A 71,328-nucleotide genomic window follows, 5' to 3' on the forward strand; every position below is an offset into this window, starting at 1 on the left:
TAACAAAAAGCGAAGTGCCACCCTTAGATCACATTTACCTGAGAGGAGAAGAAGGGTGTGGTCGTTTTAGATCTATAGATGACTGATGGGTATTCTTCAAAGGAACTAAAATTTAGAATGAGAGAAGCACATGAGCCTGACAGGTAAAGTGAATGTTACCTGATTTCACCCTTTAGAGACATGTTAAGTCCCAGTTCTCCCTTACGGCAACTTCAAGGATGGCTGTGAGCTCAACAGTGCTCCTTGGCCACCATCGAACCAAAACTACATTAGGTTAGAAGGACGGAAAGAGCCTTTAATAAATACACCAGTAATTCTGAAAGTAGGGATTACTAGCTAGGGAAGAGATACCCTTGAGGGTGTTTATTGAAAACCAGAGGGTCTTTTAATAAATTCAGGTTAGCGTTCAGAAATTTCTGTTTTTACAAAGTGTATAGATTAAGGTGAGCATGGTGGCCTGGGCCTTTAATCTCAGCACTGCTTGCAAGATAGATTTGCACAAGACAGATTACCCAGGATCCACCTACTCCTGCTATTTGAGCACTAAGAACTGGCCATCAGATCAGGTGTCTGCTTTAGTGAGATTACTGTGGCTTTACTTTAGACTCTAGGGACTCATTCTGCCCTCTGTGTTTGCTAAGCGATAGAGCAAAGGTCTGAGGACTGTGCTTTTCTACCTGCCTTAATTCGAAGAACTTTTGTAGTTTCAAAATTCCACCTCCAAGTATTCTGCATTTTGAATGTGTGTGTGTGTGTGTGTGTTGTGTATGTGTGTAGGTGTGTGCATTTATTAGAAAAACAACCTATATAAAGCATATATTTAAAAAACAACATATGAAAAAGGGATAAATATCTAAGGCCTTGGCAATTCTTGGGGTTTATTCATTCAATGTTTAGAAGTTACAAGCTTTTCATGCTGGAATAAAAGTTGAAAAAAAAATGCTCCTTTGGGAAGCAAAACAAAGAATTGGCTGGTGTTCATTGTCAAAATATGAGCAATTTCCTAAGGCTTTTAGAAAGTTCTAGGAGTGAACAGTTGACAGGGGTGGGAGGCTGGGGGGGGGGTGTTCAAAATCGGCAGCGCTTTGTCAGCTTGTGTAGGGGGGAAACACACTGCTTGGCGTGGCCAGGTAGACCATGCAGATGGCTCCTTAAGACCTTAACTTCACGTGTCTGGGCATGGTTTTTTTCAGGAGTGGGATTGCTGGATCACCAAATCAATTCTGTTTTTCATTTTCTAAGAAAGCTGTGTTTCGTACAGCGGTCTCTTTATTTTGTATTTTCACAACAAAATGATGGCAAGTGTGGGATGGGGCAGGGGAGCAAGGGAAGGGTTGATGTGTGTGACGTTATAGTACTGAGTGAATTCTTGTGATCCCCTGTAGACAGGAGTGCAGGACTTGTGCACTTAAAAGTGACCTAGTGTCAATTGTTGGTACCTTAAGACAATGAAATGAACAAATGCACAAGGGGACGCTAGGAAAGTTTAGGAGGTGATGGCTGTAATAATGCCCCTTGTGAATGAGGGGAGTGTGTGTGCTCGCCTGTGAGCATACGTGCAGTGTAGAGATTTGGGTTTAGTGTGACTAATACAAACATAGGTAGGCAGTTCTTTTGTTTGCTTTGTTATCTCTCTGTGTGTGTGCGTGTGTGTGTGTGTGTGTGTGTGTGTGTGTGTGTGTGTGTGCGTGTTGTAGCACTGGGAATCAAACTTGATACTTTGCCGTGCATATAAATTATAACTCAATAAATCCATTGGAAAAATAAGGGACTAATTTGTACTGGGATGATGGAGTGCCTAGTGACAAAAATGCAGGCGTGTAATGAAAGGAGCAGGAGACATAATGGGAGCCATTCATGATCGTTTTGGCTCTAACTATGGGATTTGAGGGCAAGGCATTCAGTCACCGATCATAGAGAGGTGACTGTAAGCAGGCAGGTCAGCTGGGCAGAGTTGTCTGTCTTTTGGACAATGTAAAAGATATCAGCATGTGTGGTATAGACTCTGATAGAATCTAAGGCAACAGGGCAAGGCAAAAATAAAGGGACAAGGCCATAGGAGAAAGCATTTCAAAGAGGCAAATTAATCTTCATTTAAGTGAACATCAAGAAGCTGAGACTCAGGACACTTAGTGCCATGCAAGCAGGTAGCCATGACAACAGAAGAGCCCTGGGGTGGGACTCTCTGAAGGAGTAGGTGCTGCCGGGGTGTCCTGGGGAGAAGTACACAGAATAAACAGCGCGCTTCCACATCGCCTCCTGTGGAGCTGCCTAAGGAACAAGCTCTCCGCAGGCGCACGAGGGCAATGGGCAAGCTCGGCCTCCTAGTTCACCATTTCACCAGGAAGCACGTGACGACAGCTTCATCTAATTACTTGCTTGGACTCTGGCCTTGCGATCTTCTTGAAGGGCAGGCAGAGCCATTGCTTTCTCACGGGACAGCATGGCATTTGATGTTTCCAATGTTCAATGCCAGCTCACTAGGCATTTGAAATTGTAAGTACCTTCCTGCCCCACAAATTCAAATCCTGACAGTGCGGATGACAAATTAGGAAAACATTAATTTACAGTGGCAGAGACTGGTTTACGTAATAATTCTGTTAGAAAGATTTTTAGTGAGACACCTTGCATGAATAAGTAGGATTTTGAAAGCAGACTTATAAACATCAACTTTCATTTGTGTGACACTTTTGGATAAAAGGGATGGGGGGGTGGTGTTGGGAGTGCTCGGTCTGAAGTGCTCCACCATCAGATGGAATCACCATTTATTACCATCCTTTTTATTCTCTGAATGAAGAATATAAATGAGGCCCAGAGAGATGCTCAGAAATGAAGCATGGCTTCATTTCCCCACAACTGCATCAGAAGGCTCACCACCATTGTAACCCCAGCTCTGGGAAGACCTGACCCCTCTGGTTTCTGCAGGCTCCTGCATGCACCCACACATATTCACATAATTAAAAGTAATAAAAATAAAATTTTAAAATGAAAAGAATACAAAGGAAATCCATGTGCTGTTTCCAATGTCTTTATCCTTTATCATTCCAAAAAAAAAAAAAAAAAAAAAGACACACTCAGCCATTGTTTTGAGCATTAGTGGATATAATGTATCAAAGAAAATTCCAATAACATAATGTAAAAAATGTCAGACATAGAAGGCTGAAAGTCTATGCTTGGGGGACTATTGCTGTGGGAAGACGGGCCTGATCTTCATAGACATCCTTCTCATGGAGTACCACGATCCCTTCCAGTTCATCCACACCACACCATCATCTGTGCCGTGCTTGGACATGTCCCAGCTGTAAAGGCCACCCCAGTAGTATCTGCCATTCGGATTGGCTGCATGGCATCTGTTATACCACCAGCCGCCGCCATCTTCTTTTGAGCACTGCTTTCTTGGATCTGTAGTTACCCTGAAAGGAGATGAGTTTGAGTTATGATCCATACAAGTACCATTGTCAACTCAGATCTCCCGGGAATACCCACGAGAAAGTACCGTACTCAGTTGTGTGGGGGACTCTCTCCCTCGAGTCCTGTACGTAAAGCCCAAGTACCTAAAGCCTAAGTACGTAAAGCCTAAGACCTCGGAGCTTACCAGCCATCGTTGTCCCTGTCGTAGGTGCTGAAGAACATGCCGTTGTGGATGGTCATGGTTCTGTTCTCCCCCACCAGCTGAGAGGCCCCTTCCATGAGGGCGTTGCCAGCAGTCCCTTTGTACTTGTTCACTGACACTTGGTACTTGTTGGCCTCGGTCTGCACCGTGAAGCCTCCATAGTGTGCCTTCACCTTGTCTCCTTTCCAGTCCTCCATTTCGATTAGGAGTTCTGTGGGTCCTATCCTGGTGAGCTGGCTAATCTTATCATTGCCAAGCCAATATTCGCCTAGAGAGGATCGATATAAACATCAGCAAGAGCGAAGCCTCTGGAAACCAGGCACTGCTTCCCCCCAGGTATTTAGCTCCCACATTTAAATGCTTTTATATTTAGTGTGTGTGTGTGTGTGTGTGTGTGTGTGTGTGTGTGTGTCTGTGTCTGTGTCTGTGTGTGCATGTGTGCATAGTTAAATTTCTATTGGCATCCTAAAAATCTAAAAACAGATTCCCTGTCATGGATGTTATTGATAAAGGAAAAAAAACTCACTAAAACAGAAGGATTTGATTTTTCACTTGCAGTCTTTACCTGGCAAGCCACAGTACTTCTTCGTATCTTCGTTGGTTGCAATATTTCCAAATCCTTTTTTGTATGGGTCCCATTTCCTGCCAAAGTCGACGCTGCCATCCTGACGGTTCTGTATGACCGTCCATCCTTTAGTTGAGAGGAATAAAATTAGCCTAAAGGTAACCAGTAATACTACTACTCTGGAAGGAAAAGTCTGAATTCACTGCCATTTTATTTTACTCTATGCCTCCTTATAGTCGGTTCTCCACGTACATGTGATAAGGAAATAAGCATGAAGGGAGAACTCTTAAACATTTGGAAATATCAAGCACTGCACGGCACCTTAATGCACGCAGCAAGCTTCTCTCAACTCAAGTGGTTCCTCGCCACCGGTATGAGAGCTCAGCCTTGTTTCACGGCATCCATTACAGAATGACAGGTCGGTCCCGGGTATTGCTTACCTCCGTTTTCGGTCTTCATGTCGCAGTACACTCTGTATGGTTTGCTGGAGGTGTCAGGCTGAATGAGATACATTTCGGATGTCTCACCTCCCTTCCGAATGATCTCTTCACACTCTGCAAGAATACAAGGATGCATTATGTTCAGGGACGTTAACAGAGCCCACAGCTATTCGTTCTTGAACATAACCGATTGTTCCACTGGGTACAGAGGACCATTTTATCACAAACATTTGAGCATAACGCTTGAGAAGTTGGGCCTTCTTGTTACTGGAAATCAAACTAAGTTTTGAGGAATTCTATCAAGTGAACCACAGAGGTCCTTTCATCTACTGTTCCTACAAATAGAGCACATCTTTCCACAGCCCCGTCATCTGTTCACCCAAACACATGCATACACACATTAGAGACCCCTGGAACACCCACCTCATATTCTAATCTGCTCAGCAGAGCCAGGAGGAGTCGCCAATCGAGGCAGAATACAACACACCCAAGATATAGCCATGACATGCTAGACTATCATTACACTCTGTTGGGGAAAAGCTACTCTGTTCACTTTCTACTCCCTATGTTTCGAGAAGGTTCGATCTTCTGCAACTCGATGGAAATACATTTACTAACTAGTTACCTTTCCCAGACACCACCGGGATGTTGCAGTTGACGGTGCATGGAGTGTGGCAGTATTCCGTCTGAGCTGAGATGTCAGACTCCAATTTTTGTATTTTGCTTCTCAGGTCCTCCAGGATTGAGCGGAGCACACGAAGATTAAGGGGGATATTATCGTTCACAGTCTCATCAATATATAATTTCTGGTCTTCCAAAATGGAGGAATACTCATTTATGACATTTTCATTATCTGGAAAGCCAAAACAATACAGGAGTGGTCAACATTTTTTTTGCCTATAAAGGTGTATCTAACTACATAAATAAGATTTTAATTTTCTGAGAAAAAACTAATATATGTTGGAGCGCCATTAAGCCACTGTGACTGCTGAACTCTAGAGGCATTTTGTTTGTTTGCTTGTTTGTTTGTTTCACGGCATGTATAAATTGGCATGTAGCCCAACTACTACTTCAGCGATTTGCCCTAGGTACACATCTATGAGATTGTAGATGGTAAGGAACCATGTCGTGTCTTACTTTGGGGAGCAGTATCGAAGACTCCATCTCAACATATAGCATTGCAGAGCCCAGGTAGTTGGCATTCGCACACCTCATGAATACTGCAAAGCCTTGGGATTTGCAAGAACACTTCTGAATTCTTTTAATTACTAAGGGTCTACACTTGGGTGAGCCGCTCTCTGAAAAGCCTGTGCCATGCTGACATGCCGACTGATGCCAAAACTCACCAGGCCCGTAGCCCCCAAGATTTGCATGCCAGATGTCACTGTTTGCAGATTAACATCACACTGACCTTTCTCATATTCAATAGCCTCAGGGATGATACTTACCAATGCTAAGTTTTTAGCCCATACATGTTATCTTCTGAGTCACAAGACAAATGTCTAATAGACTGAAAATAAGAACCCACAGTGACATTTCTCAAAGAAAGTAATTGTAGTGAAAGTGGTACCAAGACTAATACTTAAGGAACGCTTGCTTATCTGGCAAACTATACATGAATGTGCCTGAAGGAAGGCCCAGGATAAGCGGGGACAGACAGAAATCACAGCAAGTGCTGGTCAACCCAGGATGATATAACTGTGTACGACTGCATATACACCGTTAACAGTTTCAATTTCATGAGTTAGGTAGAACCCCACCACCACCACGATGGCTACCTTTAACTTGTGCCTGCTTCTTTTTCCACATGTCTTTCAGCAGAGTCAGGTACTGAAAGGTGACCGAAGAGGTCTCAGAAACAGAGTTTATGTTGCTATTTAACTCAGCAATACTGTTTTTGATTGGCCTTTCGTGGTTTAGCAAAGTTTGACGCAACTCACACCCTGTAGGACATAGCACTCCCTGTAAACCAAAAATAGGAGGATTTAGAGACGTAGATATGTGTTTAAAATGCACATTTGGGAGACTTCTGTGATCTCATGAGTTAATTTAAAAACTTGATATTCCATTTTCTTCATGGAGGATCAAAACTTTAGAATGGTCAGTGAATGCTTATAAAGAACAGAAATGGTCTTTACTATAGGGGGAGAACGGGGATGGGATCAGGCTATGAAAAGCTTACCTACTCCAATGAAGGAAGCAGGCAACATACAAAAGTAAAGGCAACCAGACTCAAAAGCCCAATAAAGGATGGTTAAGTACGAAAAAGGGACTCTATAGAGTTCGTATTTTGAATTTCAATTCTTAAATATGCAAAACAGAAAGATAGAGAATGTTGGTCTATGAAATATTAAGCTTTTTCTGCACTGGAGACCCACTGTGCAAAAACCACGAGTGCCCCTACCATGTCTCCGTCACCGTGAACACAGCCTCCTGCATCAGGGGGTTTTCGTTCCACTTTCTTCTGACCTGCATCAACTTTGGCTGGACGGGCTCGATAGCCACCTCCGCTGATAGGAGGAGGGGCAGGTCTTAGGCTAGGAGGCTCTTCCTTTCTCCTGTCAACAGGTCGATGACCACGGGCAATCGAGAGGTCCTGCAGAAACCAGGCAGGGCCGCAATGCAAGGTTAGAGAGACCGTGAGAGATGACTATTCCACATTCATGCTTTGTTCCTGAGGTGGCACGACCCTGTCTGTTTGCTCCAGGACTTTCCACTGGCTCCATTGGGTGATTTATGTCTCTTTAAGCAGATGGAGGATTGAAGACACACAAGACTACTGCGTAAAGCTTTTATGAGGAAGGCGTGGGCATGGGGCTAAGACAAATCAACTCTAGATTGTAAGATTTAAGCTTTGGAATACACAGACCTGTCAGGAATCTAGACTATCAGAAAGAAGATTCTCATGCCACCTGGGTAAGTAAATTCCTTCAGTTGGTAATCATTTCCCCAAGTTTTAGCTTTTATAAATTGATGATCAGGGCTGAGTCTCATATGATCATATTTGGGACAAGATGGTCTGTTTAAAGAAGAACTATTAGTAATAAGACAGTAATTGACCCTAACGTGTTCTAGAGAATTAAGATGGTGTGGATAAGGTATTGCGTGGGTTCCAGTCTTGTCACAACCAAGTTACTTTACTCATGACTCGGTTTTCCTCATTCAGAAAGTAAGAACAACCCTGGCTTGCATTTCCCTTATGAAGCTATTGTAAAGACTATTTTTAAACCTTCAATACCTTTAAAACTGAACTTGGGTCAAGTTCTTATTACTATCTCCATCGTGGCCACAGGTCAAAGATACGTCTCCACTGTTTCAATTTTCAACAAAATGATTTAAGCCATTCTCTTGCAACTCCTTTCATTTGTTATCAGACATAATGCTATTCCCACACTTCAAGTAATTTCCAGAGTTTACAGACTGCATTAAAGACTGTTTGCTAATTTAAAACTCCTTAAAAGGGTGGCCAAGTGGAAGAGGCGTGAGCCAATATGAAGGTTGACATGGATTAAATATGTTAACCAGTGTTTCAGTGCTTTTCCTCTGAGGGTCGTATTTGCAGATGAGGAAGCAAGAAAGCCTGAAATAGTAGCTGTGCTCTCCTGCAGTTGTCACCACACGAGCTGCATTTTACTGTCATTTGTTCATTAAGACATTACATTACATTCAGGGAGGAGGTGAGGAAATTGAAACCCTAATAGTCTGACTGCAGTCCCTTGCCTAGTTACTAATTAATCTCACCCCTCCCCTTTGTGTGTGTGTGTGTGAGTGTGTGTGTGTGTGTGTGTGTGTGTGTGTAGGTATAGGTATATATACTATATTTTTAATGAGTGAACATTCATGAGGATATACATATTTCATATTAAAGCCATGATCTTCATCAGGGCTTGTCTGCTCCAATGCAAACTTAATGAAATGTGACTTTGTTCACTGCAAACACAGTTATGGAAAGGAAACTACTGGCTTGTTTTAGAATGTTGTACAGAGGTGAGGTTGTCTGGCTTCACGAGAAAAAATAAATGACAAATACTGAAGGAACCAATGGAGACAAACAGGAAAGAGCTATTACAGAAATAATTAAAGACAGGAAACGCACATGGGAGCTTAATCTAAAGGATTAATTTAGTAAGAATCTGAAAGCATTTTTGAAGTAATTTATGAAAATGTAACCAAAACATCCTTTAAATTTTTCTTACCAAACCCAGATTCTTTTCCTCTTATTTGTATTATCAAATAATCTGAATGCTTACATGCCCTTCAATCTAAATGGGCCACAGTGAGTCAGCCCATTGCAATACTGATGTGCATTTTGATTTCTACTGTACATAATATACTCACTACACTACAGTTTCATCCGGATACAGTCAGTAACAGAATTTAAACTATTTTTCTTAAATGTACTTCTAATTTTTATGACATGGAAATAATGCTGGTAATAAGTTGGTAGAAGTGACACTTGGACTGAGTGTGGTGGCTCAAGTCTGTAGTAAGAGCAAGGAAGAAGATGAGACAAGCCAGGAGCCCAGGCCTTTAACCCCCACACTAGGGAGTTAGCGGCCAGCAGATCACTGTGAGTTGGAGGCCAGCCTGGGGTTAAACAGTTTCAGGCCAGCCAGAGCTACACAGTACAACCCTGTCTCAAACAAACAAACAAGTTGAGGCAGGAGGATTGGCATGAATTTGAGGCCAATTGGAGCTACAAATGAAATCCTGTCTCAAAAAAAATATAGATAGATAACATGAATAAAACCGTTTTTACAAGTGAGAAGGTTGTGCTATATATATCGATAACTAAAAATACTGCCTCTGTTGTAATTTTCTAATCTGAAAACACCCAAATTTTATTTTCTGATTTTAATATTATAATTATTACCCATACTCAGTAACCTCAGGAGTTATATATATTATCTTATTCAGCAAAGAGCAAACAATCTACAGCAGTTTTTTGACTTTCAAAATACTAATCTTTATGATGGTAATCATAAAGCCTATAGGTTAAAAAATTTATCATTATAATTATAATAATGTACCGCAAGAACTAAGTAAAAGTCGATAGCATTAGAATAACAAGACAGAAAAAAACACATCTACCATTAGCTAAGCCATCTTCACCCTGGAGAAATGAAAGTGAATCAGCCAGAAAATAACATGCGACTTTCATATATCCAGGTCAATAGAACTGAATATATAATATACATAATGTACAGTTTTACATTAATATTATTGGCACTATGATATCTATATAAAAATAAATCACCACTTTATCGGAGTCAGTAGTTGCAGCTTGAGTTTGAACTAAGGAAACAGACAGGAGCAGCAGCCATAGATGCCTCATGGTTTCAGATTTTCTGAAATTCCAAGCAGTTGCCCTTTGCCTGCAGACCTAGCTGGGAGACTGTCGATCCTATATATAACGGGTCCTTTCACGGGCATGGCTTCAGGAATGGTTACCTCCCTTTAGTTAATATTTGACAGTTTGGTTCACTTGTTGGCTGAACCGTTTTATCATTTGAGCAACATCTTCCCAGCAAGCCTTGTTTACCCATCAGACAGCTCTTCCTCACTGCTGGCCTTATGTGGACACAGGACGTTCTTCGAATCATTGAGTCAGAGCCAATGATGGGAAACAGGGACATTCTGAAAAGAGCCCCATGTCAGCCCCTATCGTTGTGAATGCTACAGGAGTTCGCAAAGGATGTGTAAGGAAAAGGTTTAATTTAAATGAGGCCGTTTGTCCTACCCAGAAGGGGCTCCGTGAAACTATGACCTCAGTAAAGAGATTCATGCAGGCTCAGGCTCTGAGGCAGCTGCATGTGCACTTTTGAAAGAGGCTGTTGAAGTGAAGGGTTAGTGTAGCATCATGGTCTCTCTATTCTTCTAGACGTTAATCATGATTATAAAATAGTCATCCTTCTCTGCTGTGATAGACAAACATCATAGAATGGGGGGCGGGTAAAAAGCCCAGGGTGCTCTTTTATTTCTGTCCTGACTGGCTTTTGTACTTTGTCCTTTATTCAGTGGTTAAATTATTTAATAACTCTTAAACACTATTATGATATCAATAAATTATAGATCCCCAATCAAGATTACATTATAATGGAATACACAGTTAGCACTTCATATTATTATGCTATATGGCTTATTTTGTGTTATATTAGTATGAGATGGTAGGTATCATTTTAACATATGTGAAGTCTTCATATGTCTCGTTCAGTTAGTCTGGCCTACAGTAAATGTGGCCTATTTTCTTTGTCATTTCTCATAAGCCACCGATTCTGTCTCATCTGTTCATTTCTCCGCAGTAGCGAGAATCAAGCCCTCCTCTGCCTACACAAATCAAGGGGAGATCCAGAGTCAACAACTCACGTTCCAGCAAGAGCATTCACTCAGAAATATTTCTGGGCTTTGTATGGCAAGTGAAGCATTCTCGTCAACTTTACAAAATCTTCTTGTAAGGATGAAAGCCAGTGATCTGAGGTTGCATCACAAGAGCGTTTTAAACAATGTTGCAAAAGCAGAAATGACAAGTTTCTTCTCTTGACAGTACAGTATGTCAAATCCTTTTAACTTAGACTGTTGAAACGAAGGCTGACAGGAAAACAATGATTTGTTTCTAAAAGTGTGCTTCATTTGTCAGGATGACTAAGCATACGTGGGAATCTTTAATTTTTTTAAGAGAAATATATAATCTGACAGTAAGTTTCTACATGTGCATTAATCAAAAGAAGATATGAGGATAAACCTTGAAAATATAATTGATTTTTAAAAAATGCATCCTAATGATATGGGTAGGATTTCATCTCTGTGACACATATTTTTGCTGATGTTAGAAGAACTATGTTGAAGAAGATCAAACATGCTTTTGAGATGTATGGTATTATTATATTTCCAGTCTCTGACAGGTTATCTCCTATGATAGTGCCAGCCACTATGTCAGCCTGTGCATTTATAGTATCTCTGTGTATATAAGGCAGATCTTGTTCAACATGAAAGATCCTTCAGCTACCTCTTCATGCTGCTTAGACCTAGCTTAACAGTCATTCCCCGCACAGTGCCTCTGGGCCCTCGAAGGGACAGGCAGTGTGGGAGGGGCTGAAATATACCGAGGAGCAAGGCATTCAAATCAACAGTCATGGAATAAACAAACTGACATTCACGGATACGTGCCTAGCCAGTGTTCATTTATCCTACTTAATTCTGAAAACAACTACCTTGTACAGATGATGAAATCGAGGCTCAGTGAGGCTCAGAGGCTAGGTCAACTACCCACAGACACAGAGGTAGCAAGTGCTGGTACCAGACTTGACCGAGTCTGTAACTCAACAGGCCATGTTCTGTGCCCGTCAAACCACAGTACCTGGTGGGATTTATGTTCAAGGTATAGAATTTTGCCTGTACCTTCCGTTTGCTGTTGCTGCTGTTTGGGACCAGTTCATGTATGGTTATCACAGTGTCTCTGGTGGGCACACTCATTCTTGCCTCTTTCTTTCATTCACAATTTTCAGTCTGGTATATAGGGTGTGCGTGGATGTTCCTGCCCATGTGACAGATGTAGGTGATACCTTGTAACCTTTTTTTCCCCCTCTAGAGTTATAGCTAGTTAAGCAGCACTCTGAGTTGTCTAATAGACCCATGCAGACTACTCCATTTCAAGGAGAAGAAATATACTGAAATACTTAAGTGTTTTTGCACTCCGCTGTCATTGGTTGAGAGGGAAGGGAGTGCTGTTTGCTAAGCCAATAATTCGGCGTTCCTCACATTAGTTGATCTTGTTTTGTAAGTCAAGGGCAGTCAATCAGTGACAGAGAAATCAGATGACCCATTCTGTTCAGTGCTTCCTGGCACTAAAGACAAAATAATTGTGACCCCCCCCCAATTATCAAGACACTTCTTCTTGTGACTTTTTTTTCAGTTCATGTGAGGCCCAAAAGACTGTACAACACGAGACACTTTGGGCTAAGCAGCCATTTTGAGTTCCACCTCTGTGGCAGGTGGGATAGTTAGGTGAACAAAGGAGACAAGGACCATGAGTCTGTGGGGAAAGACTGGAAATAGAAGTCAGCCACAGCAACCTGTACTGAACCATGCAGAGTGAGGGGAGACTTTTGCGGTGACTTGGGTATCAACCTTTGGAGGGCGAATGGACACTGAAATGAAAATGGCTTCTGAAACTTGCAAGTAGGAGCTGAGTAGCAACGAGCGCTTGTATCACACATCTTACACCTGGCGTGTTTCCTATCTGTTCTGAGTGTATGCATGAACAAACAGAGAAGACATACCAGTGATCTGCCTGTCTACACGGCATACGATTGCAAACATTACAGGCATTAGTCTCTATAGCAGGTTTCCCTTAACTACAACTTAAGAGCAAGAGGTGAAGGCCAAGCTGAACCTGTAGCACAAACATCAGAACAGTGCGGCTTGGAGACCTGTGGTAGGAAGGGCCTGTGGCAGGGATAAAGAGTAGGAGGCCACTATCTCTGCTGACAGCTTCCTCTGTTGTTCCCTCTGTTGATCTTTATGTGTAGCTGATAAGGAAGGAGCCTGGGGAGCAGGGACAAGAGGGCATTCTCTTATTTGACCAGATACAGATCACAGGAGCAAGAGCAAGAACACCACAGAGGTTTAGTGACCATCTTTGGAGTTCAGGAGTGGGGCTATGGTGGTCCTGTCAGTATGATGCACACTTCAGGTGACCAACAGTGGCTATGCTAGCCTTACCCCCACGCTGGCCCTATCAGAGCCTCTTAAGCAAGTTAAAATCTGTAAAGGAATTAAGCAGAGATTCGGGTCCATTGGCTGGATGGCCCATTCACAGCACCCTTGCAGAGAGAAGGCTCAGCTATTGCAGGTCAGTAGCGGTAACAGGTCTCTGCTTAGGCTTTTGACTCTTCAGTTAAATCTGCCAGGCCCTCTGGTTGTCCCAGTCGTGCAGGGCCCCACACTACCTCACCCATCATTGCTCAACAGCCAAGGGTACGACAATTGAAGGAAATTGAACACATTTGCATTGCTGAATGAAAAAGCAGCTTGGTCAATGAAGAAAGGCTTTCCTTAAAATCTGCACGATCATTTTCACACAAACGAATGTAGCATTCATATCTATATCTATCAAAATTTAGTCATGCTTGCTTAAAGAAAAAAAATCCTCTGCGCACAAATGAAGAGCCATAGTGACATCTACTGTCTATATAAGGCGGCTCGCAATGGCGACATCTACAGTCTATATCTTAGCCAGCCAGCACAGGGTTTTATTTTTAAAGATATGTCCATCTTACTCTTTTTGTTTGTTCTTTTGTTTTTTCCTCTGCGTAGTTCTGGTCCCAGCTGTCCTGGAACGCAGAAATCAGACTACCTCTGCCAGTACTGGGATTAAAGGCATGTGCCAACACCTCTGGGCTAGAATTCTTAACCAGCCAAAGATCCTGGATCTCTTCAAAAACAAGGAAATAGGAGGAGGGAGGCCATAGCAAACAAGAAGAACACAGGTTCCTATGTGAACAAGAAATCTGCCTACGATATATGTGATTTATGGATCTCATAACTAGATAATAGGGTCACTTAAGGTCCTTATTAAGCCAAGAAGGTAATTTTCACATGGGTGACATAATTCGAGAGTTATAAGAAAAGCAAAACCTAGTGTGGTTACCTCTAAGATGGCTGTTGTGAGCCTTGTCCATAAGTTGTGTTCAGGATGACTATCTAACAAGTTTAATGAGAGCTGTCTAGTAGTCATATTAACATAGATATGTTAAGGTCTTTCTAACATTTCCTTAGTGTTTTGTGATTTAAAATGTTCTTTTCTAGGTTATTAATATTTTCTTGCAAAGTATACAAACGTTGACCACTTTTACAGAAAATAAGATCCTTTGACTAAACTCACATTTAAATTTAGAAATGCCTACTTGTGGGCTAGCTACAAAGACGGCTCAGGAGTTAAGGCTCAAACTAAAAGGACGGAAATGACTGTTTTCAGGCTAAAAATGCGACCTTCATGTTTTCATGAATTAAAATATTTGAATTTGAGTGAATAATTATGAATTAAAATATTTGAATTTGAATGAGAGCACTGGCTCACATTGCTATACCTGCGCTACATTTTCACCCTTCTCAAAGTATTCGCAGTACTCTCTGAGGACGGGATCATTGAACTTAATCACAGTTCAGGAAGATGCACAATCAGTGAAAATGCCTTATTTAAGATCACAAATAGCAACTACATCAATATAGAAAACACTTGGAAACGATCGAACGTAAGCCACAGATTTTATCTGGGTGAAACACAAAACGTCAACAGTTTAGCATCAGGTCAAATAAAGTAAAAACAACTTAAGTTCCCAATGGTTTCTGAAAAACGGCTTGCTTAGAATCTCTAAGCAGCACTTAGCTTCCGGAAACAAGTACCTCCCCTAAACAGGGCTTTAAGGCCCGCGCTCCCTTCGCTCCGGCTGGAAGCTCCGCCCTCAGCCAGGGGACTCCGCCCAGTTCCGCCGAGACCCGCCCCTCCCCGCCCCAAACCCCGCCCAGTCCCGCCCAGCAGCTGCCTAGATCCTACTCTTCGCCACGAGTCTCCGCGCAACTCCGCCTAGCTTCCGCCCTCCACCGCTAGACTCCACCCCTCGACCCCTGCGCGGCGGGTTGCCAATACGCATGCGCGGTTGGCGTCACGTCCGGCGACAGGCCCCAATCTCCGGAAGGAGCGGCAGAATAGTGGCGGCGATTTCTGCGTCGAGCATTTGGAGTTTCTTCGCTGCTGAACGGGTAGACTAAACGGCGGCGACATGGTGGAGGTAAAGTAACGCTCGGGCACTCGGGAGTCGTTTGTCTTTGGAGCTTTGCCCACGGAAGTAGGATGAAAGTACTGGGAATCTGGGGAAGCGAACTGTAGCCAAAACTGGTGGTCTTGGGCTGTCGGGGTGGGAGGAAGGCCGATGACATCCCGAATCCGAGGTTCAGTCGGCGGGAAGCCTGAAGGAATCTTGCAGTCGGTGTGTTGTTGGCATCTGGCCCTTTCCTGGGAGGCGGGGCTTCTGATGCTCCCACCTTGGCTGGGATGCTAGTCCGTGCTGTCTTGTCAGTTTCACAGTTATTTCATCTCTACCCCATTAAAGCTTGCCGTGCTTGATTTTGTTTGTTCTTGCGTATCCCAAACGTTTCTTATTCCCACCCACTGCGTTCCAGATCCACTGCAGTCCTCCTAATCTAGCCCAACATCTTTTGCCTGGACGAATTCTATAGCTTCCAAGTGCTTACGATTAACGAACACATTGAAGGAATGTAGTTCAGTGCTGCTTTCTGTCCCAGTGTTAAATGTTGGTGATGGCAGAGGCCTAAACCCCACCGACCTTCGGAACCCACACTCCCGCAGCATTCACAACTGCTGCAGTTCTGAATTATATGAACGTCTTCGCAGTGGCATCTCCCAGAGCTTGCACTGTTTGAACCTCTATTCTTTGTAAGGCTGTCTCCCTCTCTGCTTACCTGTCACCAGAGAGAACCTTTCTTGATTATATCTAGCAATTCTTTTTTCCCCTCTGAGTCACCCCATCGAACCCTCCAAAATGTGGAATTATTTTGCTTATTTTTGTGTGTTGTCTCTTGAACTCTGACCAGACAGGAGCTTTCTCATCTTTGTTGTTGGCTGCTGTAGTTTGTCACAGTTACTGAGGAGTGTTAGCCTTTATGTATTTAGCATGTAAAGTGCGTAATGAATCTAATGTTGATTAGAGCGTATGGGTCTCTTCTAGCTAGATGTGTGATCTTGATTGTCTCTTTACAGGAGGTACAGAAGCATTCTGTGCACACACTAGTGTTCAGGTCATTGAAGAGGACCCATGACATGTTTGTGGCTGATAATGGAAAACCTGTGCCTTTGGATGAAGAGAGGTAAGTTCTATTCCTTTTCAGTTGCTAAAGTATTTTATATTGATAGAAGAGCGCAAAGTGACAGAGAGGAGGTGACTTTGAAAGGTCTTAAAAATGCAGACACAGGATACTTGGGCAGTAGCGAGTGTCTTTTCATCATAATACAAATAGCATTAACTCATTTTGCTTATTTTTGTGTGTTGTCTCTTGAGCTCTGGCCAGACAGACAATAACTCTTGTCTATTTTAAAAATCTAATTATAGTTTACAGATACCCAGTGTGATGATTTGAAAGAGAATGGCCTCCATAGTTTCATGTATTTAAATGCTTGGTCTCTGTTGGTGGAACTGTTTTGGAAGGGTTAGAGGAGGTGTGTCATTGGGGATAAGCTGTAAGATTTCAGAAACCTACACCATTCCCAGTTAGCTCCCCTATCTATTGCTCCTTTTCTCCCCCCCTCTTTCCTCCCTTACCTCCCTCCCTCCCCCAACAACCCCCACATCATGCTTGTGAATCAGACGTAAGCGCTCAGCTGCTGCTCCAATACCATGCTTGCCTGTCTGCTCTCATGCTCCCTACTCTGATGGTCAAGGACTCTAGCCTCTTAAACCATGACCCCCAAATTAATACTTTCTTCTCTAAATTACCTCAATTATGGTGTTTGCCACAGCAATAGAAAAGTAGCTAGTACCCAGTAATTAGGGGCATTCCTGTCACGTTATCGTATTTCTAGTGCATCACTTTGTGCATGCTTTTAGCTTCCTGCTCTCAGACTCTCGTTGTGCTGAAATTGTTCTTGGCCAGTATCTCTTCTCCCATCTGTGCTCCTTGGTACAGTGAAGACTTCTAAGTGGCATACTCTTGGTTCTCACCAATCCTAGTCTGGGATTGTGTTGTATGCAGTGCCTTTCTCTGTCCTTTGCTTTTTCTTTATAATCTACTTAATTCCCCTCATTTGCATTTATATTTAATTTTTAAGGTGGATTATCTTTTTAAGTAATATAAGTACATTTATCTTTAAAATGCAGAGCTAATTTAGTGCTTTCATTGGGTCTGACTTTTTAGATTACTAATAAAGGTGTCTATACAAATTTTACTATATTCAGACATTTAAAGGTTTTTTTTAAAAGATATATTAGTTTATGTATGTCTTTAATTTACTTGGACCCTTGAGACCTCATTGAAAAAGGTTTTGTGTTTATTCAGCTGCAAACTATGGTCCTGCTTTGGATTAAATGACTACTGTATGGTAGATTGTGAGGTAAAGTAAATACATATGGTATAGAAATACATTTTGAAATTTCATATTTGTTAAAATACTAGTTAACTTGAAAAACATCCTGGATCTGTGAGTTGGAATACAGTATCTCTTTCTGTACTTGTGTTCTGCTAACTGAATATTTTCATTGGTGATGTGTTTCTAATATTTAAGGATGCATTTCATGTTTATGATTTTTAAATAGTCACAAGCGGAAAATGGCAATCAAGCTTCGTAATGAGTATGGCCCTGTGCTGCATATGCCTACTTCAAAAGAGAATCTTAAGGAGAAGGGACCTCAAAACGCACCAGATTCATATCCTCATAAGCAGTATCCTGCCAATCAAGGTGAAAACCATGAGGTTTACAAGTGGAGTTTTAAAATAGAAAACGTTTCCTTAGTGCCTCACTGTGGGGGGACTGCTTATTTGTTGTTGCTATGGTGGAAGTTTTGATGAACTCATCGGAGTAGTAATTAAGATGCTTAGGTGATGACTTTTACTAGAAAGCAGAATGTATGATTATGGTTCTTAGGAGGTAGACAAGATTACAGTGGAGTCTACAGGGAAAAACTGAAGTTGATTCCTAACCTGTGGGGAGACCATCTGTGAGGTCTTTATTTTGGAAAGATGAAATTATAATGAACAAAGAGAATCTAATATTCCATGTGCAACTATTTACTGTGAAGAAAGCTAGAGTAGGTTGTCAGTTGGGGGGGGGGGGTCCTGTTCCCAGCATGGCTCGGTGGAAGCACATGATCTGCCTGTTAACAGTTTACAGGCAGAACCATCAACTCCCTGCCTTTCTGAGGCTTCTGTAGAGGTGGAACGGAAAACTTGAGTTAATATTTATAATACCTTTTAAAAGGCAGTACGTTAATAAAGGTAAATTCATTGGCAATGATTTTATTTATTTATTTATTTTTAGGACAAGATGTTGAATATTTGGTGACAGGTACACATCCATATCCACCAGGACCTGGTAGGTGACAGTAAGGTTGCACAGATGTGTAGACAGTGTGCCTTAGACAGTTGTGCAGGTACCTAAATGGAAGAGGATGTATGTGTGTGTGCATGTGTGTGTGTGCATGTGTGTGTGCATGCGTAGACAGGTTAGCACGAAGGAAGCAAGTATAATTAGATAGAGGGCAAAAAGCCTTTTATTTGTATAACACACAGGCATTGAGTACTTCTTATAGTAACTTAATTTACTCTTGGAAGTATTCTGTTAATGTTTGAGTGACTACTGTTTGCTATGAACGTACTGTCTGAATCAATAGGAAAATATCTTTATTGTCTTGGGTTGCTTTTGATACAAAGCTATATGTGTTCCGTCAAATTTGATCTGTGTATTAACCTGAAATTATTATAAGAAATTAAAAGCAACATCAAGCCGAATGTAATGAAGGTTGTTCTATACAGGTGTTGCCTTGACTGCTGATACTAAGATCCAAAGAATGCCAAGCGAGTCAGCCGCACAGTCCTTAGCTGTGGCGTTACCGTCTCAGACCAGGTATGCCTGGGAAGATTACATAGATTTTCAGCATTTGCAGGTTGTTGTTTTGGTTTGCTTTGTTTTCTTGTTAACATGTAAAATGTGGAATCCAGATGCTACCTGTCTACCTTTAAAAAGAAAACCTGTGTGTGGGGGTGGTTACAGTGGGTGGGGGTGGGGGTGGGTGTGAACCTCAGTGCTCATGTGTAAATAAAAAGACAGCTTCTGGGAATTGGTTCTCCTTCTACTGTAAGTTCAGGGATTGAACTCAGGCATATATAGCATGCCTTTACCCACACTACCATTTTAACACTCCCACCATTTTTTATTTAGGGTCTTTTACTGACCTGGAACTCAGCAAGTAGGCTTGGCTAGCTGGCCCTGGCCATGTGCCTGTTTTGTCTCCAATGCTAGGGTCACCAGCATGTGTCACCATGCTTTTTCTTTTTTTTCTTTTTTTTAAAACAAAGGTTCTGGGAATTGAACTCCTCCTGCTTAGAACAGCAAGCACTTAACTGACTGAGGTGGCTCACAGAATTCTTAAAAGAGAGTTTGTGCAGATTCCATAACTAGGGATGTGCTGAGTGGTTATTCTTGATCTCTGTTCTGCAGAGTTGATGCAAATCGGACTGCGCCTGCTGGAAGTGAATACCGACACCCAGGGGCTTCTGACCGTTCCCAGCCCACAGCAATGAATTCTGTAAGTCTCCTGGGTCAAAAAGTGGCAGATTTCTAGCTCTAGGAACATGATTCCTCTTTTATCTTAAGTCTTACATGGATACTGAAATCAGTACTGTCCTGGGATCTGTTAATAAAAATAGCAGCCTGGGTTAGTCCTTAGCATTTCATAGCCCTAAACACATGGTTTTGGTAAGTTGCTATTTTTTTTAGATTCCCACAATATAAATAGTGGGTTTGTAAATGACGATACTGTGATCATGGTAGTTGCTATTCACTCTCAGAAGAACAAGGGATGGGGCTGGGAAACAGTTCAGTCAGTTAAGAGCACACACTGCAAGCACAAGGACCAGAGGTCAATCCCCAGCACCACAGAGAGGCTGTGTGTGGCTGTGTGTAACTCCAGCAGTGATGGCGCGGGGCAGTCAAAGTAGGTGTGGCAAGGTTCTCTGGAACCTTGGCCAGAGAACAGTGGCCAGCCAGCTCAGCTGGAAAGGGAAATCCTTAGCTTCAGGCTCACTGAATCCCTTTGTTAAAGAGTCAAGAGTGGTGATGGAACAGAACACCTGACATTTTCTGACCTGCACATGCACACACAAAATAGTTTTAAGGAAATCATCTTTATAGTACTGGGATATTTTTCATCTTGAGCAGGGCCTGTCTCTAGGTTCTTATGTTGCTTTTATTGCTGCCAGTGAATTGGTTTATTTCTTTAAGCTACTTTTCCTTACTACAGTTAAGAGGAAAATGCCACACTAGTAATAGCATCCAGCACACACAGAGACGGACACACACACTGCAGGGAGTGTTATCTGAACCTTGTGTGGGGTGGGTTCATGTTGCTTTGGGCGTGCACTGATGTCTGGTTGGGTTGGTGTATGGTTGCAGTTGAGCGCTACCTCTGTGCAGCCCCTTGAATGAGCCCTGGCTTTACTTGCGTAGGGATGGAGCTCATTTGGCCGTCAGACCCCACACCACATTTCAGAGCAGATCTCTGTTTAGGCTTTCTGCTCCCTTAGGATAGAATTTAAGTTTCTTGAGGATTAGGGTCTCATGTAGCCTTCACTCTTGTATCTGAGCTAACCTTGAACTGACCTCCACCTCCTGATTGCTCAAATTGCAGGCTGGAGATAAACCCAGATCTTCACGGATGCTAGGCAAGCAGTCTACCAACTAAGCCACATGCGCTGGCCCGGTTAACACCTGCTAAGGGTAGAATTTCATAGGTTTCAGTGTAGTTTTGAATTAATGAAGTGATGTTAATGGTAGATTCTTTAGTTGAGCATTCTTTATTTAAAGTGCTTAGGACTACAAGTGTTTTAGATTAGATTTTAGGGTTTTTTGCACGGAATATTGATATACACATTTTTAAATTAATTGCATGTCTTCTTTGACATTTCATACATGTAAAAAGTGTGTTCTGGTTGCTCTTACCTCCCACCCTCAGTCTTCCCTCCCTTCTACAAATCCCTTTTCCATTTCTAGGTTTGTTTTGTTTTGTTTAGTGGCCCATTTGGTCTAACCAGGCTGTGAATAGACTATGGGCTTAGGACTAGCCATTTGAGGGTCAGCCCCATGTTCCCCTCCCCATCCACACCCTAGTTGATGGGGTTAGTCTTGTGTAGGCCTAGTGCAGGTTCCTGCAGCACCTGTGAGTTCAAGATTTCACTTGTGTTAGGCTCAAAAACGGCATCTGTCTGTCGTTTGTCCTTCCACTTTGTCTTCCACAGTGCTCGCTGAGCCTTAGAGGAGCTGCTGTGGACGTGTGGTCAGTGCTGAGCACCCAACTGTTGCCTGTGTTCTGCACTTAGACAGCCATGGGTCTCTGCGTTTGTGACTGTGACCTCCAAAGACATCCCACTCATTACTTCCAGCACTAGCATTGGTCTATGGGTATAGAGATAGATAGTTAGAAGACTTCTAGCCATATGTTTTCACCCACGCTTATAGTGCCATGTATGGCTTCCCTCCTGTGGTGCAGGCCTAAAATCAAAGCACAGAGCAGTTAAATACTCCTATGACAGTAGTACCACTATTGTATAATGGGTACATCCCACCTGACTAGTTAGTATTGAAGTTCATAGAGGTTGAAGCTGGGTAGGCCCATTGATGCCTTTTCTCCACTGAGAGCTCCTGTCTCATCTTCCAGCTGTGAAAGCTGGCTAGCACGGTGAGTTTCCATTTCTGTTCCAGCTCTTTCTCTGTCTTGCAACCCAGGTGTGCGGCGTCCTCAGCAGTAGGGTCTTAACATCGAGTTCTGGTCATACTCACTCTTGTGCACTATCGGTCTGAAATCTAGATTAGGCATGGCTTTTGAAGCATTTGGAAGTTTAAATTTTTGGGTTAAGGATGCTCAGCTTGTATCAGCTACTAGATATTTTAAAATAGTGTTTAATTATTGTGTTAGAAGGATGAGAGATAAACGGAGGTTATCAAGTTTTTGCCTAAAGTTGGCCAGCTAGTTGGGTTTTGAACTCCAGAACTCAGAGTGCAGTACCCGTCTACTTGGGTGTTTTTTTTAATTTCTTTTTCTTTTTAATTTTTATTAACATTTATTTACATTTCAAAAGTTTCCCCCTTTCCCAGTACTGCTTCCCGAGTTTTTACCCCCCTCTCCCACTTCTGAGAGGGTGCTCCCCTCCAGCAGCATCCCTCCTCCTGGGGCATCTAGCTTCCACAGGAATAAGGACATCCTCTCCCACTGAGGCCAGACAAGGCAGTACTCTGTTTCACATGTGCCTGGAGCCACCTAGCCACCCATGTATGCTCCTTGCCTTTTGGCCTAGTCTCTGGGAGCTCTGAGGGGTCCAGGTTAGAGGACACTGTTGTTCTTCCTATGGGGTTGCCATCCCCTGCAGCTCCTTAGTCCTTCCTCTAACTCTTCCATATTGACCCCCGCCTGTAGTCCAATGGTTGGCTCTAGTGTCTACATGTGTCTCAGTCAGTCGCTGGTAGATCCTCTAGGAGGACAGCCATGCCAGGCTCCCGTCTGCAAGTAAAACATGGCTTTAGCAATAGTGTCAGGGTTTGGTGCCTGGACATGGGATGGATCCCAAGTTGTGCCAGTCACTGGGTGGCCTTTCTTTCAGTCTGCTCCATTTTTGTCCCTTCATATTTTTTAGACAGGAACAATTCTGTGTTAAAAATTTTGAAGATGGGTGGGTGGCCCACTGTCTTTACTGCGGGTCATGTCTATCTACAGAAGGTGGTCTCATTAGGTTCCATCTCCCCCTCTTGAGCATTTCGGCCGGTGTCATCCCCGTTGAGTTCTAGTAGCCTCTTACATCCCAGGTCTCCTGGGCTTTTTAGAGGCTCTTCCCACCCTCCACCCCACTGCTGCGTCTTTCAGTTCATTCTTGTGGCCCTCGGGGCTTCTCTCCTGTTCCCCCCACACCTGATTTTGCCCCACCCCCTTTTCTCCTCCCGTCCCTTTCCCACCCAGGTCCCTCTCCCTTCCTCTGTCTCTCATGATTATTTTGTTTCCCTTCAAAGTGGGTTTCAGGTATCCACACGTGGACCTTCCTTCTCCTTAAGCTTCTGTGAGTTATTTCATGAGTACTCTGAACTTTTTTGTAAATATCCACTTATCAGTGAATATATCATGCATGTCCATTTGGGTCTGGGTTACCTCACTCAGGATGATATTTTGTAGTTCCCTCCATTTGCCTGCAAAAATTCATGATGTTCTCATTTTTAGTAGCTGAATAATATTCCATTGTGTAATGAACCACATTTTCTGTATCCATTCCTCTGTTGAAGGGCATCTGGGTTCTTTCCAGCTTCTGGCTATTATAAATAAGGCTGCTATGAACATAGTGGAGCACGTGTCTTTTTTATATGTTGGGGCATCTTTTGGGTATATGCCCAAGAGGGGTATAGCTGGGTCCTCAGGTAGAACTATTTCCAGTTTTCTGAGGAACCTCCAGACTGATTTCCAGAATGGTTGTACCAGTCTGCAGTCCCACCAGCTCTGAAGGAGTGCGCTCTTTCTCCACATCCTTGCCAACATGTTCTGTCACCTGAGATTTTGATCTAAGCCATTCTGACTGGTGTGAGGTGGAATCTCAGGATTGTTTTGATTTTCATTTCCCTGTTGACTAAGGATGTTAAACATTTCTTTAGGTACTTCTTAGCCATTTGAGATTCTTCAGTTGAGAATTCTCTCCGAACATAAAGAGTTCTGATGAAGCATTACATTTCTTTTTTTAAGTTAAAAGGTATTTTAGCTGTCTTCCTCTCCAGTTAATAAAAAAAAAAAAAAGCCATTCATAAATCCTCCTTCAATTTGTATCTTTGAATTAGTGGGTTGAATCCTTCAGTGTGATAGCTGTAATAGTTGTGTCATCTGCCTGTATCTCTAGATGATTATGGAGACCAGCAATACCAAGAACTCTGCATTAATGGCTAAAAAAGCCCCTACAATGCCCAAACCCCAGTGGCACCCACCGTGGAAACTCTACAGGGTAAGTGGGTCTGTGTTTCCATCAGCCAGGAGTGGGGGTGAGAGCTTCAGTGTGGACTGTGCTGGGGTGTCAGGATACGGTGGAAGGCAGCACACATGCGGAGAGCAGGTAACTGAGTTCCTGCTGTGGCCGTGAAGGAGACATTTCTTAGAAAGATGCTTCCTTGGTCAGTGGTCCTTCAGCAGTAATAAATTATACAATGACTCAAGATACATCAGATCAAAATAGACAGGAAATGGATGGCCTGCATGGTTGTTTCCCATGTACCATCCATCCTGCTGTGTGGGGCTGATGGATTTTAGTAGATAGAGATCTGAGTACTCACTGCGTGATCATGATGTCACCTTATCCCTGTCCTACTATAGTTATACACGCTTCCCCTCCTGGCAACCGCTCATCTGTATTCTGTTAGTACACCTGCATGTCTTTGGTCTTAACTTCGCCATGACATGCAAAGTGGACAGCAGATGTTTCTGGAGAGTGGTGTCCTTCCCTTTCTGATTTTGAGATAAAGTGCATCCCTTTTTCCTGGTTAGTAGTATTCCATCGTATAGCTGCACCACACTTTCAGTATTCATTCACTCATTGAAGGTGATGTTTCTCACTCTAAAATATAATCCTCAAACTACAACTGTTTTTGAAGATGATGGTTCAAGTCCAGGTTGTGGTTAAAATTGAGTGCATTTTAGATAATGTATGGATCAATCTAACCACCTCACTTTTCGTTACACAGGTTATCAGTGGGCATCTTGGCTGGGTTCGGTGTATTGCTGTGGAACCTGGAAATCAGTGGTTCGTTACTGGATCTGCTGACAGAACTATAAAGGTAATAAAGAGAATGTTGGGTGTCTTTCATAAGTTACTCCCTAGAGCAGTATTGTTGATGCAGGAAAATTTACCATCAATACTAGTAACGATACGTGTTTGCATAGTGGCATTCAAACTTGTTTTGTAAGCATGTTAACTGCCTACTGTTGGTTCTGTGTAACTTACAGAAGTATGTTTTCTGTGATGACAGGATGAAAGCATAGTTCTCTGTAGAAGTGTGGTGGAAAGTTCTCTGAGAGCCAGACTGGTACTGCAGTTAGAGCGTCAGGTGGACTGGGTTTAGAAAGTTGGTGTTGATGTGCCAGTGTATCTACTGTTAACCCTTTATCGGTGTGTACATGGATGTACTGCTTAAGAATCAGCTTTTAAATTGCTTTAGGTCTCACTGTGACTGTAGCCGGACTGACCTTGCCGAATAGACCAGGCTAATGTTAAGTCCACAGAGACCCACCTGGCTCTGGAGTGCTGGGGTTAAAGGCAGTGTGCACCACCATGCCTGGGAGAAATCCCTAGTTTATTTTGAATCTTGTTTTTCTCACCCAGCATCATCTTGAAGGCCTATTATGAAAAGTTCAGTATTTTACATGAGTAGAATGTGCAGATAATTCTGTAACTTGTTCCCTATTGTTCAACGTCAAAGTTTTTAGTTTGATGGTTTTTCCTTGTGATAGCCCGCATTTGTTTAGACTGCTCTTTGTGTATTGTGTGTTGTAGTTTGATAGACCCTCATAACTACAAGGTTAGGACAAAAGTCTGAGCTGGTACAGGGAGCGCAGCTTTATCTCCAAAGTAGGTGAGCTGATGCTTGATCTGTTGTCGTGTAGCACTTCAGACAAGTGCAGGGATGTGACCACTGGAAACAGACAGAGGTCTGATTTTAAGCAGACATGCAGACATGTAGTGAGGTTAACATTTTTGTCCTTGGTATTTTCTGGATTAAGTTGCCATTCTCTCTGGTACAGTTAATGATGCTTTGTCGGTATTTTTTTGTTCTTTTATGAATTGGGAACAGTAACCTTGCCATATTCTGCAAATATTTACCCAGCTTCAATGTGCCTTTTCCCCTGCTTTTATTTGGAGAGGGATCATTTTAAAGAGACTTGATTTCCCCTGTATACATTTATTGTTATGTCAGTGTATTATGTTGGTGGGGGAAGTAACCAGGATAAAGCAGAACAATTACTTGATTTCAGATTTGGGACTTGGCCAGTGGCAAATTAAAGCTGTCATTGACTGGCCACATCAGCACAGTACGCGGTGTGATTGTGAGCACGAGGAGCCCTTACTTGTTCTCTTGTGGAGAAGACAAACAAGTGAAGTGTTGGGATCTTGAATATAACAAGGTAAGCCTGGAGCCATCGAGCTTGTTTTTATTCACTGCCGGCCCTTTGAGGGCTATGTTAGCTCTTTGCCTTGGCACTGCATCTCCGGGCCGCACTGTTGATGTTTCTGATGCTAGAAATTGTAACTTTTCCACTTTTATTTTTAGGTTATACGGCACTATCATGGCCATCTAAGTGCAGTGTATGGTCTGGATTTGCATCCAACAATCGATGTCCTGGTCACTTGTAGTCGAGATTCTACTGCTCGGGTAAATGAAATGTGGTTGTGTGGTTTTTTTAGGTGTCCTGTATCTTCTCATATTCAAACTTGGTATTAGTGGGTTTTTGTTTTGTTTTATGTTTTTAGGAGAACAGGTTCTTGACTTATCACTCACCTGGTCCCTTGGGATTCGTGACTTCTTCGTTTGCTATCGCTCTTCAGTTCGGTGTTTACTGTCGTTAATGTCCTGAATCATGTTGACATAATGACAGCCTCATAGTCTCAGCTGGTGGTTCTCAACCTGGGGTGTGATCCCTTTAGGGTTAGAATAACCCTTTCACAGGGGTCACCTAAGACCATGAGAAAACACAGATATTTATGCTCTGCTTCCTAACAGTAGCAGAATTGCAGTTATGAAGTAACAATGAAAATAACTTTATGGTTGGAGTCTCTGCAATGTGAGAAACTGTGTTAAAGGTTTGCAGCACTAGAAAGCTTGAGAACCACTGGTCTAGACTCTCACGGTGGTTTCCTGTTAGCTGTTTAATTCTCTAGTCCCATCTGGGACCAAGCTGATAGATGAATGTCCTGATCTTTCTGCCTTGGCCACTGTATCCCCATAGCACATGGGTCATTGTCCTCCATTTGCGCATTTCCTTCACGATGTTCAGACACACTGGTTTGGCAAGCTTAGAGCTTTGAGATCCGAATGCCTGTTCTTTTTCATATCATGTTGATTTTACTTTTACAGATCTGGGATGTGAGAACTAAAGCCAGTGTGCACACTTTGTCTGGACACACAAATGCAGTTGCTACCGTGAGATGCCAAGCTGCAGAGCCACAAATTATTACTGGTACGATCTGCTTCTCCACCCACTGCCATACCAGAAGCATCGCGCGCCATTCTGCAGCCGCCGTGAGCTCCCCCACCTCCGACTTATGCTCTAGTTTCTCTTTGTATCTTAATCATGGGTGTTTGAAATGCAGGCTTGCATGATGTTTTCTAAGATTCTTTTTATTTGCTTTGCTTTTTTATATTTTTTACCTTGTGCTTTTTATGTATTATAGGATATGTTAGGCATTGTTAATGCTGTTTAGAAAACTGCTATAAAATACAGTCAAGTGTCATTCTAGAACCCCATGTCCATCGTTTTAGTTTGAATCTTACTTGAATGACAGTGGATCTTTACTTCGACTGGAAGTTAATTCTTCAGTTGGTTTGTTTTGTTAACTAGAAATATTAAGATAGAAAGACTCATTTTGTTTCCTTCCCTGCCACTGGAGTTTAAAATTGCATGTTGGTTTTTATTTGCTATTTATAGGGTTTTTAGACTTGTATGCTTTGCCTGCATATATGTGGTGCATATATGTGGTGCCCACAGAGGTCAGAAGGAAGGGTCGGAGTCGCTGGAGCTGCAGTTACAGATGGTTCTCCTCACTGTATGGTGCTGGAATCTAACCTAGGCCTGCAGGAAGAGAAGGCAGGGCTCTTAGCCACTCTTTAGAGCCTCAGGCAAAAAGTTGCAAAGAACCAAATATAAAGTAACTGTAGTTTTAGGACTTTGAGGAAATTATTTACAGTGGTAGGACTTTCACTTAGTGTATAGATATATACAGACGAATTCTTTGTGTTTTGTTGTGTTTTAACTTGGGGATTCTGTCTGGGTGCCTTTATTACAGGAAGTCACGATACCACAATACGATTATGGGATCTGGTGGCTGGAAAGACACGAGTCACATTGACGAATCATAAGAAGTCAGTCAGGGCTGTGGTCTTACATCCGCTACAGTAAGTGTGTTGTGCTGATTAGCTTTTCTTTGTCTGTGTCTTAGTGAAACTCTAGCACCAGGAGGGGCTGTTTTCACACCTTCTGCCAGTGCTCCTTGCGGACAGACTTTCATCCCATCTGTTGCTCTCTTGCCTCACGTTCTATCTGGAATGAAGGGCATGGCCCCTCTACCTGTGACAAATAAGGCCAAGTCACAGTTAAAGCTGCATGTCAGAGTAGGCATGTCAGAGTAGTGTCTGGGTGTGTTCAGGACATACAGGGCACTGAACCTCCTTTACCTGTCTTAGATTGTTTCACATATGGTGTCCTGGCAGACAGACAGAAGAGTTAGATTCCTAAGGGAGAAATCAGTGTGCGGGAGGAAATGGAGGAAGAGCCATCAGCCCAGCGGTCATAGTTAGCAGAGAAGGCGGGTCACACTGACGTCAGTACATCACTCCTGATGCTCAGCTCCTCCCTCTGCCGCTCCCCTCTCCTTCCCTTTCTTGTCCCCTTTCCTTCCTCTTTCTCTTGCCATCCCTCTCGTTCCTTCTTTCCCTTTCTTCAAGATTTTTTTTTGCCCAGTGTTTGTGTGCATTGGTTGTTAGTGTAGCAGTGTGCCCAGTGTTTGTGTGCATTGGTTGTTAGTGTAGCAGTGTGCCCAGTGTGTGTGTGCATTGGTTGTTAGTGTAGCAGTGTGCCCAGTGAGTGTGTGCATTGGTTGTTAGTGTAGCAGTGTGCCCAGTGAGTGTGTGCATTGGTTGTTAGTGTAGCAGTGTGCCCAGTGAGTGTGTGCATTGGTTGTTAGTGTAGCAGTGTGCCCAGTGAGTGTGTGCATTGGTTGTTAGTGTAGCAGTGTGCCCAGTGAGTGTGTGCATTGGTTGTTAGTGTAGCAGTGTGCCCAGTGTGTGTGTGCATTGGTTGTTTAGTGTAGCAGTGTGCCCAGTGAGTGTGTGCATTGGTTGTTAGTGTAGCAGTGTGCCCAGTGTGTGTGCATTGGTTGTTAGTGTAGCAGTGTGCCCAGTGTGTGTGTGCATTGGTTGTTAGTGTAGCAGTGTGCCCAGTGTGTGTGTGCATTGGTTGTTAGTGTAGCAGTGTGCCCAGTGAGTGTGTGCATTGGTTGTTAGTGTAGCAGTGTGCCCAGTGAGTGTGTGCATTGGTTGTTAGTGTAGCAGTGTGCCCAGTGTGTGTGTGCATTGGTTGTTTAGTGTAGCACACTGAAGAAACCAAAACTTCGCTCTGGGATGTCCGTGTATTTCAGCAGTCGGACAAGGCTGGTGGCACTTGGAATGAATACAGTGATGATTTTGTACTGTGATGAACAGGAACATTTTACTGAGGCTGTCGGGACCAGTGAGCACACAGGGATTTTTAAAGCTGCGAGTTTCTTTGATGCACTGTACTCCCCATTAAGTCTTGTCAATCTTTGTTCCAGTTACACATTTGCATCTGGTTCTCCAGATAACATAAAGCAGTGGAAATTCCCTGACGGAGGCTTCATTCAGAATCTCTCTGGGCACAATGCAATTATTAACACGCTGGCAGTCAATACGGATGGAGTACTTGTATCTGGAGGTAACACAAGGTTTTCATGGTGTTTCGTTTGCCCTTCTGTTGTCGTGAGTGAGTTAGGGTAGTCTCTACAGCATCACACTATGTTGTAGTGCACTCTCCTGATCCACGGTAGCCTGTTGCATTGTTTAGACATCTTTGCATTCCCATGTGATAAAGGTAGGGACTTATGCTAGTAACTGCCCGAAGTGTAGTTGGATTTTAAATGTTATGGTTCCTTTCCAGGTCTATAATTCTGAATTAAACACAAATGAAAGTAGACAAAACCATATTAGGGAATTTGAGTGTGTGTGTGTGTTCCACATCCTTGTGTTGCCGATGTGAAGTTTATATCATGGGCCATGAGCTGTGGAAGGGATAGAAATATAACTACGTGTTCCTTTACAGCTGACAATGGCACTATGCACCTTTGGGACTGGAGAACTGGCTATAATTTTCAGCGCGTTCATGCTGCTGTACAGCCTGGGTCTTTGGACAGTGAATCAGGAATATTCGCTTGTGCTTTTGATCGGTCAGAAAGTCGGTTACTAACAGCTGAAGCTGATAAAACCATTAAAGTTTACAGAGAGGATGAGACTGCGGTAAGTTCTTAGTTTCCATATCTATCTATCCATGTGTCCGTCCATCCATCTGTCCATCCATCCATCCACCTACCTACCTACCTATCTTCCTATCTTCCTTTTTAGTTTAATTTAATTTATGTTTTATATTTAGAGACACGGTATCACATGGTATCCCTTTCTAGCCTAGAATTCACTTTGTAGCTTAAGTTGACCTTAAACTTGAAGCTGTCTTCTTGCCTCTGCCTCCCAGAAGCTGAGGTTATTGGCATGAGCCACCACACCCACCTTTGACGTGCATTTTAAAGTAAAACAACTGCATGCCAATTGGCAAGGACTGCTCATTCGATTACAGAAAGAAAGGGACTCACTCGAGTACTTTGGGGTTCCTCACCTGGATAGTGATCTTGGGACTTCTGTGTGGTTTCATTGATGCAGAAACATCAGTATAAAAGCATTACTTTTTAAGTCCAGTTCTTCCTCAATACAGTTACCGGAAAGGAAAATGATACATGAATCATGGTAAACAGTAGACTGCTGTGGAAACAAGATGTAGAATTACAGTGGTGGTATTGCTATAATATCTAAATGGAAATCTGACGTTAGGTGAAAATCCAACCCAGCATGTGGTAAACCATTTATCCCTTGTTAACCTTGGATAGTGCCAGGAGTTTGTCAGCTGTTTCTAAAATTCTTCCAGATCTCCTAAACACATCCTGCCGATGAATACTGTGACTTAGCAGAGACAGGTCTTTTTGTTGAAAGGAAACAAACTAATAAAATAACACTTTGTTTACTGTTCTGTTTTCAGACAGAAGAAACTCACCCAGTCAGCTGGAAACCAGAAATTATCAAGAGAAAGAGATTTTAGTGTCCTCATGGCTGTCCTGTTCATAGCTTGGTGTTGCTGAGGATGTCCAGTCATTCATGGATGCTCACTTGCAGAAAACATGGCTGCTTTGTATTTTACAATAAACTGCTCCCCATGTCCCTCACCTGTGTTTGATTTCTAAAATAAACAGTTTATAGTTTTAGTAGTAAAATGTAAATATAAAGAACTCAGGCTTATTGAGCCTTGCTGATTCTAACACCATGTTGGCAGGGATGGATGCGCGCGCGCGCGCGCGTGTGTGTGTGTGTGTGTGTGTGTGTGTGTGTTTCACCTAGATGTACATCTGTATACAATGTGTGTGCCTGGTGCCCATGAAAACCAGAAGAAGGTGTCAGATCCCTGAAAACAGAGTTACAGATAGTTGTGAGCCACAATGTAGGTGCTGGGGATGGAACCTGGGTCCTCTAGAAGAGCAGTCAATGTCCTTAACCATTTCTGAAACCCCTATTTTGATAATTCTGTTAGAAAAATCCTAATGGATGTTTGAGAGGAAATTTTTTTAGGCAGTTCTTTGAAAATTTAAGACAATGGCTGATAATTTGGGATTAAAGGATTGAAGTTCTTTCTGGGCATGGTAGTGATAGGTACATGCTTTTAATCCCAGCACTAATGAAGCAGAAGCAGGTAGTTCTCTGTTAGTTCGAGATAGCATAGTCTGTGTAGTGAGTTCCAGGTTAGCTTGAGCTACCTAGACACGTGGTGGTCGGGATGGTGGTGGTAGAGGTGGTGATTGAGCTTTTAGTCTGACTTACTCCGAAAGGTTTATCTGTTCTACCACGTTTTCAATGTGTTCTGGTCCAGAAAAGATAGAAGTATGCATTCTCTGAGGCTTGCAGCCTTAGCTTGCTGGGAAAATGCTGAAACCAGGTCAGTGGTTCTGGGGGAACTCAGAGGCATAGCTGTTGATAATTCTTGGGTGGCATGAGGACATTTTCTAGCAAGAAGCATGTGAACTGACCTTAAAGTGAGCCTATTTGGTTAGGTTGGTTTGTTGGCCATAGTGCAGATCAAACCAGGGCCTCACAAGAGCTGAGCAAATGTGCTACAAGTGTATTCCACCAGTCCCTAGCAAGGGTGCTTTCTAACATAAGAAACTGGAGGACTGGACTCTGTGTGGGAACATGGGTGATGTGTTTTCCAGGAATCTCCAGCAGATGCTGATACGTCTTCAGGGAAGGCTGAGTGTTGTGTGGGTTTTGTTCTGCAATAGTTAGATACTAGTAAAGAAGCAGAGAAGACAACTGATAGGATTAGTGCTGTTGGAACTTGTCACAAAGTCTGCAGCCTTGTGAGGATTTTCCAGAAAAGGGCTCAAGTTTCTAATGGCTGTGCCTCTTGGTAGATGAGTTTCAGATCTTACTCCTTTTGGATCCCAGCTCCAAGCTTCATGACTGATCAGAAGATCCCAAGTTGATTCGCACTGAGATAGAGTCTCAGGCGCATGCTGCAGTTGGGGTGAAATCCCTTCAGCCTTTCCAAGGACAGTTTTCCATGGCTGACGGAAGCTCTGTGAATCCTTTGTCCTGCTACATTTCTAGGAAACAGCTTTCCGGGAGTAACCTGACACATACAGTCACAGTGCACGGCATATTTACTCTTTAATCCTGAAAACTAACCCAAATGTCCTGTCCATACAGGGCTCATTTATTTAATGGATTGTGACATTTCAACATTTCCTAGTACTCTCTGAAAGGAAACACTAGATTACTAGGGCAAGGTTACCAAATATGGCTTATGTAAAATGTACAAGTGTCTTTGCAAACTAGTAGATACTCAGTTAATGAAGTCGCATTGCATTGATAACAGTGGCTTTGTGAGCTGAGGTAGTAGGATTATGTGAGAACATTCAGTCTGCTTTATATATTTTTATTTTCAACTTTCTTACGTATCCTTCAATCAGTAATTTAAAAAATACCCTAGAGCCTCATTTTACACAGAAGCATTTTCTCAATTGCAGTTCTCTCCTTTCAGATAATTCTTGTGTTAATTTGACATAAAACTAGCCCGCACAGTCCCCAAAGGACATACAAGGAGATAGATAAGTCCCTACCATCTTACCTTGTAAAGCTTCACCTCATATGTTGAATCCAGGTATCAACTGAAGGGGCATTTTTTTCTTTTTTTTTTATTTTTTCCCCGGAGCTGGGGACCGAACCCAGGGCCTTGCGCTTGCTAGGCAAGCGTTCTACCACTGAGCTAAATCCCCAACCCCGGGGCATTTTTTAAAAAGTGTACCTTATGCTGTCCTGCATTATGTAGCAAATGTCTTCACAAACATTTGTTATACATGATCGTGCACCTTACAAAGGTTCAGCAATGGCTGTCACAAGCTGGGAGGTAGAATGGGGGGAGGGGGTAACTGAAGAAGTACTGCCACATCAGGATTCGGTCTTCCACATAAAACACAAATTATCTGCTTAATTATTTTTGTCTGCTGGTTTGTTTTTCAAGACATGGTTTCTCTGTGCAGCCCTGACTGTCCTAGAACTAGGCTGGCCTTGAGCTCAGAGAGCTGCCTGCTTCTGCTTCCCAAGTGCTGGGATTAAACCACTGCCACCATCCAGCTGCTGAATAACTTCTTAGGGTTCGACTTTTTGCACAAGACACTGTAAAATGCATTCATTATTTATTGCAAAATTGTATTGTGTTTTTGATGCTTCATTTTGATTTTCAACTTGATTGGTTCTGCAGACAACTAGCAGACATGGCTCTGTATGGGTCTGTGGGGGGCATTTCCAAGATTAACAGGATTGAGTGGGTCACACACCTTTTAGGGGCAGCCCAGATCTAAAGAGGTCTAAGGAGGAGCAGTGCTAGTTTTTGCCTGCCCATTTTAGAAATTCCTGTTTTAGTATTCGGTTGATACTCCTTGCAGGTGGGTGCTGCTGCTGCTGCTGCTGCTGCTGCTGCTGCTGCTGCTGCTGCTGCTGCTGCTGCAGATTTTTTATTGTTTGTTTGTTTTTTTGTTTATTTATTTTGCTGACCCAGGGACTCAGATTCCTTGGCTTTCCAGTGTAGATTCAGGATCCATAGCTCTTCAGGAATCCTCCATGCTTCATCACCAGATTGGGAGCTCTGAGGTATCCAACCTCATGGGCCAAGGCTCCTTAACATACAAACAGCTGTTATTGGACTTCCCAGTCCCTGCGGTGTAAGCCAGTCTAGTAAATCTTTGTGGTATTTGTTCACTCCACTGGCTGTTTCTCTAGAGACCCATCATAGAGACAGATGTTCTGCATTCTACTCGCTTAATCTTAATGTACTCGGAATAGGAACTGCTACCAGTGTTCCACTCCAAAAAGGAAAGAGAAAGGCTTATTTAGAGGAGAGGAAGGAGGGAAGAGAGGGAGAGGAGAAGAGGGAGGGAGGGAGTAAGAGGGAGGGAGAGAGAAGGAAGGAGGAAGAGAGGGAGAGACAGAGACAGAGAGACCTATGTAGGGTCCTGGGTAGGTCTGTTTTTGTCAAATTCTCAGTCATCAGTCACATCACAGAGCAGAGTATAAAAGGGTGGGTTTGGGACAGACAGAATCTAAACAGGCCACATTCTTTCCTGTAGAGTTATAGCCTAAACTGAGTCTGGGTTTGATTTGGGCTATCTATTTGGCATTAGTATGTTGAGTATAAGCTCCCATGTACTTACTTATTCTACACAACTTAACAGTGCCTAATGCCATGTAAATGTTCCAGAGGTAGTTGTTACACTGTATTATTTAGAGAATGATAGAAGAAAGTCCACACATACTTGGTGCAGATGCAGGTTTTAATCTCGGGTTGGCTGCATATATGATTATGGAACTGGGGACACAGAGTCAGCTGTACTTCTGGGTCATGGGAAGGTGACCACAGGTTCCATGCAAACACTGCCCTGTTTTACATAAGGGGTCTGTGTTAGTTTGTATAAGCTCTGCCTATGGAGTGGCACCATTAGGTGTGGCCCTGTTGGAGTAGTTGTAGCCCTGTTGGAGTACGTGTGTCACTGTGGGCATGGGCTTTAAGATCCTCATCCTAGCTTCCTGGAAGTCAGAATTCTAGCTGCTTTCAGATGAAGATGTAGAACTCTCAGCTCCTCCTGCACCATGCCTGCCTGGATGCTGCCATGTTCCTGCCTTGATGATGAAGCAGTGAACCTCTGAACCCGTAAGGCAACCCCAATTAAATGTTGTCCTTTATGAGTTGCCGTGGCCATGTGTCTGTTCTCAGCAGTAAAATCCTAACTGAGACAGGGCCCAACCATCCTAGAACCTTGCCGGAGTTGCAGCTAGAAGCAGCTGCATCATAGGACAGGGGTGGCAGTGTAAGGCAGAGGATCTCAGCCTTGTAACAACCTAGGTTGCCACAGTCCCACTCCAGCACATTTTTCAGCTGCAGTCAGAACCTGGCCAAAGCCTGTTGGCTATCATCCATCCATTTTCTAGCTCTCTCACACAGAGCCCCCACCCTCACTCATGAGAGGGGGAGGGGGCTGAATTTCTCCCTCCAAAACAGGCTCTGTCACAATCCTGAAAATGTTCTCTTTGTTAAATATATTAATGCCACACTCTTAAACTATATAGGTAAAATATTATATTTTGTTAATAAGGTCTTGTGGTTTTGCGCCTGTTTGTGTATATGCTTGTGTGATTTTGTGTGCACACAGACGCACGTGTGTGTGTGTGTGTGAGTGTGTGTGTGTGAGTGTGTGTGTATGTGTATGTGTGAGTGTGTGTGGTGTGTGTGTATGTGTGTGTGAGAGAGTGTGTGTGTATGTGTGTGTTTGTGTGTATGTTTGTGTGAGTGTGTATGTGTGCGTGTGTGTGTGAGTGTGTGTGAGTGTGTGTGTGTGAGTGTGAGTGTGTGTGAGTATGTGTGTATGTGTGTGTGAGTGTGTGAGTGTGAGTGTGTGTGAGTGTGAGTGTGAGTGTGTGTGAGTGTGTGTGAGTGTGTATGTGTGTGTATGTGTGTGAGTGTGTGTGTGAGTGTGAGTGTGTGAGTGTGAGTGTGTGTGTGAGTGTGTGTGTGAGTGTGAGTGTGTGAGTGTGAGTGTGTGTATGGTGTTCCATCTTTGCTATGCCACGTGGGTTTGTCATAATTTCTGGAAATGCATATGGGGATTTAAATGCCTTGTTTTCTTAACCAGTGTACTCAGGACCATCCCTCTTCCTGTCTTCTTGCACATTACTTCATTGTTCCCATTGAAGAAATACGCTGTTTCTTTTGTTCATGTGTTTTTTTTACAAACATCGATAACCTTGATCCTTGTGTTATTTCCAAAAGACAATAGCTGACAGTACAATTGTAGACTCAACACGCACAGCCACACCCTTTACCATTTTCCTGTGCAGTACACAGCCAAACTGCACCAGACTCTCCTTGAATTGGCACTGATCTCATGATCTGAGTCCTCTGAAATGCTCTCCATTCTGTAAATGAGGTGAAAGGTAAAAATCCCATCTCACCCAAGGGGTCATATGAGACATCCTTAATGTTTATGATAGAAAAATCAATTGGGAAAATATCTAACAATTCGAGGACATCTTATAAACAGCTCAGAAAACAGGAAAGCTTATTTGAGGATTTCCTTGAAATTTTAAAATTTATTTTGAGATTAACACATTGTTTGCTAATACTTTTGGTTGGAAAATATCACAGTGACCATACCTGGTCTGTAAGGTTGTTTAAAATAATACAGACTTTTTTTGTTGTCATTGTTCAAAACCACTTTTATTTTGTTTGTAAAATTACCTAATTTTGGCTGTAATATCTCCACATGACCTACATGAAACTGGGCCTCACGACATCTAAGTAAGACTAGGAGAAGGTCTTGTGAGCCCCCTCCGTGACTGATGATAATTGTGACTGGGAGAGGGGTTGACATTTCCTCAGCAGCGTGACCTCTGCACCAGTAAGCAGCTCCCTTCCATGCTCCTGCAGGCAACCTTAACCAAACTCACCAGCTCACACCCACAGAGACGGAACGAGGGGGACTTTGGTAAGAAAGGGAGGGCTGATATGAGAAGTAACGAGAAGAGAGAAAAAACAGCTAAAAATTCATTATATACATGTGTGAAATGCTCAGAGGAAAAAAAAGAAACATAAAATAAATAAAATATAATTACTGAGATATTCACATAGAGTTCGGCTCACCCACTTCCAATATACAATTCTGTAGATTTTAGTTCACAGAGTTACGCTACCCTCACCAAAATCAGTGATGGGACATCTGAAAAATATTTACTTACTATTTTTATCATGCCATCTGTGCATTGGTGCCACAGTCTGCGTCTGGAGGGCAGAGGGCAACCTTTGTGGAGTTGGTCCTCTCTTCCCATCTTTCCGCAGGCTTCTCATTACCTGGGCATGCGTGGTCTGCTGAGTCACCTCCCCAGCCTGTCTGGCATTTCAAAGCTCTGTTCAAAGGAACTCACGCGTTGAGGTTTGGTGTGTTGCTGGGACTTGTAATGCTAAAGTCTGTATCCCGAGGTCTAGTTGCCTCAAGAGGGGTGAATTCTCACCTATACCAGCTTTCGTTGTGCAAACTGTGCTCCTTAATTTAAAACTATTGTTTGAGTGAAAAATGACTACAGCCCATTGCTGGAGGGAATAGAGTTACCTGGTGAGGTAGGGAGGAGAAGGGGAAAGGTCTGTAGAGGAGGAGGAAGCCTCCAGGACAGGGGATGGACCATGAGGACATGGCCAGGAGAAATGGCAAGTGTTTGGAACACTGCTGGAGAAGTAGCCAGGCCAGCAGTTAGAGAAGCAGATAAGGGGTTACCCCCTGTAATTGAACCCCAGTCTGAGTCTCACTCACTTGTAAGCTAGTGGGGGCAGAGCTTAAGTTGGTTCAGCTACAAGCCATGCTTATCCGCTGTCTGTCCCATGCTCCCTTGCTCTCTGTCTTGAGCAACCACTAACTAAGCTGTTTGGCACCCATGGGTCTGCCGTTCCTGGACATTTCCTTCGTGTGGAGTCATCAGTAGTCTTGAGTCACTGGCGTCTTCCCCTCAGACAGTGTTGAGAGGCTCATCCACTTTGAATGGGACATCATGGCGTGCTCCTTTTTGTTGTTCCCTTGCGTGCCCTGTGCCTCTCCATGGCTATTTGATGGATTTTGCGTGAATGGACTTTTGTCCATTAGAATAAACCACGGCAATCATCTGCTGGAGGTTTCCAATGTATTTAGAGGAGAGTCCCTCAGTTATTCAGGACTCCAAAATTGTTAAGCAGGTCAAATCCCCATTTGCTATAGACTTGAGCTATTCTGTATTTGTGCTGTAAATTACTGGTATTTTCCCCCTCAATTTTCCAGAAATTAATAAGCAAAGTTGTCAGATTAATATTACATTTTTTTATTTAGGAAATGGGCAAAAGCTTGGGTTTACATAAAGGGCGTATTGGATCCATTCATGAAGTACACATATGTAGGAAATAATCACATAAACCATCTCTTAGCATTTGTTGTTGTTGTAACTAATGTCTTTGGAGACCCTGTGCAGATGTGTCTTGCCTTTCTAAATACGTTAGTCATGATAATAATGGTAAAAACGAATGCTCAGAAAGCACTTGCTATATGCCCGGCATGATCCCAGTGATTTTACATATATTAGCACATAATGCTTAAAACTAAAACCAGTTACATAATTTACATGGCTCAGAGCAAAATGAAAATTCAAGGCCTGCTGTTTTCAGGTCAGAGCAGAAGGTGCCTTTAGCAGTGGGCACTGCAACAGAAAGCTTCCCCCTTTTCTCCTGACACTGTGTGTGTGTGTGTGTGTGTGTGTGTGTGTGTGTGCTACTTAAAGTTTTAAATAAAAATAAATAAATATTAGCATGCACCTTAACATTTATTTTTACATCCTGCAGTGTTCATTTAGATGCAAATATAAGCCTTCCATTCATATGCAAACTCACCAAACTTACAATTTGTATTTCAGAGCTCATATGTGCCTAGGTGTTTGGATGCTCACGGGAACAGTGGAAAAGACACCAAACTTAACTCGGTTGTTTCTGTCCGCACCTTCTCAGGATGCTAAGCAAGGACTGTCCCACTTCCTACCCATGCTGCCTTTCTTTATGGTGTGCTGGGTCACTGGGGGACAGGAAAAACAGAAAGACCAAGAACAAGGGAGGCTCACTCTTCCTCTCTCCTTTTATGTTGTCGGTTTTTCAGCTGAAGTGGTTGGTTCCTCTGGGCTGTAATATTTGTTTAAAAACATGATGTGTGTGTACTCGTCTGTGTGTGGGCTCATGTGAATGCAGGTGCCAGAGGAAGCCAGAGGTGTGAGATCCCCCAGGAGCTGGAGCGACAGATGGTTTGTCTAATACAAGTGCTCAGGGACAAGCTATTGTCCACTGCAAGAGCTGTGACCCCTTAACCACTGGGCCATCCTTCCATTCTCTAGGACGCGATGTCTTCTCAAAAAAAAAAAAAAAAAACCGTCAGATGTTTAATAATTGTTTTCAAATGTATGGATGCCTTCCATGTAACAGATTGCCAAGTTTTTTTTTCTTCTCTCTTGACTTTGTTCTTTCATTTATGTTCTCGGCTCTGTTTGTAGAACTGTCAAATGCTGAACAATTCTGGCATGTGCAGTTTGTTGCCAAGTATGAAATTACTCCTTTCAGTTTCGTTGATAGGCATCTACACAAGTGCCCAGAAGTGCTCGAAGGGCCTCTAGGCGGGAACTGGGGGAGGGGCTTGCCCAAGGTGTCAAGATGAGAAAATCCTGGAGCAGTACGTGCTCACATTGCAAATGCTAGGAATCATGTACTGTGCGCTTGAAGTCGCCAGGGAGAACAGACCTTCGCAGTTATCACACAGTGACTAGGGGCTGGCCGGATGGCTCACTGGCTCTTCCAGAGGAGCTGGGTCAGCTCACAAGCGGCTCTAACTCTAGTTCCAGGGGATATGTCGTCCTCTTCTGGCCTTTGTGGGTACTGCAGGTACATGGTGCACAGATGTACATGCAGGGAAAACACCCATATACGTAAAACAGACATTGAAAGAACATCTCTGTCAGGCAATGGAAATAGTCATTAACCTGAGAAGTTCACAGCGTGTATGCACCAAATCCCACACACATTCAATGCACACATTTTGTCAATTGCCCGTCAGTACAGCTGTCATTAGACTAGTTCATGAGGATGACCAAACTGTGCGTTGAAGTTCCTTTGCAATTCTGTAATATTAATGAACAAATCTGCTTTGAAAGATATACTAGGACTTGATTATCTAACGATTTTAATGTGTTAAATAGAGATATTTGTACGAACTGCCTATTTGGGCTTAATTTAGTAAAAATTAGAACTTTAAAAATTCTCTTTCTTAGATGAAGAAATGGCAGAAAGCAAACGTTTTACAGGATTTAAAATCAGAATTTTTCCCCCAGGATCACTGTGTGTGTGTGTGTGTGTGTGTGTGTGTGTGTGTGTGTGTTCATATATGTGAATGTGTGTGTCTGTCTGTGTATATGTTCATCTGCATGTGTATGTGTGTGTGTATTTGTGTGTTCGTGTATGTGTGTGTGTTCATGTGTGAGTGTGTTCATGTATGTGAATGTGTGTGTCTGTCTGTGTATATGTTCATCTGCGTGTGTATGTGTGTGTGTATTTGTGTGTTCGTGTATGTGTATGTGCTTGTGTGTATGAGTGTGTGAGTGTGTTCATATGCAAATATGTGTGCTTGCCTGAATGTGTATTGTATATGTTCATCTATGTGAGTGTATGTATTTGTGTGTGTGTGTGTGTGTGTGTGTGTGTGTGTGTGTGTGTTTTAGCCTAGGTTCAACTCAAGCTTGCTACTTAGTCAAAGATGACCTGGAACCTATGATCCTCCTGCTTCTACTTGTCAAATGATAGAACTGCAGGTGTCCTGTTCTCTGAGTCCTTGGGATTGACCTATGCACGCCAGGAAAGCCCTCCCAGACACAATCCCAGGCCTCATGTGCCACTTTGATCTTACAGATTTATTTTCTATTGTCTGATTCCCTGACACATTAGTATTTTTTCTTGTTGCCTGTGATCAAAGGTCTATCAAGAAGCAACTTAAGGGAGGAAGGATTTGCTGAGACTACAGTGTAGAGAGATCCAGATCATTATGGTAGAGAGGACATGGAGGCAGGAAGGTGAGGTGGATGATCCCATGCATTTGCAGCCAAGAAGCAGAGAGAAGTAAATATTGGGACTCAACTTCTATTCTCCTCTAGTCTTTGACTTCAGCCCAAGGCATGGTGCTACCCACATTCAATAGAGTTCTTCCTTATCCCTTAACATTTCTGGAAATGCCTTCATGACATGTCTAGAGATGTGTTTCAAAAACCCACTCAAATCAACCCCCAATTAACATATCAGGGTGTGGTGGTTTGAATATGCTTGGCCCAGGCAATGGCACTATTAGGAGGTGTGGCCTTGTTGGAGTAGATGTGGCCTTGTTGGAGTAAGTATCACTGTGGGAGTGAGCTTTGACACCCTTCTCCTAGCTGCCTGGAAGCCAGTCTTCTCCTGTTTGCCTTCGGAACGAGATGTAGACCTCTCAGCTCCTCCACCACCATGCTTGTCTGGACGCTGCCATGCTTCCCACCACGGTGATGATGGACTGAACCTCAGAACCTGTAAGCCAGCCCCAGTTAAATGCTGTCCTTAATAAGAGTTGCCCTGGTCATGGTGTCTCTTCACAGCAATGGAAATACGAAGACTCAGGGCTACACCGTTCACGAATATATTCTGTACACAGGACAGTGTTTGATAAGTGGTAGGTACTTAATATTCTTTGTTAGATCATTAAAAGCCAGAAATTCCAATCACTGAGGAATTGGGAGAATCACTTCCAGTGATTTGGACTTTAAAAAATCATAATGTAGGTAAATTATTGAACAAATCATTAAATGTTAAGCATAGGGGCAATGGAAGTAATTTTAATAAGGCTAATTTGTACCTTGATGAATTTCAAATGTAATCAACAGTTAGCAGCAAACTTATCCATTCTGAAAACACATGATCAAATGAAGTGAGATCTGAATGTGAGTGTGGCATCCTCTCTCTCAGTGTTTCCCAGCGGCCTTTGGCTGATCATATTTTGACCTCCTGTACCCACTACCGCCCTTTGTGGTTAGGACAGAAAATTGAGAGTTTTGACCCCAGGTGTAATCTCTGTAGTGTCAGTATTACTGAAGAATTCAATTCTGAAGGGGAGAAATAAAACCCAATGCCAGGGCCTTGCCTTTCACCCTTGTTGATTTTTTTTTTACCTGAATTAAGGAATTTCTATAAGAGAGGTAAACCTGAGTGTCACTAGTAAAAATATCTTAGTAGTTTGAAAGCAGAACTGTGGTCTGTAACCAGATCTTGAATTGAGATCCTGGTCTTTACGGATCAGTAGTCTTCACCGTTGATGAAAGGGGAGGGTTCAGATCCCAGCATCTCTACTCACTGTGCGACAGCAGTAACAGCTTAGGGCACAGTTCGCATCCATAGGGAGGAAGCCTGCTCTCCCAGCCCTTGGAATGGTGCAGCCATAATCTAGGCCACATTTTTCCACTTCATTAACCTAATCTGGAAACCCCTTCCCAGAATAAAACCAGGGCTTCGTTTCCATGGTGACACTAAGGCGACAACCAAGTTTAAACACCTCAGTGTGTCAAGGGGATAGAGGTTTTAACTCATGGCAGGATTGTGCCATCAAAGGGTAGAGTGGTCCCAGTGGGGGCGACAGTAAGCCTTCTGGAGCCGCGAGCTGTTGCTTCCCGGCTTACTGTCATCACCCCGATTTTGTCCACTGCTTTTACCATTTATAACTGCCCAGAACTATGCACGGAGCTCTTTCCTGCTTCTCTCTAGGCCCAGGGATGTCTCCAGACACTAGGACTCATGGGATAAATGGCCACAGCCTTTGAAGGTGGAGTTAAATATTAAAAAAATCATTTACGGGAAGCAGGTTTTGGCTATGATTATTACTATTACATATATAATATACATTATACATACTATAATTATTACTATTATTACAGTTACTTCAGTGCAGAGGAATCATAGGTTGTGAAAAACAACCTTGATTTTTAAATGTGCCAAAGAACTGATTTTCATTTTTATTGGTTTGTGATTATTATTGATTTTGCTAGCTTATTTAATCAATCTTAGATTACATTATGCAAATGTAGATAGACCTTTTATGAATCAGTCCATTCTTGTTGATAAGAACTTATTTGTTCAAGTGAGTAAGGTAAGGTACACTGGTTAAAAAAAACACAGGCCCATGGAAAACTATTTGAAGACTTGAATACAACTGTACATTTATGCTGGTTATAAATTTGACCTTGGGTGCATACATTGTCATTTGGTTGCATAATCCACAACTTCCCATCTATGAATAACCAGAATACAGAAGAACTTTCACATTTAAACTGTTTTGAAATTATTTATTACCAAGATGTAATTCAGTTTTTACAATAAAATGGCATATTGACAAATATGCATAAAGAAGATAGATGCTTATGAACTTCCCTATCCTTTCCCTGAACTGAGGGGAGAACAGTGTAGGATATTCCTTGAAGAACTTTCTGCTAAAATGCCTTTCACATGAGACGTGGATGTAAGAGGCCAATAATTTAATTTAACTTCATAGATTAGCAAATATCTCAGTTCGAGTCTCCCAAACTAGCCAGACATGGTGGCTGCATTCCTGGTACAGTTGGGAATCAGAAACAGGGCAACTGTGACAAGTTCAAGGCCTGGTCTGTGCATTGCGTTCCAGTCTCAAAGCTCCAGTCAGTCAGTCAATCAATCTGTGAGAGCTACATGTATTGCCACTGACATATTAGTCCATAAAGGTTCATGTACTGGAGGCAGTGCCCCTGTCTACAACAGGGTGGCAATGTGCTGGACTCTTTATGAAGTAGAGCATGGCAGGAAAGGGAAGTGCTGAGGTCTGGTCTTATGCTACGAATTGTAATGATAAACACTTGTACCTTCCCCTCACCAGCCCTCCCCCCTGCAGGGCCTGCTTCCTCCCAGGAAGAGAGAATCCCCACAATGTAACCTTGCTCCTTAATTTAAAACTGTTGGTTATAATAAAGATGTTGACAGCTAATAGCTGGGAAGAAGAGACATAGACAGAATTTGGGGTTTCTGGCGGATTGTGATCTGAGGAGACTACCAGAAGGGGGATGGAGGTGGAGAGAGAGGAGAAAGGTGCAGTGGGGTAAGTAAGTCATTAAAATATGGCCATGAGGCCAGTTGGAGTTAAGAGGTGCCCAGATGGAACATGGCAAATTGCAACATGGATTGATGATGGGAAATAGAATCTAATAGCACAGAGGGTGGATATCTGCCCAGCTCCCGGGCTGATTTAGGCTCATCAAATATAAAGATTTGTGTGTCTTTTACTCAGGAACTGATTACTCAAAGGTGGGGTAGAAGCCCCGGTTGAGATTAAATATTTCTACAACAGGGAAGGAGAAACTTAGACCCTCTCTCCTCACTTCTTCTATCTCAACGACCATGGAATGAACAGGCTCCACCCACCCTGTATTCCCACCATGAGTCATTGTCTACTGTAGGCCTCAAACAGGTGATACAAACTGGTAATGGGTTGAGATATCCAAAACTGTGAGGCAAAGCAAACCATTCCTCTTGTGAACTGACTTAGGGCATTTGTTACAGTAACAGAAATATGATTTATGGAATAAGATTAATGGTAAACAAAGACAAATATCCATTCCTTCAGTTATTGATCCATCCCCTAATTCCCAAGCTTGAGCCATAGGATAGAAGATATTTATTGTGTTACTTCTCCTGGGGAGGTGTAAAGAAATGTTTAATTTCCCCCAGATAGAGCAATGACTGACCGAAGAAATTACTCCATCTTTCTGACTGTCTGTCTGTTCATCTGTGTGTGTGAGTTGTGTGTGTGTGTGTGTGTGTGTGTATGTGTGTGTGTGCACACTCGCATGTGTGTATGCATGCATGCATGAGCATATGTATTACTTATAAGAGCCTGGGCAACACCAAAGTAACTAAATGTTCTACCACAGCAAGGGGTCTGTCTCACAAAGCCTGTTGGGATCCCACCTTTTGTAAACTTTCCACCCCTGGTACAGAATGGTGTGCATGGTGGTGTGCATGGCTGGGACTTTAAATAGTCGTCCCTTCTCTCCTTATAATGGGTAGGGGATGTTAACAGTGTCATTACAAGGACCTTTCTAGACACTGTTTTTCTTATTTTTCTGGAATAAGCACTCCCTCACCAATGAGAGTGTAAGAAAAGTGGACCAAAGTCCGGAAGCTCCTGAGAGGCTTCCCTCCCAGGTCCAGTTGGCATCATTTTATGCTCTGAAACCACAAGGTGGGGTGGGCATATAAGTAAAGTTTTACAGAGCACACATGCCAGTCAACAGGTTGCTAAGGGGATGACCCATTGTCTCAGCTATGTCTCCAGGTCACTCTGTTCTAGGTGGCAGTTAAGTCATGCTTGGCAAATAGGCAGAATAGGGAGTGCTTTAATCAAATCAATCAATGAATCTTCCTCACCTAGTCCACTTCCACATCACACCGTTGTGACTATGGGCCACTCATATTCTGTAGGTCACACAGCAATCTCTGCTCCATGAGGGTGATGCTTAGAGAAAGCTTTCCTTTAATGCTCATGGACAAAGGCAGACTCTTGGACTGGGGTTGTAGCCTGGTTAGTAGGGTTTTTACTGAGCATGTATTAAGTCCTGCTGTTCAATCCTGAGCACTGGGTAAGCTGAATGTGCTGACAGAATGCCTGGAATCCCAGCAGTCAAGGCAAGAGGGTGGGAAGTTCGAGGTTCTTTTTGGCTACATAATAAGCTTGAAACCAACCAATGAACAAAAGCTCGAAACAAACAAAAGAAATGTAGGTTTCTTGAGGAAAATGGGACTGGACTTGGAGGTCTTGCTGGACAAAGCAGATGCCAGATAGTTCTCTTTCCAGGGGAGCTGTAGCACACCACAGGGTGCCTTGGCATTTCTTGGTCCAATGGATACATAGCTTCATGTAGCAGATCCAGCTGGGCAAATTTTCTGGGCCACAGCACTCTACCTGCTCCCACCTGTGCTGTATCCACATTTACTCTCTTCCATCAAATACCAGGATGCAGAATGGAAATCTAACTTTCTTTGGCTTAATCACTCCATCTCAAATGAGGAGAAAATTTGATAAACAAGAACATTTGTCTGCTTTAATTCTGTTGAACAACCAAAATGTGGCCTTTGGAACCATTTGCAAACAAAAATGCATGCTAGTGTATAACAGGTTAGAAAGGCCCAGAGAAGAGAAAAATATCTAAGTCAAAAGTTGACGCCTAGCTTTACTTCTTCAGAAGCCCAAGCTTGGTGTTGAGTAATTGCAACTGGAATTTTCAGTGATATATCTTGAGGCCTGAGGTTTAGTTCTAACCAGCTAGGCTCAGCTCCCGTCCATATAAGCCATGTAAAGGGAGAAGCTATGGGGAAAAGATCAAGGACATTTATTCAATGTAGTCACAATGGAAGAGGGACAAAGAGGTCGTAGTGATCATCTTTGCAGTATTGACATATGCTTACGTAGAGGAAGAGGGGAGGGAGGGAGGTCTATATAATTAACTATTTTGGCTGAGGTGTGGTCTGGATGATCATTGCCTCAGTTCTGGTCTGGCTATGTGGCCCAAAGGGTGAGCACATCTGTCACCACTGAGCCAGGACACTATTTTTCTGGAACATCAGCTCCCAAGTAACGGTTCCAGAAGCAGACATTTCAAGAATACTCTTTGTACAAGACAGTGGAAACAAAATATTTGTCTGGGAGGAAACTTGACCAGCTTGGAGGTTTAGAATGGAGTAAAAATTACTTAGTATTTGGCTCAAGGACATTTTAATTAGAAAGAAAGGAAGACAGGAAGAAAGGAAGGAAGGAATGAATAAATAAAGAAAGAAAGAAAGGAAGGAAGGAAGAAAGAAAGAAAGGAAACCTTAAATGTCTTATCACTCACCTTGCCCAGTCCTTTCCCCTCACCTTTCTTGATTTTTATCATCTTGATCTTCCCAGGGCCTGGTCACCTGCTTCCTAATATGTTCTTCTCTTGCCTCCTACATAAGCTGTTATTTTTCAAGAAACAAAATTTAAATGTCATGCTGATAGGTATAGTTTATGCTTGAAAAGTCAGCAAGCTGGGAAAAGACCTGGGAATCAATGCTTTGGTTTCCTGTTCTTGGCATGCAATCAGTCCTGAGCCCTGCCATGGCAAATACAGGCTATAGATATTTCTAGATAGAGTTGGTTAGTCCATACAATCAGGATCCCGCTAACAATTTCTCCCCTTCTTGATGTTAATGACCCTGAGACATGTTTGTTTTTAGTAATAAGCCCCTCCCCCATCATTCATTTTACAACTAAATTCCCGTCTGGGCTTTCTATGAAGCCTTTTAAATTTTACATCTTGGATGTGTGCACTGTGATTCATGGGCCATGATGGCAGCACCCGTGGAGGTCAGGGGACAACTTCAGGGAGTGGGTTTCATCCTGCTATCATGTATGTCACAGAGACTGAATTCAGGTTGTCAGATTTGGTGGCAAGCATCTTTACCCACTGAGCCATCACCCTGGCCTGGCAGTGTCTACTTTAGCTTTAATTTATACCTTTCCTTTTGGGGACTGAGAATCCGAACATTATTCACAAATCTACCTTAAGATCTATCATTATGAGAGAACCAAATTAATTTTTAGGACTCCAGTAACCTTTTCTTATCTCATAAGGGCCATTCATTCACCTGTTTTATTCACTTAGATGAAGCCTACTGCAACACGTATCATGATTTTCAAGCTATTTTGAAATAATGGAGACCCTGCCCAACCCTTTAAAGAACAGGGCTTACTGTAATAGATTTTCAGGAGTATCCTAGCAACCACACTGTCATGAAATTTATCAGTTTCTCAGAAAGAATGTGCACTAAACCCAAGAAAAAGACAGTTCCGTTTTAGTTTATTATGCGCACTTCTCTGCATTGTGCCAAGCATTGGATCGTCCCAGATACCTTTACTCTGGAGACATCGCTAAATTTCCATTAACAATATTTGATGTTATTCTGCCAAGGTTAGCTCTTCTAGTGACACCAAATTCTATCTAAGAGTAGACAGATGGATAGGTTGATACTTTGAAAATTGTACATAAAATGCAAAAACGTAATTATTTGATCTTTGGGGTTTAAATTCTGTGCAGACAGATCTGTGTCACAAATCTTGATCCCCAAGAAAGCCGAGGCTCGGAAAATACATTCATTTCTACTGATCTTGATGTCCTAGGTGTTGTGAATGGCTTTGTTTGGCTGTACTGTCAATTTGGCAGTTGTTTCCAAACAACGGACTTGAAAAGAATTCTGAATACAAATGAAGATAAAAACAAACAAACAAACACCAACCAACCAACCAGACAAACAAACAAACAAACAAACAAAAACCTTCCCAGATGTGAGACAAGTCAAGCATGAAATGCCATGAATGTGGTACACATTCTGCATGGTACTCGGATGTGAGCAGATTATTAAAACTAAGGGGCATTAAGAGAAAAAGAAGCTATAGATGACCGGGAAGGGTGCCTGCTCCTTTCTGTTATCTTAAAAACAAACTGAAATTGTTCTGTGTGTTGACCTCTGGGGGATTAGCATCTCAGGAGTTCTTTGCTCTAGAAGCATCTAATATATCTAATATACACACATATATATATGAATGTATATATGAATGAATATATATATATACACACATATATATATATATACACACACACATATATATATGAATGTGAGTACTGCACATATATAAACATGCAATTGTTTTAATTAGTAACATTATTATCTCATTATAGAGACCTGGCAGGCTATAGACATCTGACATCTGAGTATGCCCAGATGAACAGATTGGAACATCCAGCATTTAGAAACAAGCATCTGTAATGATAGCTTTCTTCTGGGACAATGCCCTTTAGCAAGAATTGGAATTTATAAAGACTCCTTTTTCTCTCAAAATATTAGACATTCAAAGAAGATTTAGGGATTTCATAAAATTTCTTTCCAAAAATCCTATTATAAGGTCTGTCAGATAGCAGCTGACAACGTTAAGTATTCTTTATGAGATTTTTATCTAAATATAATCTGAATTATTTAAAATTTGAGCTGTGTGAACATTATTAGTTTTATTCTTCATCTATGTTTAACTCCTTATATGCTCATTAAATTTCATTTGACTTGGTTTTCTCCTTTGGTTCCCTGGAAGGGAAGGGTTGGGTTATGAGTTAGGTTTTGGTGCAGATGTTGCAGACAACAAAGGAGTCAGGATGTCAGAAGATGCTGAACCTTGACTAGATCCCTGACTGGTTCTCCTCCTTCGCTTATTTCATGGCCAGCCCCTACCCCTTCTCTCCTCATCTATGATAAGAGCCCCACATCTATGATTTAAGAATCCCACAGCTAAAGAGGATTTTCAAGGAAAACTCATTTGTTCAAACAACGCCCCAAGATTTTTATGATCTCGGCAGCCAAGGACTCACAAGTCACTGGACAGCAATTATTCATTGACTAGTCACTGTGTGGTGAATCTAGGCATTCTGGCTTGATGATCTAGAACCCAGGAGGGAAGAATTTCTAAAACATACTCTGACTCTTGGATCAGGGTCCTAGGTCAATCAGAAAGCATGGAGAAAACCCGGGCCAGCCTGACTACTGCTTAATCTGTCCTTTTTTCAATTTCCTTTTCTGCAAAATAACATATCAAACAACCATTCTGGTAGACTGAATTCCCTTCTGTAAACATTTAAAACCTCAAGGACATGAGCTCTTTATTTTAAGCTGCTCTTTCTAGGGTTACAGGAGGTGAGTAAAGAAGAAAGGGAGTGAGTAGCAAAGACACGGAACTCCACCTCAGGACCCATCTTCCGGGGCAGGCAAGGAAAGGACGGTGATTTCTGCAGGGTGGGCAGAGAATCCGAGAGCCTGAGAGAGCACAGACTGCACCTGGGTGAGAAGGTCAGAAAGAGGCCAGCTCAGCAGATGGCTGAGCAGATTCCAGGGCCTGTTATACTGTAATTTCTCCTCAGCCATGTGTGAGCTTTCAGCGGTGGAAATGTGAGTTCCATAAGAGATTGCAGTGAAGAGCACTTCCTGCTCTTGGAGAAGACCTTCCGGTGAAGAGTGCTTCCTGCCTTTGGAGAAGACTTTCCTGTGAAGAGTGCTTCCTGCCTTTGGAGAAGACCTTCCGGTGAAGAGTACTTCCTGCCCTTGGAGAAGACCGTCCCAGCATCCTAGCCAGGTGTCTCACAGCTGACTCTAACTGTAGCTCCAGGGGAAATCTTAGGCCTTGGGCACCTGCATGCACACAATATATATTTAATGAGATATTGCATAAAGCAAGCAATGTAACATGGACTCCAAGACTACAGAACTGATTAATCCTATTGGACTCTCCATCTCGATAATCTCAAAATAATTTTCCTTTCAGCCTTTCCTTCGATTTCTCAGCCTGTAGCTACAGCTTCCAGGGTCCCAGGCCTCCTGCTGCTGAGCCGGAGAATTGAATTCTTACCGTTAATTAAAAGAGAAGAGCATTAAACTACACTAAAAACAAAACAGCATGCTCTTTTGAATGCTGGTGCTTAAGGAAAAGCAAGTCTAATTAGGGGAGAATGAGAGATTCTAAATGGGACTTGTGGCCACATTCAAGCTGAGAGCTGGTGGTGCAGATGCCTTGGACCCATTCTCTTTCATTGTTTCCATGAGAGCCCGAACCCCTTCTCTACCAGGGCCCCCTCTCTGCTCCCCCAAGCACTTAGTGTAGTCCACAGATGAAACAAAGATGTTATAAGAAATGGAACAAAAGGGAGAAGCAAGTGGGAAGAGGAGGAAAAGCCCCCTCTTCTTTCAGAGCCTCTCCTATTGCTCAGATGTTCAAAGAAAGTCCTTGAGCCTCAGTCTGTCAACATCGTCGACCTTCACAAACAATATGGCATTCTGGAAGTTTTTTTAAAAAAAATACTGCTTTAATTTTAAAGCAAAAGTTAGGGAATTTGGAAGAAAAGAACATTACTGGCTAAGCTCCTGTTGTCATCCTCATTATTAATATTTGTTTTTAATGACTTGGCATTTACTGACTATAAGGGAACTCTCATTTGACACCTCTCTCTCTCTCTCTCTCTCTCTCTCTCTCTCCCTCTCTCTCTCTCTCTCCCTCCATTTGCACTTGCATTCCCTCTTCTCAGGAGCGTCTGCTCAAAGGTTTAAAGAGGTCCAGCTCATCCTGCTGGCCTCATTGTAGTGTAACAGACCTGTGTTTGGAAGTCAGCAACTTATTCTTTGTCTAACTTGTGGCTTCTTCACGAGTTACACGATCTGTTCAGACAGCATGATTTTACAGATTCGAGAAAACTCAAAGTAAGAAATAGCAGCACAAAACAAGCCAGTGCACGCAAAGCCAATACGTTTTTAATAGGTGTCAGTTTGTGATTTTTCAATTCCATCGAAATGTTATTTTTCTTTCTCACCCCTACCCCAGCTCCCCAGGGAGTGAGGCAGGCTAAATATCACCTCGCCCTGCCTGGGAACAAGCCTGGGAATGTTTTTCTCTCTAAAAGACAACTGAAAGAGCAGTCGGTTTTTGTTGTCTTTCTTGCAGCCTGAAGCAGTGGGAAAAGCAAATGAAAGGGTCCGTGATTGCAAAACCAAATACTCAGAGAAGTACCAGAGCACCCACACAAAGCAGCCCCTGCCAATGTTACACCGATTTTCATTTTACTAAGGAAGAAAATCACATGAATTGTTTCTGTCTAAAGTACTCGACTTGAAAAGGCAATTCAGTCTCCTAGCAACCAACACTTCTTCCCTGTCAGAAAGCCTTTTGGAGGAAGGGAGAGACTCCAATGGCACAAAGGAAAGAGTGGAATTCTCCTGGGCCTGCAGGGAGCCAGGAGAGCTGTCCTCACCCAGTCTCATTCTCCCTGTGCTGGCCTCTGAGACCCTGACGACTCCAAACAGGGTCAGCAGCCAGGTCAAATGAGGCACCTATCTGCCTCTGCCCGGGGCCTGGCATCTCTTTTCTTACTCCCTTGGAAACTTGCCCTTTCTAAAACCCCAACATTAACATAAGTAAAGATTGGAAATCCACTGGACCTAAATGGTTTTCAGGAAAAACAAAACAACATTTCACAACATTCTTTTCCATTTTTTCCAGCTCATGTCTTCTGGTGTCACTGAAATGAGTGGATTTTTCCCCCCTCACAACAAACAAGTCTGTGCAGACACTGACAGAGAGAGAGAGTATAAGACAACTCAATTCTGCCATTATCTTCCTGGAAATGGTCTCGAAGCTCACTGGTTAGGGCTCCAGTCCCTCAGACCACCTCCTACTTCAGGTGCTAACTGAGTAAAGGTCCCAAGTTAGCCAGAGTCTGTCTGACATGGCTGCACAGAGGAGACCCCCAGACTCCCCTCAGGTTTGTTTCTTTCCCAGAGCATCAAACAGAACTCTGGAAAATGGTCTACTGACCTTACTGTCAGTTTATTACAAAGGGGACAAATCCAGGTTACCATGTATGAGGGAAGGATGGAAAGGGGTGGGAGGCTTCTAGGACCTCACCAGGTCCATCTTGTGTCCCCCAAATCCTTATAGCTCATCAGCTGGGAAGCCTCTGAATTGTGGCTTCTAGTATTTTTTATGGGGATTTCATGATCTGATGGCATCAAAGTCCACCTCAGGTTCAGGTAGGGCAGGGGTATGGTGCTGGAGTGGCAGTCCTCGAATCCTGTGATTGGTTTCCCTGGCAACAAGCATCCATCATTAGGCTGTCCAGGAGCCACCAGTGGAGTCAACTCATTAGCACACACATCACCTCAGTAGTGCCCAGGGCTTTAGGGATTGTATGTCTGGAAAGCAGCAGAAGAAAACTAAATTACATTTTAAAAAATGTATCATACTGTCACATAAGACCAAATTAAAATAAAATACAATTAAAACCCAGCTCCCTAGTCACACATGCCCCTAACTATGTTTCTCAGCCCAGCTCTGTGCTCTGGAGCTGTCCAGGGCAGCTGTAAGGAGTACTGAGCCTTTGACCTGGAAGGGGAGTTTCTAAATCAGATTGTTTGTGTGTTTGTTTTTGTTTGTTTGTTTTTCTGCTGTCCCTTTCTTTTCTGGAGTGAGTGGATGTTTGCTCACATCTCTCCAGTACTGAATACTGTGGCAACAACACCAAGCGCCATACAGAGAGCACCAGGAGGGTGAACAGCGAAATCATTATCCCTGTGCTGGCTTTGGGAAGGAGGGTGAGGTCTTAGTACCAAGAACTCCCAGAGGGGCTGAGCCAGGAGACTTCACTCTCCTTCCCCATGTCTACTCCCAACCATGGCCCTCCCCACACCTTGGGTGTCTTTCCTTCCTGTGATTTCTGGATCTCCCAGTACACCCAAATTAAAATTAAATTAAATCAAATTAAGATAAAAATCAGTTTCTTAGTGCCTTTCTCTCTCTGCAAACATGTTATACGTGTCTCATGTGTGTGAGTGTTGCTGGAGATTGGAACAAGGGACCCCTCATACAAGATAAGCATTCTATGGCTGAGTTATTATAAGAGGTCTCTGTCTTCAGGGATCCAGGAGAGCCAGTGTGTTCCTGGACACCCAGTGTTTTTAAGCAGTGTATTTTTATTATACAATTGATGGGTCTCATTATGACACGACCATACATTAGTATGATATGTTCTGACCATAGTCACTTTATGAACTACCCTTTTAAACTCCTCTTCTACATCCCTTATGTCCTTTTGAATTCACATTATAGGCACATCTAGATTCCATACATTCACTCCTCAGATTCCATACATTAGAGACAGTATTCAATACCTGTGGGTCTGAATCTGGTTTGTTTTATTTTACATAATGCCTTTGAGTTCCATCCATTTCCTGGAAAAGACAATTTTATCCTTCTTCGTGGCTTAATAATACTCCACATTGTATTTACCGTTGATAGGACCTAAGTGATTCCGTAGCTTGACTATTGTGGGTGCTCATTCTTGGCGCCTCGGCTACTTGACATGTGTTATATGCTAAGTCAGTTAATTCTGTATTCCATGGATCAGACAAACTTCTCAGGACACAGTCTTCAATTTTGATTCCAGGCCTTTCACAGACAAGCCCACATTTATTTTTTTTTTAAATGTTTCCTGTATCATTGAAAATGAGTTCTAGACTTGACAAGGTAGGTAAGGGAGTTTGCTGTCAAGGCAGACAGCCTGAATTTAAACACAGGATCTCCCATGGGGAAGGAGAGAACCAACTCCCGCAAGTTGTACTCTGACTTCCATATACACTGTGGGATACCATCCCCAACTAACTAAACAGATGAGGAGGAGGAGGAGGAGGAGGAGGAGGAAGAGGAGGAGGAGAAGGAGGAGGAGGAGGAAGAGGAGGAGGAGGAGGAAGAGGAGGAGGGAGAGGAGAAGGAGGAGGAGGAAGAGAAGGAGGAGGAGGAGGAGGGAGAGGAGGAGGGGGAGGAGGAAGAGGAGAAGGGGGAGGAGGAGGGAGAGGAGGAGGAGGGGGAGGAGGAAGAGGAGGAGGAGGGGGAGGAGGAAGAGGAGAAGGAGGGGGAGGAGGGAGAGGAGGAGGGGGAGGAAGAAGAGGAGGAGGAGGGGGAGGAGGGGGAGGAGGAGGGGGAGGAAGAAGAGGAGAAGGAGGGGGAGGAGGGAGAGGAGGAGGGGGAGGAGGAAGAGGAGAAGGAGGGGGAGGAGGGAGAGGAGGAGGGGGAGGAAGAGGAGGAGGAGGAGGGGGAGGAGGGAGAGGAGGAGGGGGAGGAAGAAGAGGAGGAGGAGGGGGAGGAGGAGGGGGAGGAAGAAGAGGAGAAGGAGAGGGAGGAGGGGGAGGAGGAGGGGGAGGAGGGAGAGGAGGAGGGGGAGGAAGAAGAGGAGGAGGAGGAGGGGGAGGAGGGGGAGGAGGAGGGGGAGGAGGGAGAGGAGGAGGGGGAGGAAGAAGAGGAGGAGGAGGGGGAGGAGGAGGGGGAGGAGGGAGAGGAGGAGGGGGAGGAAGAAGAGGAGGAGGAGGAGGGGGAGGAAGAAGAGGAGGAGGGGGAGGAGGAGGAGGGGGAGGAGGAGGAGGGGGAAGAGGAGGAGGGGGAGGAGGAGGAGGGGGAGGGAGAGGAGGAGGAGGGAGAGGAGGAAAAGGAGGAGGAGGGGGAGGAGGAAGAGGAGGAGGAGGAAGAGGAGGAGGGAGAGGAGGAGGGAGAGGAGGAGGAGGAGGGAGAGGAGGAGGAGGAAGAGGAGGAAGGAGAGGAGGAGGAGGAGGAGGAAGCCTGTTCTAAATTGATAATTCCTTTCCATGGAACTGAAAATATTTCCTTAAAAAATGTTTTCACATATAATTCCCCCAAGGCCTTTTAATTTGAAAAGGTAGACCTTATTGGAAACAGTATTAATTCTAAAGGCAGAATCAAGAATTTACAAAACCTTTATGAACAGTATACGACACAGGAAAAGGCTAGAATAAAGGTCTCTGGGAATCTCGGGACCCCTGAGATGCTGTGCAAGTGATAAGCCAGCAGCCCCGGTAGGGATGGTGCACACTGTGGTGCTCAAAACATGAGATCCCATAATTCTGCCCAAGGGAAACATTGAAATGAGGACCAAGCTTGAGACTCTCTGTAGTTCCAGAGGAGATTGAAGATGCTTCTCTTCTGTGCGGCTACAACATACAAAGAATGGGTTCAGTCAGGGCAAAGCCAGATGCACAGAGCTGGTAGAAAGGCCAAAGGTGTGGGTCTGCAACCATGACTCTGTAACTTTATCTGAAACTTGGCAAGCCAGAGCAGAGCAAAGAGGTGAAAGCACAGGCCATTTTCCTGGAGTCAGTTAGCAACGTTGATATCCACAAGACTAAGGACCCAACCTCTGCACAGATCAACTTCCTTCCCGAGTCTTATTTCAGCCACCAGAAATAGAATCATTGTCAGTAACATAAAATCCTTTACTAGTCAACAAAGCTCAACCATTCTGACTGCCATCAGACCAAGATTTAAACCCACGCAGGTAGATTTTGGGGGCCCTTCACTTTCACACACACCTAGATACTCTCATGTACTATGTAGGAACTCTGGGAAGAAGTCTCTGTTCTCTGTGTGGCTCATGTTAGAATCAGGCTTTGGGGTGCACTATGAAGCTATCTTCCTGGTTCTTCATATAGACTTCCCGTGCTTTGAGGTATGTAAAATATTTGGGATTGTGGTTTGAATGAAAATGTCCCTCATAGTCCCCAGCATTTGAACACTTGTTCCCAGTTGGTGGCGATATTTGAGGAGGTTTAGGTGGTATTCTTGCTGGAGGAAGTGTTCACTTGGGGCAGGCTTTGAGATTCAAAGCCTCAGACTACTTCCGGATCTCTGTCTCTGCTTTGTGCTGTGTGGTTTAAGACATAACGCTCAGCTTCCCGTTCTTGCTTCTGTGCCTGCCTGCTGCTGTACTTCTCCATCATGGTGGACTCTTGTCCCCCTGGAGTGTAAATCAAAATAAACCTTCCTTTTTACTTGCTTTTGGTCGTGGTGCTTTATCTCGGCAATAGAAAAATAACAAATAAAGGATTTGATACTGCTCGTTCCTGAGATTAAGGTGCCTATGGTGTAGGATAGGGGATGGAATGGGTCGATGTACCAACTGTAGGTGGGCGTGTCTTTCCCATCTTCCGTCTCTAGCCTGCCCTTCTGTGTGTAGATAGAAGCTGTATTTGCAGTCCTGGCCACTCTTCTTTGCATGATGATCTGACCAATAAACCCAGCATCTGTAATCGAATGTTGCATATCTATGCTATTTTCCCAGACCCAGTAACTGTGTTCACTGGTCCTATGGAAACACAGGACCAGAATATTGTCCAGTTTATTTCTATCACAGGTTTATGAGTATTAATTCCATACTTTGATGAGATCATTGTTCTAGGCCTTCCTATATATCTTATCCAAGGACTTGTTGGATGGAGAGCCCAGAAGCCACTCAAAGTACCCAAATCACTGGGCATACAAGAAATACGAGAAATACATGACATTTCAGGTCAAATTAGATGGTGATGATGATGATAATGATGATGACAATGATGGTGATGGTGGTGGGGGTGCTGGCAATGACAACAATGAAAGCCACGTACTGAGATTTTAGCATTTGCTGGCCTGGTTCCAAGATGTTACTTGTTTCTCATAAGCTTGGAGAGTTTCAGAGAAATAGACACTGTTTTCCTCTTTGACAGATGAAAGTCTTTGGGGAGATGTGACTGGGATTTCAGCTGGGAGCTTGAGGAAGTGGATGTGACCAGGGCCTTGCTGCGACTCACACTCTTTCCTTCTTGGGCTAATTATCCCTAACTACAGAAAAACAAACCAACAAAAAACATCATCAGAGTACTCTCACCATATGGTGTTAACTGCAAACTCGTTCAGTGTTCAAAGAAAGATAGCAGTGACTGCGAAACTGTACCAGAACATTCAAAAGGCAGCTTACTTTCAAAAGCTAAATTACAATAATATATGGGGGATAAACAGATAAAACTGTACCCATGATGTAAGCCATGATGACCAACAGGCACATTGAGTTGTGCACACCTTTACCTGAGCCTCAAGATTTCGAAGGGAATTTGTAAGTTAGTTTTCTCATGGCTGTGAACAGATCACAACCTACGGAAGGGTTTATTTTGGTTCATAGTTTAATGAGACACAGTTTGTCATTGAGAGAAAGCATAAGGAAAAGTCAGCTGGTCAGACACACACACACACAGAGAGAGAGAGAGAGAGAGAGAGAGAGACAGAGAGACAGAGAGACAGAGAGACAGAGAGACAGAGAGACAGAGAGACAGAGAGACAGAGAGACAGAGAGACAGAGAGACAGAGAGACAGAGAGAGACAGAGACAGGCAGAGACAGAGACAGAGATACAGACACATACAGAGAGACAGAGACACAGAAAGAGAGTCAGGGGGACAGAGAGACAGAGGGACAGAGAGATTCAGATGGAGGGACACACAGAGAGACACACAGCGATGGACAGAGATAGAGAGACACAGAGAGATGCAGGGACCCAGAGAGACAAAGAGACAGAGACAGAGAGAGTTAGAGAGACAGACAGATAGAGATGGAAGACAGAGAGACAGAGAGACACAGATGGAGGAACAGAGAACAGAAAGATAGAGGGACAGAGGGACGAAGAGACACAGAGGGACAGAGAGACAGTACTGGTGTTTCACCTGTTTCCTCTTTTTTCTTTCTACTCCGTCTGGGACCCCAGTCCTTAGGATGCTTGGCCCACCTTCAGTGTGGGTCCGCTCTCCAAGTTAAACCTTTCTGGAAACTTCCAAATAGATACAGCTACAGGTGTGCATCCATGGTGATTTTAAATGCAGTCGTCAAGTCGTCAAGTCGTCAAGTCGTCAAGTGAAGATGTTGATCTCACTCTCATTAGAGGAGACATAGACTGTGAGTTTTATTTACTCCAACCATATATAACTCACTCAGACATTTGTTTTCTGGATCTGTCTGGCTCTTGAATTGTTCCACTCACGGTCACACGTGCAGCATCATAAATATCATGCATTAGGACCTTACAACTGACTGACGTAGCTTTTGGGGTATGATCCATGTCGCTTCTTTTCTTAAGGATAGTTTTGAAACTTGCTCCCTGAGGTGGTGCACTGGGACATGGGTCCGTTAGTTAACCTTTACAGCACACCAAGTCACATTTCTAAGCCCTAGGGTTCTTTAATCATGATAGTGGACCCCTCTTCATCTTCCAAGTAAAAGCATGAACTATCAGGGTAGCCATAAACTTGGATATTCATAAACGTCTTGGCTTGTGCTAGCAAGCATAAGACACTTACTTTACCCAATGAGACTTAATCCAGAATATAGAAAACGGGTAGCATGACCAAGAATGATCCCAGGAAGAACAACAAAGTGGTCCAAGAAACAATCAGGCATATTAAAATGAAAAGGAAGACAGCTTATAAAACTAAATCTGAGATGCCTTGTGTAGCAAGAAACAAACAGCTTCATGTACCTGAGCAGGCCCAAAGTACATCACAGGGACCTACAGACTCCCAGAGACTCTTAGTCTATCTTATTTAAAAGGCAAAATGCCAACCTGAGAGACACCCATGTCAACAAAGTACTTTTCTCCAGAAGCATAAAACTATGACTTAGATTTCCAGACACACATAGAAATGTCAGGCATGGTGCACGCTTGTAAACTTATCACCTAGGAGGCATAGACAGGAGGATTCCTTATGTGGCTGCCCAGACAGTCAAGCCTAATTGGTGAGTTGCAAGCCAAAGAGAGAGTCTGTCACACAAAATTGTTAGTGGCATTCTTGAGGATGACTTCTTAGGTTGTCCTCAGTTCTCCGCACACCTGTACATGCACATGCACATATTAGTACATACACACAAGCACAAACACATACATGCACACACTGCATTTAAAAAGGCAGAAAGCAAGTTGGGCATCAAAATGTATGCATGGAACTTGAGCACATAGCTCAGTGGTAGAGTGGTCCTTTAACAAGTGCAGGGCCCTGGGATTGGCCTTCTGAACCTTAACAAACAAGCAAAGTATATTCAAAGTAGTAGAAGGTGAAGCAGACATAATTACTTGGAAAATTAATCTGAGATTTTGACAATACTTAGTTGGACAAATCACTAATTTGCACATCATAATTTTATTAAAAAATCTTAAAAATAAGATGATATCTCTTGGCAAAGGGTCTTTATAGCTGGGCAGGTGAAGGAATGTGCAGGAAGGATTCAGTGTGCAGCTTTTGAGAAGCAATGTCTCTCAGATGAGCCCTCCCTACACCACCCAGGAGTATTACTGCAATATTCCCCAGCAAAAGCACTGGGTCTATACAGACATTCAGAAAACATGGGCACCACACTAAGGTGATGCCAGACTCTGGGTATGTGCATGTCGAGGGCAAGATGGTAACCCTACCCAGTGCTATTTCCACTGTGAAAAATGGACAGCTGGGGTTATCATGTTTGGTTTATAGACCAGCCCATTACAGCCATATAAAGAGACTCTTCCGGGCCACAGCTTCCCCATCTGCAGACAGGAAATGAAAAGACTTCAGCCTGAATGATGTTACCTGGCTGCTGACAGCATATCCAGGGAGGATCAAGTCTGCCTTGTCTGCTTTGCTGTTTGCCTGGGCTGGACATAAGAGGTAGCTGGTTATCAGCACAAATGAGAAGCATGGGAATTATGGAAGGGGAAGAATGACAGGTGACTTAGTCTGGACCCGGCAGCCTCCTTCCCAACTAAATTTAAAGGCTGTTTGGGAAGATGAAAGACTTTCCGTATTCAGGATGAGGTTAATATCAGATACAATCTTATTGTATCTTTTAAGTTCCTTGTCACTTAAAATTACTTTGTGAGTCTACTGCCATGGGGACCAAAGGGCTTGCCACTTTATCTTAAGAGTTGTGCTGGGATTTTCTTCAGGACAGCCGATGGTCAAATTACAAAAATCAGCATTGCAGAAGAGCATCCTGGGGTTCTAGTTGAAGACACCATGGCTTTGTAGGATTCAAGATGTCTCTTGGGCAAGGGGTCTTGGTCCTCAGAGCTGTCGTCTGCACAGATCATCTGTCCCTGGTGCTGGGAGCAAAGGCATAGCTTCATGTCTTTGCTTTGCACTCTCCTGCTGGTTTGCTTATTTGGTCTTAACATCGACTAGGCAATAAATAAATAAATAAATAAATAAATAAATAAATAAATAAATAGTATAAAACGTGGTTTGTATTGAACTCAGTATTCGTGACAACTCAGGACTCTGGCTGTGTCCCAGTTGGGATGCCTCATGGAGGACAGACAGTCCTCAGCTTCCTGGGGCTGTCAGGAATGCACTACCATGCATGGAAGTGGGATGTAGCCCAGGCAATGGAGTCAGGTGTAACAGATACCTGTGAGACTTGAAGGCAAGGAGAGAGAAGGTGGAGCCTGATTTCTTCTGGCATTTTCCAATCATCTGGACACAGTTGCCAGCCAGTGCAGCCGAAGCACCTGCTTTTGTCTTGAGATGGAAAGAGACTCCGAGAGGCCTACTAGACCGAGGGTTAATCTCAAAACTTTGTTGTCAATTAATTGTTTCCATGATGAATCCACTTCGACTCATTTGTCCGATATTGATTTATTTATGAAGCATGAAGTGGTAATTAGTTATTGACTCCGCGGGAAAATTTATTTGTAAAGCACATACTCTCTGATGTCACATGGTACCCATGAGCCATAGAACGACTGGTGGTCTTTCAGGGCAGCTTAGTCCGTGGCTGTCCCTAAACATCTCCCGTGGTTGCAGCGCTACTCAGAAGCAGCCAGCAACCCATTGTGGGGAAACAAGGCTTAGAAGAGACGAGTTTTCAGTAGGCTTGTACACATGGTGAAGTAATAGCTAGGAAGCAAAGCCAAGCAAAAGACAGAAGACAAAGTGGCTTTTTATTTTCAAGTTAGCTCTACAGGGGGGATTTATAAATCTGGCGTTTGCTCTGTGGTAATTCTCTTTGGGGATGGGCCTCATCCTGTTGTCAGCGTGCCACTAGTCAAGTCATGTTGCCTCTCTGTGCTTGTATGTTGTTTTCCAAACCTACCTGAAAAGTACAGTTAGGCACTACACTGCAAGACTTTGGTAAAGGTCAGCTGCATGGCTGACATCACACCAGAGATCACATCCCCTAGTGACACCGGGAGAGAGTCCCCCCAGCTCCTCTGATTACATTCTGTGACATTGCTACAGTGACAGGAGTTGCCTGTGGATTTCGCACAGCATGTCCTGGCTGTTGAGCGGCATGTATGTTCAATGGACTCTATTTCTTAGAACCTTAAAGTTGGCTGTGGGGGAGCACACCTCTAACCTCAGACCTCTACAGGTGGAGGCAGCAAGATTGTGAGTTTAAGGGTAGCCTTTCTCCCAAATGCTGGTCAGAGGCAGTGAACTGCAGCCCCAATCACAGACAGGACCATGGAGAAAGGACAGAGAGCTGTAGTGTGCTGTCTTGCTCAGCATTTTGGGTATAAATATTCAATAAATCCCATAAGATATTAAGTATGATTTTTTTTTGCTCAGAGATACAGCATTCTCAGCCTGTTCATGGAAGCCTGGGTTAGATTTGTTCAATTGGTTGAGTATTGATGCATTTATGATTTATTATATTTCCAATGTTTCAATGAATCTGCTTTATTTTGTGTGAGCAAAAATCTTTATGCTGTCAGATGGAAAAATCATTTCTATATTAGAATCATTCTATGAGCTGATATTTGCAGAAAGAGAGATCGTTATCCTTGAAGGCATGGGAATAATGGACACGGAGATTAAGATCAGGTGCTTTTCTTCAAACTTAACAGCAGAAGTAGGGCTGACCTTAATACTCCTGACAATTCATCTTAAACAGGATGTTGGGAGCACCCACCAGGGGCAGTTGTCCTCCACTCCCCAGCCCGTGTCACCCTAGATTGTGTCCTTTGCACAAGTGTGCCTAGTTGAGGGGAACATCTTTCATTCTATCTGTACACAGACTGTTTAAAGATGGTTCCCCAAGCAATTAGGCAATTAGGTTAAGTCCCAGAGTTCACTAGGTCCATGCCCAGAAAGGCCTGGCTTATCTGCTCTACCCTTGACATTATGGCCAAATATGTCCTTTGAGACGGGGGAGGCACCCTTGGGTATCACCCCACCCTGCCACATCGAGTGACTGTAGGACTAGGTGAATCCTGTCCCACTGAGGCTAGACAAGGCAGTCCAGTTATGAGAATAGGCTTCAGAGATAGGCAACAGATTCAGGGACAGCCCCTCTCTAGTGCTTGGGGAACCAGAATGAAGGCCAAGTCATATATCTGTGGGGTGGGGTGGGGTGGGTTAGGGTAGGGTGGTTGGTCTAGCCCATGCTCTCTTTTTGGTTGGTAGTTCAGATTCTAAGAGTCCCCAAGGGTTCAGGATAGTTCACTCTGTTGGGCTTCCTGTGGAGTCCTTTCCCCTTCCTGTCCCTCAATCATTTCCCTAGCTTTTCCCCAAAACTCCTCAAGCTCCATCTAATGTTTGGCTGTGGGTCTCCTAATGTCTTTCCATTGGCTGCTGGGTGGAGCCTCAGAGGAGCTAGGCTCCTGTCTGCAAGCGTAACAGAGTGCTATTAACAGTGTCTTGGACTAGTTCTTGCCCACGGGCTGGGCCTCACCTTGGGACAATCATTGGTTGGCCGTTCCCCCCGTCTCTGCTCCGTCTTTGTCCCTGCACATCTAGTAGGCAGGACACATTTAGGGTCAAAGGCTTTGTGGGTGGGTTGCTGTCCTTATCCGTCCACCGGGAGTCCTGCCCGACCACTTCAGGCTCCATTCCCCCTCACTGTAGGAATCTCAGCTAGAGTCACTCCATAGATTCCCTGGGACGCCCCCCAAACCCAATCCCAGGTCCCTGGCACATCCTAGAGATGGCAGCTCACCGCCAATTTCCCTTCTCTCTCCCCTTCTCTCCCTACACCTAATTCCCCTCCCTGCCTCGTTCCCCTTCCCGTTCCTTTTCCCACCCAGTCCTCTCCCTCTATCCACCTCTGCTATTTTATTTCCCCCTCTGAGAAAGATTCAAGCATCCTCCCTTGGGCCCTCCTCGTTGTTTGGCGTCTTTGGGTCTGTGGATTGTGGTGTGGTTATACTGGACTTTATGGCTGATATCTACTCATAAGTGAGTATGTACATTGCATGTCTTTTTGGGTCTGGGTTACTCCATTTTTCTGTGTCTGTCAGAGGGGGAAAATGCAGAGGACGTCTTTGCTTGTCACTTTCTCTTATGGCCACAAGATGGCAATGTTCTGAGCATCACTGTGTAAGGGAACTGGGCAGAATGTCTGCAGATCAGCCATAGTTCATGCTATGTGCTGCAGAGGAGACTCGAGCGTGTGAGTGGGAGCCAAGCAGCAAGCATGAGGTAATCAGCTGTTTGCCTTTTGTCACTAAGTGGAACTTGTGCCAAGGTGATAGTTCAGTGACCTTTCCTTGACAAGATGAAGGTGTTGAAGGTCTTGGGAGGAAATAAGGAAGATGTGAGGAGCTTTGGGAAATGAGCTGGGACTGTGTAGTGAAGAGATTTGATTTTGACACTCAGTGGGGCCTTTTAAGTAGGAAGGTGGTGGCAATGCAGATAACTGAACTGTACTTAGGAAGGCTAACGAAGTCAGTGCCTTATAGTCTGACGCTGTGGGGAAGGAGCACGCTCAGCTCTCAGAGGCAGGCTGGCCAAGATCTCAGGATGTGAATCTTTAACATGAAGATCAAAGAAATGGTACAGCAATGGAAGAGAGAGCCGCATTTTATTGAAATGTAGTAAAATATAGAGCTCACTATTTTGAATTGAGGAGGGGAGGAGGAGGAAGAGGAAGAAGAAGTTGACTAGAAGAGTCACATTACTTTAACTCTATGAATTATATCAGATAAAGAACTGATGTTTTGGGGGAGGAAGTGATTTGGAGGCCTGGGGTGTGGTACCTGTTAGATTCCACTATCAGAGGGGAGAAAGTGAGTGTATGATCTAAATCAGATTTGGTTACTAGAATAATCTAGACAGAGAGCTAAGGCTGTAAGTGAGCAAGTGCCAAGAGAGCGTGTCAATAGTGGGGGCCATTTCTCTCCTCAAATAATAGTGTCAGAGAAGCATTTAGACGAAGGTCTGGTCACTCTTGTCTAATACAGTGGAAAGCCAGATACAATATAGACCAGACCAGGCTCAAGACCCTACATGTATTGGAACCCAGGGAAGCCCTGTAGGAGAAATGCAATGGGGGAGGGGCAAAGTGCATGCTGAAGGGAGTGGCTTACTGGGGAGGAGGCTCTTACAACTCAAGCAATGGGATTTACTTATTTGTTGACTAAAGGGTGTATTCAGTAGTGGTTCCAACTAGGTTCAGAGGTGGAATTAATTTATGTTAATCCACAAATTTATTGACACTTCTGGGCACTAGGGAGAAAGAAGGGAATAAAATAACAGGACTGACGGAGAAGAATGGTGTGTAGGAAGCACCCAGGATCACAGATGTAAAGATTGGTTGCTAAGAGATGGGCAAAGCAGGAGTCGCCCTAGTGAGATGGGATCTGAATGAAAATGAAGCACCTCCAGGAGTCTGTACCCTCTCCTCCATCCTTTATCTCACAACACATTCATTGTTTAGTGTCTACCTCCCCATTAGGCTGTGACTCCCCCAGGGAAGGGAGCCCTTCCTACCAGGTTATTCTATGAATTCCTAACATGTGTGGTTAAAGGGTATGTTTTGTTCTTTGTTTTGTCTCTGAATTCTCAAGTGAAAAAATGTGTCTGCACTCCCCCAGGTACTTATCTGGTGGTGCCGAGGAAATAGTTGGATCCCTGAAAATCAGGCTACTTGTCCATCTGCCCAAAAGAAGAGGAATATCGTTTATGTTTAACTGTTACATCTCTGTGTCAATTTCATAGCCCAAGGCCAAATAGAAACCTTTTAAAAATTAACTGGAGTGTGGTCTCTAAGACCCCACGAGTCAAAATCAAAGCCTTGGAATGTTCCAGAACTGCAGTCCAAATTAGTAGCCAAAGCTCATTCCGACAGCGTATTCTTAATGGTCCTGCTGGTCATAATTTTGCTCAGCCTCATAAATCAATGTCCCATTTCCCTCCAGGGTTACTAACTCTAAACCCGAATACTAATTTCCCCTTCAGAACTCCATATTTGGAATTCTGGATGTGTTTCAGTTATGAAGACTGTTTGATTGAACCGGCCCTCATTCTGGTTCTGCAGGGGTTGGGCAGGTGGATTTTCCCTGGCCTCAAAACTGGCATTCTTCTGTTTTATATTTGGCTCTACACGAACATTTGATATGGGGGAAATTTTCTTAGTATTCCCCATGCCACATCCCTACGTCCCACATGTACTCTTTAACATCCTTCCTTTCGTACCCAGAACATATTCCCTTCATACAAAACAGAATCTTTTGACAGAATTAGATGAGCTTAAAGACGTAGCCACAAAGATAGTTTGTTATATAACCAAAGGACTTCCAGAACAGTGTGAAGTCTATATACCATCTTGACACCATGGAACCTTGATGAGTATAGCTGTCTTAGCTCTAACTGAATCGGGTTGGACTCTGTTTCTCCCATATAACTCTCTCTCTCTCTCTCTCTCTCTCTCTCTCTCTCTCTCTCTCTCTCCCCCAATCAAAATGTCAGGAAATACTCATTTATAGTATAGTTTATAGACTTGTTATATTTTAGTGGCAAGAGCGAAGTCATTTCGATTTATGGCAATTTAAAATAATTGCTCTTCTCAAAGTGGAAGGGAAATTAGCCAGCCTGGTGGATCAGCGTGCTTGGCAATATGTCTCCGTGTGTCAGCTTGCTGTTCTCTGCACCACCTGTTTGAGTCCTCACTGGGGACACAAGACCAATGAGATCACTGCAGCAAGCTCTAGATCTTGGCTGAGTTAGGGGCCTGCTTTCCTTGGTGATGAGGAGAGTGTCTCTGGAAGCTGGGCGGTTGGAAGCATCACCTCTCAGGGACAGATGAGTGATTGCTATTGCTATTGCTTTGCATCTCTGTAGAGTTAGCGCCTTTTATTGGTGACTCCTCCCCCCAGAGACTTTACTGTCCGTCCTGTTTTATAGACGGTGCTGGGAGAAGTGTGTCAGGATGCAGAAGTGCTGAAGGGACACCACCACAGTTTCCCTGCCACCTCCCTTGAACAGGCTTAACAATGGGAACAGGATGGTGCTTCTCAAGCAGGGGACATAAAACTGTTTCTGATGTTAACTCATCCTGCTCTACCTCTGAGAATATTTGGTGGAAATCCATAGATACCAATCCTAAGTATACAGCAACACTTTCAGTATGTGCTGGTTTTCATTAGAAAGACAAGTTTGGAGTTTTGAACTAATAACTGAGGGGAAAGAAAAAAATCAGGATGCTCTTAGGAGAACCGTTTTTGTCAGATAAACTCGTGCCAGGGAAAGTTCCAAGTTTTTAGTCATTGTGGCATTCGAAAAGTAAAAAGAAAGAAAAAGTAAGAAAAAGTAAAAGAAAAGAAGAAAGAAGGAAGGAAAGAAAGGGGAGAAAATAATGTTCCTCCCAAGAAAAGAAATATAAAATTACAGAATTGGAAAAGACCTTAAAAATATTCAGCTCCAATCTCTCATTTCATTTGGTAGTTACAAGGCCGTGATGAATATGCAGCTACTGCTAGAGTGGGAAGAAAGTGCAGACTGTACAGTGAAGAAGCACACGTAGCATCCAAGCTCTGTTTATGAACACTTGGTGGGTTTGGTCAGCATTTTCAAAGGCACCAAGGGCTGTGGTGGTGCTGGAGTTGGAGCCCAGCAGTTGAATGCTTGTCTGGCCTGTCTAAAGCTATCAGTGCCATGCCCAGCAACGCACAGCACAACACAAAACACAACTTGACGAAGAATAACAGCAAGAGGGAAGAACTTTGTGTGTGTGTGTGTGTGTGTGTGTGCGTGTGTGCATGATATATGTGTGTATGTGTGTGCATTTATGGTGTGTGTGTATTATATGTGTGTATGTGTGTGTTTATGGTGTATGTATGATATGTGCATGTATGTGGTGTGTGTTTGTGTGTGTGTATATATGCATGATATATGTGTGTATGTGTGTGTGTTTATGGTGTATGTGTATGTATGATATGTGTGTATATGTGTGTGCATTTATGGTATATGTATGGTATGTATGATATGTGCATGTGTGTGGTATGTGTGTGCACACATGTTTATGGTGTGTGTGTGTGTGTGCGTGCTTTATAATTTGTATCTTCCAGTGGATCAAAACTTACAAACCATTTGCTGCAATACCATCTGAAAACAAATGGATTCTCTATGTGTGCATTAGCAAACTCCTCACCTCTTGGGCCAGTGGCCACCACTGAGGAGATTTCATAGTCCATTATGTCACATTTAGGTATGTTTCCACAGTCAGGATTTACTTCTCTCCACAATATAGCCAGGACCCTGTTTTCCAGATGTTGGGCCAAATACTTTGCTTTAAAATCCATCTTTGCTTTTTGTTCTTTACCTTTTTTCTCTCCCAGGTACAATTGGCAACCTTCTCTCCAAATTCACATCTATGGTTTTAATAATCATGATTCTGTTTTCTTTGTGTAGGATTTCTTTTCCTCTTGCTGTTTTGTACCGATATTCTTTTAGTAACATTTTTAGACATATAAAACTTGGGATGCTTCATTTAAATCAAATAACTTCATCTTAATATTATAAGAGACGCATTCTTTAAAATGAATCTGCCCACATTTCCAGCTGAAATGGATCCTTTGGGACACTGCTGGCTGGGTGCTACGCCAGTGCTGGGTTCCACTTCTTGTGCCAGTAAAACACACAGGTCTGTGGGGGACAGCGCACTGGGGAGGGAGGACTAACAGCCTGGGTGCTGCCATCCATTCCCTATGGCTGCTGTAGAGAATTATTGGACATTTAGTGGCTTCAGACAATACAACTTAACTGTCTGCCCTGTAGGTAAACCCAAGTAAAACCTCAGTACAGGACAGTCAAAGCCTTGTCAGGCCTCACTTTTGAGAAGCTCTATGGGAAATTCAGGTTCCCCATTTTGCCAGCTTGCAGAGGATCCTGGATCCCTGAGCTCAGAGCCCCTTCACCCCAGCTTGTTTTTCTTCCCTCATCCCCTTCTCTGATTTTGATTCTCTCGCCTCCTTCTCTCACCTGAAGGAATTTGTGTAATGATGTGGGGCCCAGGCTATGTCCTTAATTACGCCTTTGCATACAGGAATGAAGGTGCCACCACATTCCAGGGACTAGGGAGGAGGGCAGTTTCTTCCTAAGACAGGGAGTCACAAGGACATGGCCTAGAAACAAGGTAAGCAAGCGGAGCAAGGCAAGAATAATCCACCCTTTCCCTGCTTTGACAGTGGAGTTTTGCTAACTAGGATCTTTCACACAGGGCATGCAAAATTCAAGAACTGGCATCTGTGAGTGCTCTCAGAAGTCCTCTCTCTCTCTCTCTCTCTCTCTCTCTCTCTCTCTCTCTCTCTCAGCTGCTCAGCACACCTGCTCAGAAATTCACAGTCACATCTGCAATGGTTCCTTCAGACCATTAATCAATTGTCTGTGGCCTGAGAGGTCTTTTGAGTTTCAGTCTTTAAAGAATCTCTTCTACACTATTCTTTTGTGGCTGTTATTTTAAGCTTTTTCGGTTATTAGATTAGACTAGAGACAAGGGCTTAAAAGAATCATGAATTCAGACCACAGGTGAGGCAGGCCAAACAAAGCATGAGAATGCACCAGAAGGAAAAAAGGAAGGCTGGGAATCCTTAGAGAAGATTATGAAGAAAAGTCACACAGCAAAACTGTGAAAGTTGTACTTACACATGAAGTAAAAGCTCACGATGAAAGAAGGGACATTTGTACCTTTGCAGACACAGGAAGCTGCATCTCAAGTTCCTGCAAATGAACTCATGATGCTTGCTGTCCGTCCCCTGGCGCTCAGCCTGATGATTAAAGCATTCCAGCTCAAGGTGGTCAGTGTGGTGCTCACTGACTGTGGGACCTGGGCTTGCTTCCGGGAAGACTGCAGTATCCATTGACTGTGTCCTGCCAAATGTTTCTGGCGTTTCACTCTCCTGCCCCGTTTTCTTGCACTGGGTTATAACAGTCACGGAGATAAAAGAGTTAGCATCCAATAGTGGAGAGCTAAGGAGTGCCGAGTCCATGGAATTTCAGCTGTCATCCTTCCAGTGACTTTCGTCTTCGGTAGGAGTCTTTGGTAAAAACCCTTAGGGTCCAGAGCCCTGTGACTTGGCATTTGTAGCTTCTCAATACATGGGTTCTTTCTTCAGAATTGTCTGTATTGCCATCTAAAATCATCTTTTCATCTTTTTAGACAGAAGCCCCTATAGTCCAGGCTGGCCTCAGGTAGCCCAGGTTGGCCTCAGCCTCATTACCTAACCGATGATGGACTTGAACCCTTATCCTTCAGTCTCTACATCCCAAACGCAGAGGTTACAAACACACATGCCCCTGCCATCTTTAAAGTATCTTTTAAGGATTAAACACAGGCTGGAGAGATGGCTCAGTGGCTAAGAGCACTGGCTGGTCTTCCAGAGGTCCTGAGTTCAATTCCCAGAAAGTACATGGTGGCTCACAACCATCTGTAATGGGATCTCTGCCCTCTTCTGGTATGTCTAGAGACAGTGACAGTGTACTCATATATATAAAATAAATAAATCCTTAAAAAAAGGATTAAACACTAATACAGTCTTTATCCAAGTGGCTCTCAACCTGTGGGCTGTGGCCCCTTTGGAAGTCAAATACCCTTTCACAGGGGTCACCTAAGACCATCCTGCATATTAGTGATTTCATTACAATTTATAACAGTAGCAACATTTCAGTTATGAAGTAACAAATGTAATTTTATTGTTGGGGGTCACCACAACATGAGGAACTATATTGAATGTCGGTCCCATGGAACATTAAGAAGGTTGAGAGCCACTGCTTCATCCACTAAGCTGAGTAAACCTTCAGCTCCATGGCTCCTTAGCTTGTTTAACTCATGGCTAATTTTCAGATTAGGTTCATGGCCAAGAGTGGTATCTTTAAATAATGGACCGTTAAAAAAAATTGAAAAAGATAGTGAAATTGTTCTACTTGACTAAAAAAATAGTTTATGTAAAAAAATAAAGAGTTAAAAGAGGGGATGGTGGAGCATATAACTGTGATGGTCCAGCTCACTGTGTGTGTTCAAAGGGCTGGGTCAGTCCTGCTGAGTGCATGGCTG

At 43.4% G+C, this 71,328-nt stretch overlaps 2 protein-coding genes and 1 long non-coding RNA gene across 3 annotated transcripts; 2 read left to right on the forward strand and 1 right to left on the reverse strand.

Annotated features, from left to right (window-relative positions):
- Positions 1 to 3,084: 3,084 nt before the first annotated feature.
- Fgb (fibrinogen beta chain) lies at positions 3,085 to 9,994 on the reverse strand. The gene is made up of 8 exons (NM_020071.2): positions 9,876 to 9,994; positions 7,023 to 7,214; positions 6,397 to 6,580; positions 5,244 to 5,471; positions 4,619 to 4,732; positions 4,179 to 4,304; positions 3,596 to 3,881; positions 3,085 to 3,413 (listed from the first exon to the last, which is right to left on the reverse strand). The coding sequence occupies exons 1-8, from the start codon at positions 9,951 to 9,953 to the stop codon at positions 3,182 to 3,184; spliced, it is 1,440 nt and encodes a 479-aa protein (NP_064456.2). The 5' UTR covers positions 9,954 to 9,994; the 3' UTR covers positions 3,085 to 3,181.
- LOC134485930 (uncharacterized) lies at positions 3,391 to 11,778 on the forward strand. The gene is made up of 3 exons (XR_010064340.1): positions 3,391 to 3,949; positions 7,371 to 7,534; positions 10,921 to 11,778. It is a non-coding gene; the product is annotated as an uncharacterized LOC134485930 (long non-coding RNA).
- Positions 11,779 to 15,306: 3,528 nt separating this feature from the next.
- On the forward strand, positions 15,307 to 31,638 carry Plrg1 (pleiotropic regulator 1). Its single transcript, NM_021757.2, has 15 exons — positions 15,307 to 15,408; positions 16,398 to 16,504; positions 17,947 to 18,089; positions 18,669 to 18,722; positions 19,163 to 19,253; positions 19,848 to 19,935; positions 24,275 to 24,376; positions 25,110 to 25,202; positions 26,398 to 26,547; positions 26,694 to 26,795; positions 27,498 to 27,600; positions 28,427 to 28,535; positions 29,951 to 30,090; positions 30,475 to 30,668; positions 31,459 to 31,638. The coding sequence occupies exons 1-15, from the start codon at positions 15,400 to 15,402 to the stop codon at positions 31,516 to 31,518; spliced, it is 1,545 nt and encodes a 514-aa protein (NP_068525.1). The 5' UTR covers positions 15,307 to 15,399; the 3' UTR covers positions 31,519 to 31,638.
- The last annotated feature ends 39,690 nt before the right edge of the window (positions 31,639 to 71,328 follow it).

This window comes from Rattus norvegicus, chromosome 2 (assembly GCF_036323735.1).
Source record: "Rattus norvegicus strain BN/NHsdMcwi chromosome 2, GRCr8, whole genome shotgun sequence".
NCBI classification, from domain to species: Eukaryota; Metazoa; Chordata; class Mammalia; order Rodentia; family Muridae; genus Rattus; species Rattus norvegicus.

What these genes read in the sequence shown, in the direction of transcription:
- Fgb (NM_020071.2), bottom strand. Translation starts at nt 9,953, where the DNA reads ATGAGGCATCTATGGCTGCTGCTCCTGTCTGTTTCCTTAGTTCAAACT. An exon ending in CCCGGTGGTGTCTGGGAAAG is followed by an intron (nt 4,733 to 5,243) that starts GTAACTAGTTAG and finishes GTATTCTTGCAG; the next exon opens with AGTGTGAAGAGATCATTCGG. An exon ending in GACAGGGACAACGATGGCTG is followed by an intron (nt 3,414 to 3,595) that starts GTAAGCTCCGAG and finishes ATCTCCTTTCAG; the next exon opens with GGTAACTACAGATCCAAGAA.
- Plrg1 (NM_021757.2), top strand. An exon ending in TCCATATCCACCAGGACCTG is followed by an intron (nt 18,723 to 19,162) that starts GTAGGTGACAGT and finishes TGTTCTATACAG; the next exon opens with GTGTTGCCTTGACTGCTGAT. An exon ending in GCGTTACCGTCTCAGACCAG is followed by an intron (nt 19,254 to 19,847) that starts GTATGCCTGGGA and finishes TCTGTTCTGCAG; the next exon opens with AGTTGATGCAAATCGGACTG.